Source organism: Gossypium hirsutum, chromosome D03, assembly GCF_007990345.1.
Source record: "Gossypium hirsutum isolate 1008001.06 chromosome D03, Gossypium_hirsutum_v2.1, whole genome shotgun sequence".
Lineage (NCBI taxonomy): Eukaryota > Viridiplantae > Streptophyta > Magnoliopsida > Malvales > Malvaceae > Gossypium > Gossypium hirsutum.
The window spans coordinates 23,185,060-23,257,148 of record NC_053439.1 but is presented as its reverse complement, the minus strand read 5'-3'; positions in this window follow the sequence as shown (position 1 = coordinate 23,257,148).

Here is a 72,089-nt window from a genome sequence, read left to right as displayed (position 1 = left end):
TCTCAAAATATAAAACTCCTTTTGCTAAACCGTTATTTTTCCATGAAAATAGACTAAACAAGGTTTCATTCTATATATCATACACCCCCTAATTCCTTTTATACTATCCTAAGTGATTTTTCAAAATTACGTCACTACTGCTATTTGAAATCTATTTCTTTGCAATTTATTACTCTTTCATGATTTCTATCCATAATTTATCACATAGACATGTATAACAACAAACACCTTCATACTTAGCCATTTTGACAGCCATTCATCATTAGATATTTACACACCATTCTTTAGCAAAATCATAATACAACATTCAAAATAAGTAAGTCCCTATACATGCCATAGTTCAAACATAGTTCATCATAAAATACCGAGTTGTTATGGTTGATAGTTTGGATGATCTCCAACGTCTTTAAGATCCTCGACTTTGATTAATAATGCTATATAAAAAGAAAATAAACAAAGTAAGCATAATGCTTAGTAAGTTTACAAGTAAATAAATAGCAACATTGAACACAAATAATAATACCAAATAACATAATCTTTAATTTCCTCTTTACTTAATCTCTTACTCATTCACTTACTTGTATACTTAGATAACTCATAATTATGACTTACTTTTCTCTTGTTGAAATGTTGATTCTCAATAGGTAACGTAATATACTCTTAACTCTGATAACTCACTTGAACTTGCCATTTATGCTTTTAACTGAACTTTCATGGACATAAGTTATTTACTAGCCCGTTGAGCCACATTGGAACAATAAGGATAATTGGGTCTCTTTCTGATAATAACATGCCAAAGCCATGTCCCAGACATGGTCTTACATGGGATGTTTCATGTACTGCGAATGCCATATCCCAGATATGGTCTTACGGGGGACCTCTCATCTCGGTGCCAACGCCATGTCCCAGACATGGTCTTACTTGGGACCTCTCGTCTCGGTGCCAATGCCATGTCCCAGACATGGTATTACATGAGACCTTTCATGATCTCAAGGATGCCAATGCCATGTCCCAGACGTGGTCTTACATGGGATCTCTTTACCCAAATGTCATGACATTTGTATCCAGTACATTCCTAATGTTTCAACGGGGCTTGTATCACTAATTTTCTGTCATCTCGTACTTGAGTCAACATTAGATAAATTCATGAAATAAATATATAATTTCTAGAAAATAACAACATTAATAATAATTATTAAAATATTACATTTATTTACCGTAAACTTACCTCTCTACCAAATATAGCCAAATCTATCACTTAGTCTTCAATCTTATTCTTTCCTCGATCTAACCTCGAATTCCATTCTTCTTGATCTATAATAGCAAATTTAACTTATTTAATACTCACATTCATTAAAACAACCCTCGAATCTAACTTTGGAAAAATTACAATTTTATCCCTAAACTTTTACATAGTTACACTTTTTCCCCAAAGCTCTAAAATTAAGTTTCATCTCTTATTATTATGTTTTACAACATGATGAACATTTTTCTCTTTATGACAACATCAAATTCTCACTCTAACATCTACTTATGAACATTAAGTATTTTACCGATTGTGGAGTTTTACTCGTTTTTGCTTAAAATCGACTAGCAAAAGTTGTTTAACATAATTTATAGCTTCATTTTATACCTTAAAACATCAAAATAAACACTTTTCACCTATGGGTATTTTTCCAAATATAAACCCTAGGTTAAATTATTGCTAGAATAAGCTAAATTAAGCTACCGGGATCTCAAAAACGTAAAGAACATTAAAAACGGGGCTTGGAATCACTTACTATGAGCTTGAGAAAGTGTGAAAACCCTAGTTATGGTGTCCTTCAAATTTTTTCAGCAAGCTTCTTGGACAAGATGATATTTTTGCCATCTTTTTCCCTTTTTATTCTTTTTATTATTCAATGACTAAAATACCCTTCATTAAAACTTTAGTTATTTTTATCTATGCATGCCTATTTTTGTCCATGGAAATTTTATGGTCTAATTACTATTTAAGGACCTCTACTTTGATTATGCACTTCAAATAAATCCTTTATCATCTAAAACTCATTTTTACCCACTTTTGCAATTAAGTCGTAATAGGCAATTTAGGCATGCAATCAATAAAATTTCTTATCAATACTCTAATACTTACATCTAATCACTCGATAAATCATAAAAAAAATAATAATAATTTCTCTTTAAATTGGGTTTGTGGTTATGAAACCACTATTTTGATAACCTTAAATTTGGGCCATTACAAAACCACTGTTTCCAACACCACTAAAAAACAGGCTGTTATAATTCTCCCCCCTTACGAAAATTTCACCTTAAAATTTCTCTCATGTTACAGCTATCAAATCAAGTATTTCTTCTACCTTTTCAATGATAGTGCATAAAATATTCAATAATAACTCGTTTTGATTCAGAACTTGTATCAGAAGTCATATTAGAACTTAATTGAACAACTATGATGTTCTCCTGTCATAACTTTATCATTAGTAGTATAACTATTGAGAAATTCCCGGTGACCGTCTGATGAAAAATAATCAATAAATTTATATGATCAAAATCTGACTGATGCTTCTGACATGCTTGCATCTGTAACTTTCAACAAATATTTATTTCCCTTTCATGGAAAGCGTCAAGCAATATCATTTAACTCAAGCGTGACAACTTCAACTATCAAGTTGACTTTAACCCATAATAACATTTCCCGATTATAACGGATCTGATAGATATATTTCTGTATCATGTCTTCTAGAATATGAATCCCTCATTCTGACTATCCGTCTATTTACCCGTGAACCATAAAAATTTATTCTCGAATCGAGAAATAAACTCGAATGTAAACAACTTACCGAACTTTTCAAATGAATAATCTGTTCTGACTAACACAATTGAGTTGATCTATCAATTGAATAATAACTATAACAACCCATTTTTGGCTAACATCTATCAATTAGTTGAATTGTATGTATTTGATGTATTGAATTATTCACTTACGAGCTTACTAAGCTATAAAGCTTACTTCGTGTTATTTTCTTATGTTTTATAGATAATCAAGGCTAGCTCAGATCCAAAAGTCACCGAGAATATCATCGCGCTATTAGACATCTAAGTTGGTACTTTTGAATTGTATATATGGTATATGGAATGTATAGGCTAGTGTCATCTTCGTATGTTTTGAGTTATGATATTAGCCAAGAGATTTGGCTTTTAAAGGCTGGTGTGTATTTGGCCATATGAGTTGGTTGTTTAAATGTTGAGAAAATGCATGTTTGAACTTAAGATGAATTGATGGTTATAGTAAGTTAAATTGATAAACTTTTGAGTTAATTTGGTACTAAAATTGAAATGAAATGAACGAAGTTTATTAGTTAACTTTTATATAGTATTATGAATGTTGTTGATCAATTTGATAAGTAAATGTTTTAGGCATTGTTTAAATATGTTTGAATGTGAAAATGTGTTGGTTTCCATATTGATTGTAAATTGGTTACGGTTGAAATTGTAGGGAAGGTTAGATATTTATAAAGGGGTTATATTGAGTTCGCATAAAAAAAATTCCCCGAGTTTCTGAACTTGTCCCGAATCACTCCTAACTCGTATTATAGACCTCAAGGGTTTATCTAAGGGACTTTAAGATTATTTTATATTATATTTGATAATTATTTGTATATTAATTGTAAATTGTCTGATAGGTCTAGTAATGTTACATAACCTTGTTCCGGTGACGGACATGGGTTAGGGGTGTTACATTTTATTGGTACCAGAGCCACGATTTAGTTGATCTAGGACTAACATAGCGTGTGAGAGTCTAGCTATACATGCATTATATATGAATTGCGATAGTGTGATGATTCCTGACAATTTAAAATATTTTTTCGTATAGTAAATGGATCCCAATCGAGCTGTAGCTGACGATGTTGAAAGTAATGCACTTGCTCCCACTCAAGGGGCAGTGCAATCTGATTCTAGCGTTGTTTCTAATAGCCATGAAGGAGAGGCAAAACAAGTTTTTTTCCAAATAATGAATGAGTGGTTTACAGAGTTTGTTTGAACGAATTCGGCTGTGCAACAGCCTCCACCCCGCAAGTTCCTGTAACTCCCCAAGTTATTGATCCGATACGCTCGAGTAAGCCACCTGTCAATAAGATTTGTAAATATGGGGACAAAGAGTTTAGAGCTACTATTGATGATGATGCTGTGAGAGCTGAGTTTTGGTTAGATAATACTATCCGAGTGTTTGATGAATTATCTTGCTCTCTCGGTGAATGCATCAAGTGTGGTGTTTCCTTGCTTAGAGATATCGCGTACCATTGGTGGAATACCTTAGTATCTGTGGTTCCTAAGGAATGTGTTACTTGGCAGTTCTTTCAGACTGAATTTTGAAAGAAATATATCAGTCATAGATTTATAGATTAGAAACGTAAAGAATTCCTTGAGTTGAAACAGGGTCGCATGACAGTGACAGAATATGAGAGGGAATTTGTGAGACTCAGTAGATATGCTCGGGAATGTGTATCTACCGAAGCAATTATGTGTAAAAGGTTCGAGGATGGTTTAAATGCAGACATCAAGTTATTAGTCGGGATTCTGGAAATCAAAGAGTTTGCAGTACTTGTCGAGCAAGCATGCAAAGCTTAAGAACTCAGGAAAGAGAAAAGAAAAGGTGACTTTGAAGCTAGAGATGTACGAAAAAGATCATCGAGTAATTCATTTTAGTCGACATCAAAGAAGTTTTGAGATGATTTTAGTCGTTTAAAGGCTGTTGTGGGTTATTCTAGACGAGATCGAGACAGACCACTTGTGAGTTCGAAAGCGACCTCAATAGCTAGTGTTGGTAACATCAGACCTAACTGATCCGAGTGCAGACGTTATGGTAAACGTCATCCCGGTGATTGTAGATTGAGTGATCGGGCCTGTTTTAAATGTGGATCGTTAGATCATTTCATTCGTGATTGTCCTGAGTTGGTTGAAAAAGACACTGTGCAGAATATAAGACCGACTAACACGACAGCTGGAGGTAGACCACCCAAAAACACGAGTAATGTGAGTAGTAGCCAGAAAGGAACTAAAGACACTGCTGTTAAATCTGAAGCTCGCGCACCTTCCAGAGCTTATGCTATTCGCACTCGCGAAGAAGCTTCATCTCTAGATGTTATTACCGGTACTTTCACTCTCTATGATACTACTGTAATTGCATTGATAAATCCAGGATCAACTCATTCTTATATATGTATGAATTTAGTATATAGTAAGACTTTGCCTGTAGAGTCTACTGAATTTTTTATTAGAGTATTGAACCCCTTAGGCAAGTGTGTATTGGCAGATAAAGTGTGCAAGAACTGTCCATTGATGATACAGGATTTTTGCTTTTTGGCCGATCTGATATTGTTACCATTTAATGAATTTGATATAATTTTGGGTATGGTTTGGCTAACATTGCATGATGCGATTGTGAACTGCAAACGAAAGACGATCGATTTGAGATGTCAGAATAATGAGATTATCCAGATTGAGTCTGATGATCTGAATGGATTGCCGGCTGTGATTTTGTCGATGAAAGCTCGGAATTATGTGAGAAAAGGCTATGAAGCTTATTTTGCTTATGTTTTTGATACAAAAGTGACTGAAAAGAAGGTTGAATCTATGCCAGTTGTTTGTGAGTATCCAGATGTATTTCCTAAAGAGCTACCGAGATTACCACCGATTTGAGAAGTTGAATTTGGTATTGAACTAGTGCTGGGAACTACTCCGATATCAATAGTTCCATACAGAATGGCTCCAACTGAGTTAAAAGAATTGAAATTTCAATTGCAAGCGTTGACTGATAGAGGATTTGCACGACCGAGTTTCTCTCCTTGGGGTGCTCCGGTATTATTTGTGAAAAAGAAAGACGAAACTATTAGAATGTGCATTGATTATAGACAGCTCAATAAAGTGACAATCAAGAATAAATATCCTCTGCCCAAAATAGACGATTTGTTTGATCAATTGAAAGGGGCTATTGTGCTCTCAAAAATATATCTGAGATCTGGTTACTATCAGTTGCGAGTAAAAGAATCCGATGTGCCAAAGACCGCTTTCCGAACGAGGTATGGACATTATGAATTTTTAGTTATGCCTTTCAGACTGATGAATGCTCCTGTAGTCTTTATTGACTTGATGAACTGAATTTTCAGACCGTACTTAGACCGATTTGTTGTCGTATTTATTGATGACATATTAATTTACTTACAAGATGAATCTGAGCATGCCGAGCATTTGAGAATCGGGTTGCAGACCCTATGAGATAAACAATTATTTGCAAAGTTCAGTAAATGTGAATTCTGGTTACGAGAAGTTGGTTTTCTGGTACATATAGTGTCAGCAACAAGTATAAGAGTTGATCCGAGAAAAATTTCTACAATAATGAAATGGAAACCTTCGAGAAATGTATCCAAAGTTTATAGCTTTCTGGGACTTGCAGGTTATTATAGACGATTTGTGAAAGGCTTTTCAATGATTGCAACTCCGTTGACTAGATTGCTTCAGAAATATGTAAATTTTGAATGGTCTGAGAAGTGCTAGAAAAGTTTCAATCAGTTGAAAGCCCTATTGACTGAAGCTTTAGTGTTAGTACAGCCAGAATCGAATAAAGAATTTGTGATCTATAGTGATACATCATTGAATGGCCTGGGTTGTGTTTTGATGCTGGAAGGAAAAGTCATAGCTTATGCCTCGAGACAGTTGAAACTGCATGAAAAAAATTATCTGACACACGATTTAGAGTTAACAGCCATTGCGTTTGCATTGAAGATTTGGCGCCATTATTTGTTCGGTGAAAAATGTCATGTGTATTCTGATCACAAGAGTTTGAAATATCTAATGACTCAGAGAGATTTAAATTTGTGAAAACGAAGATGGTTAGAGTTGCTAAAAGATTATGAGTTAGTAATTGATTATCATCCGGGAAAAGAAAATGTCATTGCTGATGGATTAAGCTGGAAATCTTTGTTTGCTCGACGTGCAATGAATACTCAGTTGACTCTGTCTGACAACAGCTCTGTTGTAGCTGAGTTGAAAGCGAGACTGTTGTTTTTGCAACAGATTTGTGAAGCTCAGAAAGTTGATAATAAAATACGAGCTCAATGTGATTCAAACCCCGATTTAGAGTTTCAAGTTGATTCCAATGACTTTAAGATTTAGAGGTCGATTATGTGTTCCGAGAAATTTAGAGTTGATTCAGATGATTTTGAATGACGCACATAGTTGTCGTTTATCTATTCATCTAGGAACCACGAAAATGTATAATGATTTGAAACAGCTCTATTAGTGACATGGCATGAAATGTGATATTTCAGAATTTGTTTCGAAATGTTTAACCTATCAGCAAGTCAAAGATGAGCATCAGGTACCGTCTAGGTTACTGCAGCCGATTATGATTCTCGAGTGGAAATGCGATATAATCACGATGGGTTTTGTATTAGGTTTACCTCTGTCACCTAGTAAGAAAGATGCGATCTGGGTACTTGTAGATAGACTGACTAAGTCGGCTCATTTCATTCTAGTACACACGAATTATTTACTTGATAAGTTAGCTAAGCTATATATCTCTTAGGTTGTGAGGTTACGTGGAGTACCTATGTCCATTGTTTTAGATAGAGATCCGAGATTCGCATCGCGTTTTTGGAAGAAATTGCAAGATGCATTGGGTACAAAGTTGCACTTTAGTACTGCTTTTCATCCTCAGATAGATGGTCAATCTGAGTGAGTTATACAGATACTCAAGGATATGTTGAGATGTTACATTCTTAAGTTTGAAGGTACATGGGAGCAATACCCGCCATTGATTGAATTTGCATATAATAACAGCTATCAATCGAGTATAAAAATGGCACCGTACGAAGCTTTATATGGTCGCAAATATCGAACAACTTTGTACTGGACTGAACTTAGTGAGAATAAGATTCACGGGGTTGATTTGATCAAAGAGACTGAACAGAAAGTGTAAGTGATTCGTGATAGTCTGAAAGCAGCGTCAGATCGTCAGAAATCGTACGTAGATTTGAAACGAAAAGATATTGAGTTTCAAATCGGGGATAAGGTGTTTTTGAAAGTCTCTCCATGGAAAAAAATACTTAGATTCGCTCGTAAGGGCAAGTTGAGTCTAAGATTCATCGGGCTATATGGGATCATTGAAAGAGTAGGTCCGGTGGTATATTGGTTTGCTCTACCGAATGAGTTAGAGAAAATTCACAGCATTTTTCATGTATTGATGCTTCGACGATACCGATCCGATCCCTCACATGTGATTTCTCCTTTTGAGTTTGAAATATAGCTTGATATGACGTATAACGAAGAACCGATCAGAATATTAGCTCGTGAGGTCAAAACACTGAGAAATATGAAATTTTCTTTAGTGAAAGTCTTATGGTATCGACACGAGGTCGAAGAAGCTACTTGGGAAACCAAGGATGCTATGAGAGAGCAGTACCCAAACCTATTCACTGGTAATATTTTCGGGGACGAAAATCCCTAAAGGGAGGAAGTTGTAACAGCCCATTTTTGGGTTAAATCGGAACAGTGGTTTCGGGACCACAAACCTAAAGTGAAAATATTAATTTTATGATTATATTAAAGTTTATAGCATGATAGAATTATTAGGTGAAAGTTTCGTAAAGAAATTTTACTGTTTGAATGCTTAATTCGGTAAAAAGGACTAAATCGCGTAAAGCGTAAAAATTGAGTTCTAATAGCTAAAGGTATTAAATAGCTATAAGGCTTTAAAGTGAAAGTCCTTATATGATAATTAGCCCATTAGAGTTGATAGTGGATTTTAATGGCTTGGCATTTGTGTAATTTTTAAAGTTTATAAAGGTAAATTAAGTAATTAGGTAATTAAAGTTAGACATTAAACACCATTTTGTATCATCTTTCTTCAACCGAATTTCACAAAGAAGAAAGCCATTTTTTTGTGCTTAACTTTCGGCAATATTATATCCTTCAGTTTGGTATGTATTTTTAATCTGTTTTTAATTATTTTTTTGTTCTTGTGATCGTTGAAACTAGTACTAGCTAGCCCGTGTCTTCGATTTCAAAACTGTTAAAGATTTTGATTGTTGCCATTGATAAGCTTACGTGTTCTTTAATGTTTAATGGTGAAATATGAATATTTGATGTTAGATTTTCATATTTTATAAAGTGATTTTTGATAAAAATGCAAATTAGGTATTTAATTGTGAAAAGATGAAAATGTGGGGTTAAAAGTGTCAATAAATGTGAAATATAGGCTGTTAGGGGCACTCTGGTAATTTAGCCAAGCACGGGTCTTGTTGAATTTTATGAATTTTGTGTATTTGTGAAATAGGGACTAAATTGTAAGAAATGTACAAGTTTAGGGCTAAAGTGCAAATTGGCTTAAATATGTGTTTTTGGACTAAATTGAGTGATTATATGATTAAATAAGTTAATTTTGAATACATATAGTTGAAGAAAAGTGGAATCTGATATTAGATTGGGGGAAAGGCAAAATTATCGAGTAATCGATCTGATTCGTCAATTCCGAGTACGAGGTAAGTTCATAAGTACATAAATGTTTTTGAATTTAAATTTATATGTTTTAGACATTGCTGAATTTGATTTGTATATAGATATACATTGTCAAATTTGATTCGTATAAGGATATATATTGCCGAATTTATTTGATCATTGAATGACTGGTTTCGTGCATGAATTGATTTAATTACGAAGTTGAAAGCTCTGAATGAACCTTAGTAAATGTATTGGATATTGATGTCATTATATTAGGACTTCTGAGGTGTGATTTTGTGTAAGACCATGTCTGGGACATTGGCATCGTATATGATTCGTATAAGATCCTGTCTGGGACAGTGGCACTGGTATGCGTTAACATGTAAGACCATATCCGGGATATGGTATTGTACGAGTTTTATATGATTTCTGTATGATCTTAACAATACCGATTGTGAATTTGAGTTGAATGGTTCAGGTATGTGTGAAGTTATATGTTCATGCAATATTAAGGTATGTTTAGTACTTAATGTGATAATATGCAATTATATGAGTTAGTTAAATTTTTATGTGTTTGAGATTTATTTGAATTCGACCTAGTTGAATTGAATTATAAATATCATTGAGATAATTGAGAAAGAGGTTAGTACGAGACGATATAGGTACGTACGGAACCTATTCTAGTATTTAATAAAGAAAGATAATGAAATGGTATTTGATTATGTTTTAAGATATGAGAAAGGTTTGTTGTGATTGTATATATGGTGATGTTATGTACAATTAGTTGAATTGTATGTATTTTATGTATTGAATTATTCACTTACGAGCTTACTAAGCTATAAAGCTTACTTCGTGTTATTTTCTTATGTCTTATAGAGAATCAAGGCTAGCTCGGATCCAAAAGTCGTCGGGAATATCATCGCGCTATCGGACATCTAAGTTGGTAGTTTTGAATTGCATATATGGTATATGGCATGTATAGACTAGTTTCATCTTGGTATGTTTTGAGTTATGATATTAGCCATGAGATTTAGCTTTTAAAGGTTGGTGTGTATTTGGCCATATGAATTGGTTGTTTAAGTGTTGAAAAATGCATGTTTGAAATTAAGATGAATTGATGGTTATAGCAAGTTAAATTGATATACTTTTGAGTTAATTTGGTATTAAAATTAAAATGAAATGAACGAAGTTTATTAGTTAACTTTTATATAGTATTATGAATGTTGTTGATCAATTTGATAAGTAAATCTTTTAGGCATGGTTTAAATATGTTTGAATGTAAAAATGTGTTGGTTTCCATATTGATTGTAAATTTGGTTGCGATTGAAATTGCAGGGAAGGTTAGATATTTATAAAGGGGTTATATTGAGTTCGTACAAAAAAAATTCCTCGAGTTTTCGAATTAGTCCCGAATCACTCCTAACTCGTACTATAGACCTCGATGGTTCATCTGAGGGGCTTTAAGATTATTTTATATTATATTTGATAATTATTTGTATATTAATTGTAAATTGTCTGATAGGTCTAGTAATGCTCTATAACCCTGTTCCGGTGACGGACACGAGTTAGGGGTGTTAAAATAACATTTCAGAATAATTCTTTCTTTTTGTTGTCAAGATAACCCAGATATACTGTCTATCATAATTCCCTCAGAATACCAATCGAAGATTACCACAAGCTGCATTAACTCAAACGAAATATGACATCCCGTAGTTGGCTTGTTGACATAATCCGAGATTACCTGAGTAATGAGAACTATCATGCGAGATGGAGCTCGATCTTTCACATCTATAATTTTTCTGTCACCATACCCCTTCATGAAAGTTAGAAATGAGATATATAATGAAACTATTTCAATTAATAACGTTGAAACTTTGAACTATACCGAAGCCGTGACCATCAGATGAATTAAAAGCACAGTGCTATAATAAAATCAGTGTTACAACCGTATAGATAGAACAATACCACAAATATCAATAGTGCAATTCGAGAAGAAAGAGAAAAACCAAATATAGTCCAAATAACAGCCAGTATAGTAACACAACCTCTATTATCTGAGATCTATATCACTGTGCTCCCATGATCGAACCAGGAATTATAACCTTAATAGATATAATTACCTTCGACCAATTAATATCCTTTACAGATGAACCATATTTGATAGATTAAGCAATAAGAACGGTATGAAAACTGAGATAATGAAATCCAAGATGTGGAGCTCCACTGAATTTCTGAGAATACAACCGATATTAAATGATAAATAGATTGATGATACCCTAGAGAAAATCTAGAAGAAGAATATTGTTCATACGTACTGGAACCAGTTGTGACAGAGACAACATAAATTGCATAAATATAATTTAAAGTATCAACCATTAGAAAAAATAAAATAACGTCATATGAGTCTTACTGTTCAATCTTCTCCCAAACATAATAGAATAGAATGCCAAAGAAAAATAGAGCAATGCCGATCATAATCAACTAGACCAACAATACTTCCGTCTAACATTATGATTAACTAGCATTCTCTTACAATGAGAATCACATCTGAAGATGAACAATTACATATGCCTTTAAGGATAAAAGAACCTATAGAATACCTAGAAGAGATCGTTGTAAGTTACTTTGCCATAACCGTTGCATTCAGATACATTTGCAGTTCAAACGCTATCCCACTGATTCCTAAAGTCATTGATGACTCCACATTATTTCGTTTCACTTAAGAAATCAGTTTAAAAGAAATTCCAACCTATTCCTTAAATATCATACCTGATGAAGTTGATTAATTGTGATTAACTCCTTCTTTAACAGCGACGTTGCGTATCCCGAATGATCTTTAGAAAAATTTGATATATCTTTTAGAACTGTCTTTACTTACTAACCAATTCTCAGCTTTGACCACAATATTACTAATTCAATCGCTGAATTCTTTAGCGTCACTTTTTCTGACTTAATTAACATAAACCTTGTAAATTCTGTTGTATAAGACTTTGAGGGTAAAGGGGTGGAGATCGTAAAGCCTCTAAATTTGACTCTCATATATATACAGATAACATAACATTCATCATTAACATAACATTATAAAAATTTATTCATACCTTCATGAGTTTCTACTCATCCTTAGCAGCTTTTTACTTATACACGTGAGCATCGCTTTCAGCATTATTGGAATTAGATCGATTGGAAAACATCTCTGTTTGAAAATGAAATAGATCTCATCAGCGTCAAGAGATATCACACTATCATAGGTTATATAATGGCATGCATTTCTAGACTTTATACATGCTACATTCAGTCTGAGAACGGACAAAACCATAGCTCTGATACCACTAAATGTAACACACTTAATCCGTATCCATCACAGAAATAGGGTTACAAAGCATTACTACAAAAACATAACTCAAATAATTTATTTCAAACATTTCATAACCATTCCAAAATCCAATTAAACACATGCATATCGTCCCTTATTCGAGCCCTCGAGGCCTTAGAGACACTTTAGAAATGATTAGGGACTAAATCAAAAACATTTAAAACTTCATGGAGAAAAATGGAAAAATTCACACTGTAGGGGTCACACGGTCGTGTGGCCAGGCCGTGTGGACATTTGAAATATGGACATACGGTCGTGTCCCAACCCGTGTCTATGCCCATGTAACTCTCTGACTTGGGTCACACGGTCAAGCCACTCGCCCGTGTGCTAGGCCGTGTAACTCTTAAAATGGAACCTTTAAAAACCTACAAGGGACACATAGCCGTATCACATGGCCTTGTGTCACACATGACTGAGACACACGCCCTTGTCTTAGGCTGTGTGGACAAGAAATAGGTCAATTTCAAGCCATTCCTTTCATCCATTTCAAGTTCACACCTACAAGACATTTGCACATATAAACAACCTTTCAAACATACCAAAACATGCATATTAAGACCAATTTATTAGGTCATTTATTCCTAAAATGAATATGCCATATAGACACCTCAAATGCAAACATACAATTTATCTAAACATATATGTACAATAGTAGAATTCACATACCAAGAAATGCGTAAATGATATCTTCTCGTTGGCATCACATGATAGATGAAAAGTAAACATGGTCACGCATCGTTTGTCTTTGTGATAAATGACTTAATTACTATTTGATAGTAATTGACTTTTCATGAAAAAAGATGTAAAGGTTACCATGAGATAAAATAAGGGCATATTGGGAGAACAAATTCATCCCAAATTGATTAAAGATATCCTATGAGGGTAACACACTTATGACAAGGTCATTAGGCGAACACTGATAGAGTAGCTTTTCAAATGGTATGTAATTAGGGAGCTCAATCACAGTACTATAGTGGAATGACTTCGTGACTAAATAAGTTTATAATTAATAGGCGAAAAGCTAAAACTTAATTATAAATAATTTGAGTCTTTATGTCCAATCGATACCTCCTCACGCTGTTGAAACTGGAAATGAATTGCATGTAGAATGGAATGAACAAAAATGGATAAGAATGATAATAGAGAAATGAGTTACATTTGGAAATGAATATGGTTTCTCACTAAGTATGAAAATGACCTAATAATTAATTTAATTTTTTTGAATTATTATTTAATTAATTAAATAATTAAAGTTTAAAAATAGAATTACATTAATTGGTCATTGAGAACCTGTTGAATATGAAAATTAAATATATTTTCTCATGGATTTTTTAGGGTAAAGTTGACATGACTTTAACGGAATTAGAATCGAATTAAGAAAATTATTTAATTAGAATATTAATTACTTTAAATCAATTTAATAAATAATGTTTATTTTGGAAAATAGAAAAACATGTACTGGGTTGGATTAAATTATAAAGTGTTGGGTTAAAAGTCTAGGAAACACATATAATTGAACCCAATATACGAGTGGCCTAAAACCCCTTATAATATGTATAAGGGGCAACAACCCTAGTATATTTAACTAGGTTTAGCCGCCCCTCTCTCCTAGTAGAACTAGGGGACTACTTTACTATCAAATAAGTATTATTTGTTATTCTACCCAAAAATAGGGAGAATTTGTTTCTAAGCATAAATTCTATTTTTTTGAAAAAAAATTTACCGATTTGTAATAAGAGTGAGATTTACTTTCCTATTGAAAGTAAAGAAAATTGTTTTTGGTTTTATGTTGGATTTGGGATTGTTCAAGCCCACATTCGAAGTGATTCGTGGTACGAGAATAGTAAAAAATGTCGTTTGTTTGAAAGATAGGAACGTCTAGAATCTGTCTCGCACAAAGCACAAGTACTTTTCGAGCAAAGTTTATTGTTATAAATATCACAAACTAGCTTAGTTTTCAAAATTTTTATTTTTCACTGTGATAGAAAACCATTTTCAAACTATATTTTTTCTGTAATTGATATCAGATCCAGGCTCTGCTATGTTTATAGTATAAATCGATATCGAAATTTCACTCTTCGTCATGTTTAGTTAATTTTTATGAGATGTGACATTCTTATAATTAATAGCATGTTTTAAGTTATGTATGTGAGTGATTGTATTTTATTATTTATACTATTAAGTAATTTTGTCAAAGTTATGATTCTTAGGAATTAAAGTGGTTGTAATTATTATTTTAATAATTTTTGGGATATGTAATTAAATTGTGGACTATCATTTCCACGTAAGTTTTATTTATTTTTTAGAATAATTCATGTGAGCCAGAAATGTACATAAGTCTTATGTAACCAAATTTTCCAATGGAACCCAAAAAATCGAGACGCATCAAAGATTGGTCGAGACGATGCAAGCCTGACCAAGCAAACCAACAAAAGACAAACGGTGGTCCAATAATGGAGGCTGTCGATGGTCTAACAATGTCAGCCAATGGTGATGGTCGACTGTGGTGGCTTGGCGATGGTCGACAGTAGCCTAGTGGTGGTCGGTAGGGGCCAGTGTTGGCCAACAACTGCTTGATGATGATGGTGGCGATGTTAATTGTGGTGGTAGCGTAAGTCTGTGGTGGCGATAGAAGTTCGATATTAGATCCCTTTGATGTTTTTCAAGGCATTTATAGTTTTGGGGAAAAACTCAAAAATAAGGATATTTGGCTTTCACCAATAAGACCCAAAGTGTAACCCATTTTTAGTGATGTTAGAAATAATGGTCTCGGGATCACAAATTTGATTATGACTCTGTATTTATTATTATCTATTTCATACGAGTCAAATATAATTTACATTTAATTTTGATTTTATAAAATTTTGCTAATTGAACAAATAACTAAGTATAAATGGTTTGTCCTTAAAGTCAAGTGGGTTCGAAAAATGAGATATCAAGACCTCATTTTTGTAAATCGAGTCCGTAAATATTTTTATTAAATATTTATAGAGCTATTATATTGGTGTGTCAAAGTTTGGTTCGAAAAATTTGAATGTTTGACTTGATAATTAAAGAAAAAAAAGACTAAATCGTAAAAGACGTAAAAGTTAATCACTATTAAATTTTATTGATTAAATGGGAGGACCTATATTATAATTATACCTTATATATATATGGTGGATGATTAGTAAAGTGTTTGATTATTTTATGTTAATTATAATATTAAGAAAAGTAAAAAGTTTAATAATTAAAAACAAAAACAAAACACTTTAATCTTTCTTCTTCAACTTGTAAAACCGAAACACCATAGTTGAAGAATAAAAAAGCTTCGGTGATCTTCTTTGCCCTTGTATGGTATGTAATTTTGATCCATTTTTAGTAATTTTTATGTTTTTGAGATTGTTGCATCTTAATCTAGTTAATCCAAGGATTATTTTGCTAAAACTATTAAAGATTTTAGGTTTTTCTATTAATGAACTTCAGTTGTTCTTGAAGTTAGTTGAAAGATTTGTAAACTTGATTGTGATTTAGGACTATTTTATAAAAAAAATTTTGATAGTTTTAAACCTAGGAACTAGTATGAAATTTTGTAAAACTCAACTTATTAAATTGTAAATTTTTATTGTTTAAGGGTTGTATGAAGGTGCTGACGAAATGTGTAAATTTAAATAGTTTTGGCTTTAGGGGCTAAATTGAAATAAATGTAAAAGTTTAGAGAAAATTTATAAAAGTAAAAATTTAAGGGTAACATGCATAGAAATGAATTTGATAATATATTTGAATTGGATAAATTGAATTTAATCATTATATGATCAAGAATTGAATCGTATGGAGGATAACCGGGGCCTTGTGTCATAACTTGAACACTACTTCAGACATACATGCGCACTATACATATGGTGTGAACTCATACCATAACTACCTTTTACTTTGTTGTTATTATTTTCCAATTAACATAGTAATCTAGCAAAGAACTATTATTAACTTACACAAAGATTGGAATATGCCAATCCTATACGCTAAAAGAACTATTTGGGGGAATACTACTTTTCAAAATAGACTATTCTTAAACTATGCGCCATAACCTTGATTCCGCTAGAATTGGGGTGTTACAGTGAGCTTTGAATGATCCTCTTGACTTATTTCGCAAGTTGACAATCTACAGGAAAAAGAAAAATAAGGGAGTAAGCATATACAATGCCTAGTAAGTTCACAATAATTAAAAACAACAACTTACCTCAACTTATGAATTTATATAATAAGTTATTTATCTTAGCAGTTTGGCATAAACATGGAAACCCTAAATCAACAAGGTGAGTTCATCCCATAACAAATTCATATAGTAATTCGAACATTTAGCACTTCAATTGAATTTAACACCAATCTCATGAAATAAGAAATTAATATCATTGAAAAAATTCAATCAACACTACAATTTACAAACGCAACTAAAATCTCAATGGTATCACATGAATCAATGTATACATGCTCCAATTAATAAATCCAAAGAATATATTGTTAGAGTATGCCAAAAAACCAATCATGAGATTATTGTAGTCACATACTCGTTTTACCTTGTTTGTTAATATAAGATATTACTATTGTTATTTCAGTTTGTTTTTCTTTGTGTACAAATAAAATGGTTAATAATAAAGTCCTGAGAATAATATGATTATTCTTAAAAGGTCCTTAGTAAAATATTATTGTGGGCTTGGACAATGATAATGCATTGAGACTAATGTGTAGTTGATTGATGACAAAGTGTTCTCATTGACATAGGGATGTCAAAATCAATACACGAGTATGTGTGTTAGAGAATAGCATATTGGACTAACCCGATTTGAGTATGTTTCTTGGATTTTTATGTAATAGTACAACATTACTCATAGTGATAACTATGTATATGATCTTCAGACTTGAGATGATCATTGTCCTAACATCGTAAGTTGTATATTTTGATGCAGTCAAACGTATATCGTAATAGGTTGTATGATAAAGGCTGATGTTGGAAATACCACAATCCATGTAGTCAGATATGATTGATCAAGATAGGATTTATCCCTCCTACATAATGGGAGTAATATCTTGGGCCACTTGATGGAGTGAGACTAGAAATGCATGGCCATGCTCAAATAAGTTTATGTGAGATATCAGACTTATTTCTTTATGATAGTCTACTAAGAATATTAAGAAATATCAAATTGAACTTTACAAGTGTGACTATTCCATGACTTGTGTCCAATCTAGATGTAACAACCTGTTTTCAGTGAAATTGGAACAATGGTTTAGGGACCACAAATCTGAAGTCAAAAAGTTTATTTTATTATTATTTTATTTCCTACACTATGATAGTAATACTGTATAAAAATCTCGTTAAGAAATTTTACCATTTACATGTTCAATTTGATAAAAAAGACTAAATCGCGTAAAGTGCAAAAATTGAGTTCTAGTAGCTAAAGGTATTAAATAGCTATAGAAACTTAAATTAGGAGTCCTTATGTGGTAGTTAGACCATTAATAGTGATAGTGGAATATGATGGCTTGATAATATTGAAATTTGTAATATTTTAAACGGTTATAATTGTAATTAGGTAATAAAATGATTAAATAAATAAAACAAATTAAGTATCATCTTCCATTATCATTTTAGCCACCAAAATTAAGAACGACAGGTAGCCATGGGAGCTTGAAATTTTAGAAACCCCAATTCCTTTGATTAGGTAAGCATTTTTGTCTCGTTGTTGATGATTTCTGTGTTTTCGGGATCGTTGTAGCTTAATCCGACTAGCCCGAGGACTAATTTGTGAAACTGTTAAAACATTAGAGTTTTACCATTGATGCATATACATGATTTTTGAAGTTTTATGATAGAAAACGAATGGTTGTTGTTAGATAAACAACTTTTGTAAAGAGATATTTGATGAAATTATCAATTAGGGGTTAAATTGAAAAATATGATAAATTCATGTTATAATTTGTGAATTTATGAAATATGTGCGCTGGTATAAGTTTTTTTTAATAATCGACTAGGCTTGGGTAAGGGTAAAATTGTATGAATTTCATTTTCCGAGCCTAGGTTCTAAATTGCAAAGAAATTAAAAGTATAGGGGCAAAATGGTAATTTTGCCAAAATATGTTTTGGATTAAATTGAATAAATTACATGTTTAACTGAGTTAAATATATGTATAGATCTAGTTAGACCTCGTACGGAGTTAGATCGGGGTATAGAGAAAGTCTCGGATTAATCGCCTCCGTATCTATGTTTACTCGTCGAGGTAAGTTTGTGTAATTAAATTGTGTTTATATGTTTTTAATTGAATATATAAATGTTATGATTTGTCATATATAATTACTGAATACATATCCAACAATGTACAATGATTATTGAGTCCCGTTTGAACCATAGGAATCCGTAGGATACAAATGACATGTTATTAGGGTTACCGATTTGGTTGAGGTCCTGCATGTGTTGTGGACACTCCACCACTCGTGAGAGCATATCGATTTATAGCTCGTGAGAGCATACCAATTCAAAACTCGTATGAGCTTACCGATTTACAGCTCGAGAGAGCATACCGATTTACAACTCGAGAGGGCATGTCGATTCACAGCTCATATGAGCTTACCGATTTACAGCTTGTAAGAGCATACCGATTTACAGCTTGAGAGAGCATATCGATTCACAGCTCGTGTGAGCATACGTGTAGAGGATTTGATAGATTATAGTTTAGCACACTGTGTGTGCACTATCCCGAGTGTCCAACGATACTTTAAATGGTTCAAGGGGAAATGTTTTTTTATGAGATGATATGAGTTTGATACGAACTATTACAGATATTTACATGAACTACATGGAAATGATTTTACATGATATATAGATACATGATATGGATGTTACATGTATATGGGAACTTGATTAAATGTTGAGCTCATCCATGATTATTGATTCATATATGAATTTACATGACTAATGTGGTTTGTGTATATGTGCTTAGGCTTTTGGCCAAGTTGTTTTGGGAGATTCTTTGTTATTTACTTATTATTTGATTAAATGATAAGTTAAACGAACTTACAAAGCTTAACTGCTTACTCTGTGTTATTTTTCATGTTTAAAGTGAATCAGAAGCTCGTTCAGGTTGGAAGCTTGTCAGGGTTATATCTCACTATCCATCGGCTCTTTTGGTACTTTCGGTTGGTTTAATTTTGGTTATAATGGCATGTATAGGTATTTTGGCTAATGTTGGCCTATATGTTTGGTTGTGAATATGGTCATTTGGTTTGGCTTGTGATTTGACACTTGATGATGTTATGAGCTTAGATTTGGCATGTAAATATTAACCTTAATATGGTTGATAATTTGCTTAATATGTTTGAATGATGAAAGGGAAATAATAATTCCATGTGCATATTATATATATGTCTTATAACTTGTTGTGAATTGGTATTTTGATATGGAAGACATATATGTATGTTAAGGTTATTGATTGAAAGGTTATTTGGTACCATTATGTATGCTTTGGTAAGGTAACCAAATATTATGTATTGATACTATTGTGCCTATAAGTTAGTTGGGTATTTTGGACAAATAGATTGCATAATTGAACATAATTACATGTTGTCATTTGAGGTGCCTAAGGGCATATTGGTTGTATGAATATTTTCCATATGTATATATCTTGTTTATGCTTGATTTTGATGCCTGATTATGGGTTGGTTATATATGCAATAGTGCTTGTAGGTACCTGCTAGTTTGGGAGAGAAAAATTGTAGGTAAATTGACCATTTTTGTCCACACAGGCGTGTGTCTCAGCCGTGTGTGACACATGGCCAAGTGACATGGCCGTGTGTCCCCTATAGCTTTAAAAGGGTTGCAAGTCAGGTAGTTACACAGCCTGGCACATGGGCGTGTGAGGTTATTTTCGAAGGGTACACGGCCTAGCACACGGACATGTGGCTTTGCCGTATTACCAAGTCAGAGAGTTACACAGGCACAGACATGAGATGGGACATGGTGGTTTGTCCCTATTTCGAATGCCCAAATGGCCTAAGACATGGGCGTGTCTCTTGACTGTGTGAACCCTGCAGTATTGAAAATTTTACTATTGTCTGAAAAATTCTTCAAGTTTTCTATTTAGTCCTGACTTGTTTCTAACACGTATTTTGGGCCTCGAGGGCTCGTATAAGAGACAATATGTTTATTTTGACTTGGTTTTAATGTGTTTATTGATATGTTATGAAATGTTAGAAATTCTATTCGGTTGTATTGCAAAATCCAATAATACTTCGTAACCCTATTCTTACGACAGATACGGGTTAAGGGTGTTACATTTATTGGTATTAGAGCTAGAGTTTAGTCGATTCTCGGGCTGAACGTAGCGTGTACGAGTCTAGCTATACATGCCATCATATAACCTGTGATAGTGTGATATCTCCTAACTGTTTGAAACATGTTTTTATATAGTACTGACATTCAACCAAGCTGACTCTGATGAGTAGAGAGTAACGCTCAAGCCTCCATTCACGGTGTAGCATCGAGCAGTACAAGGCCCGTATTTGAGGGCCGGAGAGGAGAGGCTAAAGAAGCCTTCTTCCAAATGGTGAACAAATGATGTACTAAGTTCGTACGGATGAATTTGGCTACTCAACAACCTCCACCCCATCCTGTTCCCCAATCGGTTCCTGTTATTCCTCAAGTTATGGAACAAATCTGAGTTAGTAAGCCACCTGTTGATAAGATACGTAAGTATGGGGCTGAATAATTTTGAGCTACTACTGAAAATGATCCCGAGAGAGTTGAATTCTGGTTAGATAATACAATCAGGGGTTTTGATGAGCTATCCTATTCACCGACCGAGTGCGTTAAATGTGTGGTGTCATTATTGAAAGGTTCAGCTTACCAGTGGTGGAACACATTGATTTCTGTTGTGCCAAGAGAGCGGATCACTTGGGAATTTTTCCAGACTAAGTTCCAAAATAAATATATTAGTCAAAGGTGTTTGGATCAGAAACGTAATGAATTTCTTGAGCTCAAATAGGGTCGTATGACTGTGTCAGAATATGAGCAGGAGTTTGTTAGAATGAGTAAATATGCTCGAGAATGTATTCCGACCGAGACTACCATGTGTAAAAGATTTGAAGAAGGGTTAAATGAGGACATTAAGCTTTTGGTTGGAATTCCTAAGCTGAAAGAATTCGTTGTATTGATTGACCGGGCACATAAAGCTGTGGAGCTGAGTAAAGAGAAATGATGTGCTGATTTTGAAGCTAGAGACTAGGTAAAGAAATTGACTGGGAAGTCCTATCATTCAGTATCAAAGAAATCAAAAGAATATCACAACCATTCTACAACTTCTGTGGGTTATTCTAGTAAAGACAGAGGTACCCGACGCTGTAGTCCTAAACCTCATGCTATATCTGTAATGAGTGTCGGTAGTGTCAGAGATGCCAGACCCGAGTGTAAGCACTGTGACAGACCATATTATGGTGAGTGTCGAGTGAAGAACGAAGCGTGTTTCAGACGTGGTTCCTTCGACCACTATATTAGAGATTGCCCAGAGAAATTTAAGAAAGAGAAAGTTCAAACTACGAGACTGAGCAACACAGATGCGAAAAGTAGAGCACCTTGTAATCCCAAAAATGTGAGTGGTAGCCGTGCTGTGATGAAAAACTCTGCTATGAGATCCGAGGTAGGCGCACTAGCTAGGGCTTATGCTATTCGTGCTCGTGAGGATGCTTCTCCTCCAGATGTTATTACCGGTACTTTCTCTATTTATGATACTGATGTTACTAGTTTGATTGGTTCATGGTCAACCCATTCATATGTTTGCATGAATATAGTATCTTGTAAAAATTTACCTGTTGAGTCCACTGAATTCATGGTTAAAGTATTGAAACCCCTAGGCCAGTATGTGTTAGTTGATAAAGTCTGCAAGAATTGTCCTTTGATGACTCGGGGTTACAGTTTTCTGATTGATTTGATGCTGTTATCGTTTGATGAATTTGAAGTGAATTTGGGCATGGATTGGCTAACTCTACATGATGCTGTGGTAAATTATAGACGAAAGCTTATTGTATTGAAATGTCAGAATGGTGAGACGTTTCATATTGAATTAGATAGTCCAAGTGGGTTGCCTATGGTTATATCAGCTATGTTAATGCAGAAATATGTGAGAAAAGGTTGCAATGCTTACTTTGCATATGTGTTGGATGCTAAAGTATTTGGATCGAAGCTTGAATTAGTACTAGTAGTTTGTGAGTATCCTGATGTATTTTCGGAGGAGTTACCTAGATTACCACAGGTCAGAAAGGGTGAGTTTGCTATTGAACTAGTATCGGGGACATCACCGATATCGATAGCACCTTACTGAATGGCTCCTACTGAGTTGAAAGAGTTGAAAGCATAGCTGAGAGAATTGAAAGATTGGGGTTTTGCTCGACCTAGTTTTTCACCTTGGGGTGCACCGATTATGTTCGTTAATAAAAAGGACAGATGGATGAGATTGTGTATAGATTACCATCAGCTCAACAAAGTTACAATGAAGAGCAAATATCCACTACTCCGTATTGATGATTTATTCGATCAATTGAAAGATGCTAAAGTATTCTCAAAGATTGATCTTCTTTCTGGGTATTATCAATTATGAGTGAAAGATTCAGATGTGCTGAAAACTACGTTCAGAACCAGGTACGAACACTATGAATTTATTGTGATGCTGTTTGGTTTAACTAATGCACCTGCAGTATTTATGAATTTGATGAACAAAATCTTCAGATTGTATTTAGACAGATTTGTTGTGGTATTTATTGACGACATTCTGATCTATTGACAAGATGAGTCTGAACATTCTGAACCCTTGAGAATTGTATTGCAAACTTTGCAAGATAAACAATTGTTTTCAAATTTAACAAATGTGAGTTTTGGCTTTGAGAAGTCAGTTTTATAGGACATATAGTATCGATTGAAGGCATCAGAGTTGATCTGAGTAAAATTTTTGTAGTTGTTGACTAGAAACCACCGAGAAAGTATCAAAAGTCAGAAGTTTTCTAGGATTAGCTGGTTATTACCGAAGATTTGTCAATGGGTTCTCAATGATAGCTACACCGATGACGCGACTATTATAGAAAGATGTAAAGTTTGAATGGTCTAAAAAATGTTAGCAAAGTTTTAATGAGTTGAAAGCATTGTTGATTGAAGCTCTAGTTTTGGTTCAACCTGAATCAGGTAAAGAATTTTTTATTTCAGTGATGCATCTTTAAATGGTTTAGGCTATGTTTTGATGTAGGAAGGCAAAGTAATAGATTATACTTCCAAATAGTTAAAGCCGTACAAAAAGAATTATCCGACACATGACTTAGAGTTGAAAGATATTCTGTTTACGTTGAAAATTTGGTGACACCATTTGTTTTGCGAAAGATGTCACATATTTACCGATCATAAGAGTTTAAAGTATTAATGTCCAAGAAAGATCTGAATCTGAGACAGCGCAGAGTTGATCATTGATTATCATCTGGGAAAAGAAAACATAGTTGCTGATGCCTTGAGTAGAAAGTCCTTGTTTTCTTTGTGCGCGATGAACACACAACTGACATTATCTGATGATGACTCGATTTTAGCTGGTTTAAAAGCTAAATCGATGTTTTTACAATAGTTATGTGAAGCTAAGAAATGTGATGACGATTTGTTAGCTAAACGGGTACAGTATGAGTCGACTTCTGATTCAAAATTTCAGATAGGACCTGATGTTTGTTTATTGTTCAGAGGTAAATTTTGCATACCAAATAATCCAGAGCTCATTCAGAGAATCTTACATGAAGCTCATAGTGGTAGCTTGTCTATTCATCCGGGAAGCAATAAAATGTACAGTGATTTGAGACAGATGTACTGGTGGTCGGGAATGAAATGCGAGATTTCTAATTTTGTGTCTAAATGCCTAAAATGTCAGCAAGTTAAAGCTAAACATCAGGTACCTTTAGGACTGTTACAGCCAGTGATGATACCGGAGTGGAAATGGGATAAAGTTACTATGGATTTCGTATTGGGTTTACCGCTATCACCGAGAAAGAAAGATGTCATCTGGGTTATCGTTGACCATTTGATGAAGTCTGCACATTTTATTCCGGTACGTACAGATTTCTCCCTTGACAAATTAGTTGAGTTATATGTTTCTGAGATTGTCAGATTACACGGAGTGCCAGTCTCTATTATTTCAGATAGAGATCTGCGGTTTACATCATGATTTTGGAGAAAGTTACAACAAGTTCTTGATATGCGGTTGTATTTTAGCACTGCATTTAACCCTCAGATCGATGGCCAATCTGAGTGTGTGATTTAGATTATTGAGGATATGCTTTGCTACTGTGTTTTAAAGTTTGAAGGAAACTGGGAAAATATTTACCATTGGTTGAATTTGCATATAACCACAGTTTTTAATTAAGTATAAAGATGGCACCGTTTCAGGCTCTGTATGGTTGTAAATGTTGAACTCTATTATACTGGACCGGACTCAGTGAGAAAAATATACACGGGGTTGATTTGATTCGTGAGATTGAAGAGAAAGTAAAAGTGATCCGAGATAGTTTGAAAGTAGCTTCAGATCGTCAGAAATCATATGCAAATCTTAAACGTAAAGGCATAGAATTTTAAGTCGGCGATAGAGTGTTTCTGAAAGTATCACCATGGAAGAAAGTTATTTAGTTTTGTCGTACAGGAAAGCTGAGTCTGCGATTTATCAGACCGTATGAGATTAATGAAAGAATTGGACCTGTTGCATATCAATTAGCTTTGCCGTCAAAACTAGAAAAGATTCATAATGTCTTTCATGTGTCTATGTTATGACGGTACCGATTTGACCCTTCACACATTATCTCTCTGATGGATGTCGAGATTCAGTTTGATATGACATATAGTGAGGAACCAATCAGAATTCTGGCTTGAGAGATGAAACAATTAAGAAACAAGAACATAGCTTTAGTAAAATTTCTCTGGCAATGACATGGAATAGAAGAAGCCACTTGGGAACCCGAGGAAGGTATGAGAAAGCAATATCCGAATCTCTTTTCTGGTAGATTTTTGGGCACGAAAATCTGTTTTAAGTGAAATCAGAACAGTGGTTTCGGGACCACAAATCTAAAGTCAAAAAAATTATTTTATTATTATTTTATTTCCTACACTATGATAGTAATACCATATAAAAATTTCGTTAAGAAATTTTACCGTTTACATGTTCAATTTGATAAAAAAAGACTAAATTGCATAAAGTGCAAAAGGTGAGTCATTGTAGCTAAAGGCATTAAATAGCTATAGAACCTTAAATTTAGAGTCATTTTGTGGTAATTAGACCACTAATAGTGATAGTGGAATATGATGGCTTGGTAATATTGAAATTTGTAATATTTTAAAAGGTTATAAATTTAAGTAGGTAATAATAAAAAAATTAAGTATCATCTTCCATTATCATTTTAGCAACCGAAATTAAGAAAGAATGGCAACCATGGGAGCTAGAAGTTTTGACAACCTTAATTCCTTTGATTAGGTATGCATTTTTGTCTCATTTTTGATGATTTCTATGTTTTCGGGATTGTTGTAACTTAATGTAGCTAGCCCGGGGACTAATTTGTGAAACTATTAAAACATTACAGTTTTACCATTGATGTATGTACATGGGTTTTGAAGTTTGATGATTGAAGATGAATGGTTGTTGTTAGATAAACAACTTTTGTAAAGAAATTTTTTATGAAATTATCAATTAGGGGTTAAATTGAAAATATGATAAATTCATGGTATAATTTGTGAATTTATGAAATATGTGGGCTGGTATAAGTTTGTTTAATAATTGGCTAGGCTTGGGTAAGGGTAAAATTGCATGAATTTTATTTTTCGAGCCTAGGGACTAAATTGCAAAGAAATTAAAAGTATATGAGCAAAATGGTAATTTTACAAAAAATATGTTTTGGATTAAATTGAATAAATTACATGTTTAATTGAGTTAAATTATATGTATAGATCCAGTTAGACCTCGTACGGAGTTAGATCGGGGCAAAGGGAAAGTCTTGAATTAATCGCCTCTATATCTATGTTTACTCGTCGAGGTAAGTTCATGTAATTAAATTATGTTTATATATTTTTAATTGAATATATAAATGTTATGATTTTTCATATATAATTATTGAGTGCATATCCAACAACGTACGACGATTATCGAGTCCCATTTGAAGCATAGGAATTAGTAGGATACAATTGACATGTCATTAAGGTTACCGATTTGGTTGAGGTCCTGCATGTATTGCTGACACTCCACCGATCGTGAGAGCATACTGATTTATAGCTCATGGAGCATACCGATTCATAGCTCGTATGGGCTTACCAATTTATAGCTCCTGAGAGCATTTCGATTTATAGCTCCTGAGAGCATACCGATTTATTGCTTGAGAGAGCATACAGATTCACAACTCGTATGTGCATACATGTATATGATTTGACAGATTATAGTTTAGCAAACTATGAGTGAGCTATCCCAAGTATCGAAGGATATTCTAAATGGTTCAATGGCAATGTTCTGTTACGAGATGATATAAGTTCGATACGAACTATTACAGGTATTTAAATGAAATACATGGAAATGATTTTACATGATATATAGATACATGATATAGATGTTAATTGTATATGGAAACTTGATTAAATGTTGAGCTCATCCATGATTATTGATTCATATATGAATTTACACGACTAATGTGGTTGGTGTATATGTGCTTAGCCTTTTGGCCAAGTTGTGTTGGGATCTGCTTTTTCATTTACCTATTATTTGGTCAAATGGCAAGTTAAATTCCATGTTATACGAACTTACAAAGCTTAATTGCTTACTTTGTGTTATTTTTCGTGTTTAAAGTGAACCAAAAGCTCGTTCAGGTTGGAAGCTTGTCAAAGTTATATCACACTATCCATCGGCTCTTTTGGTACTTTTGGTTGGTTTAATTTTGGTTATAATGACATGTATAGGTATTTTCGCTAATGTTGACCTATATGTTTGGTTGTGAATATGGCCATTTGGTTTGGCTTGTGATTTGTCACTTGATGATGTTATGAGCTTAGATTTGGCATGCAAATATTAACCTCAATATGGTTGATAATTTGCTTAATATGTTTGAATGATGAAGGGGAAATAATAATTCAATGTGCATATTATATATTTGTCTTATAACTTGTTGTGAATTGGTATTTTGATAAGGAAGACATATATGTATGTTAAGGTTATTGATTGAGTGGTTATTTGGTACCATTTGGTATGCTTTGGTAAGGTAACCAAATATTATGTATTGATACTATTGTGCCTATAAGTTAGTTGGGTATTTTTGACAAATAGACTGCATAATTGAACATAATTACATGTTGTCATTTGAGGTGCCTAAGGGCAGATTGGTTGTATGAATCTTTGCCATATGTATATATCTTTTTTATACTTGATTTGGATGCCTTATTATGATTTGGTTATATGTGCAAAAGTACTTGTAGGTACATGATAGTTTGGTTGAGAAAAATGGCTGGTAAACTGGCCTATTTTTGCCCACACGGGCAGAGACACGGGCGTGTGTCTCAGCCGTGTGTGACACATGGCCAAGTGACACAGCCGTGTGTCCCCTGTAGCTTTATAAGGGTTGCAAGTCAGGTTGTTACACGGCCTAGCACACGGCCTGCCATATGGGCTTGTGGCTTGGCCGTGTGACCAAGTCAGTGAGTTACATGGGCACGGACACAGGCTGGGGCACGGTCGTGTGTTCCTATTTTGAATGCCCACACGGCCTGAGACATGGGGATGTTTAAGACTTATTTTGGGCCTCGAGGGCTCGTATAGGGGACAATATGTATATTTTAACTTGGTTTTAATGTGTTTATTTATATGTTATGAAATGTTTGAAATTCTGTTCGTTTGTACTGTAAATTCCTGTTATACTCTCTAACCCTATTCCGGCGATGGGTAGGGGTTAGGGGTGTTACACTAGATATGAAGGATAAAAGGATATAATACATGAAAAATTTATCACAGAAAGTTATGTCAAATCACGACTTCTAGTAACTTATGTAACAATGATACATTGCTAGATGTCATTCATTGCTTGTAACATTAGAGAGATTCTAATATTACTACTAATGTTATAGGATCCTACAGGGTCACACCCTATGGTTAAAGCCAACAGACTTCAGACTAAATACAATGGGCATTTACCATCCTACATACATCAATGGCGGACAATATTTCTTGGAGGACAGTATCGCCTGGTGGACAATATCGCTTGGCGGACACGATTCACAACTACTTTCCCAAAGTTAATATTTATGGAAATTAACATTCTTTTGTTAAGAATATAAAATTTTAATACCTTTCATAAATTTTCTCTAGAAGTTAAAGGGAATGATTCTATTTTTATTATAAGTGATTAATAAAAGGAATAAGATCTCTAAAGATGTATTGTAGAAAGTAAGAAAAATTCAAAAAGGTCTAACAACTAATTTTTTGAATTCTCTCTGAAAAGGTTCATAAAGTTTTGTTGTTTGTGTATGACTGGGTGGACTACAAAGAGGCCAAGACGATTCTATTGCGGCTTGGAATCGAAATTGCGAAGGAAATCATATCCTAAAGGTAAATGTTTTACTCCTTTTCAACTTGATTTGTTTTTCATACATGGATCCTTAGATGATGATCGTTGGAATAATTTTTTTGCTACGCCACAGGTCGTACCGGTGATCCAATAATGGTATCAAAGCCACTTGTACGATACGAATTCAAGATTAAATTTATTGGTTGATGCTATTTTATGAGATACATGTTTCATCTAATGTACTCGATATGTTTTATGTATATATGATACACATAATTTGTTTTAAAACTGTGTATGTAATCTGGTTGAACATATGTGGTAACGTATTCCTGTTAGTCGTGGATTAACTATTAATCATTGATTTTGATGCATATTGGGTCTTATTTTATTATTATTTAAGTGTAAATAGATCTTGCTTGGGGTAGTAGGGGTTTTTGTTATTCAAAGTGAATAGTTACTTGTTGGTAACATTCAAAAAAGGAACAAAAGTTGTTCTAGTAAGAAGACTCATAGATCCTAAAGAGACTTGAGTGCATTTTCTTACATTTCATCGGGCAGCGGGAACCTCGAAGGTCACCATTGCAAAGGTCTCTGCCCCTTGACCCACGCAAGGGTCTTCTCCCCTTGACCCCTTCGCGTAGGCGACATTAATTGTAGGGACAATTTTGTAATTCACATTAAGAACCGACTGAATAAATATATATCATATATTGTTTACTATGGTTGATATGCACGGTGTTTGAAATGCATGGTTATAGCCCAATAGCACATTTAAGTTATAATTTACAAAGGTTTTAATTTTAAAAATACGGCTTGCGTGTCGTGCCTTTCTATATTTCTATTGTATTTTCTCTTCTCATCCTACTCCCTCGTATGTAAAAGAAGTTTCTATAATTGTAAATTGTACAAGCTGTTGCAAACTAGAGAAGATGAAGGTTGGGCTACTTATAGTGAGAAAGAAGCTTCTGAAGCGACTTACACCCTTAGGATTCCTTTAGGTTCTCCCATTGGCTTGGGAGGGACCAACTTAGTTTTATGAGCTATAACTATTGCATTTATTTACTGTTTTATATTATTCATGTTAGTGATACAATGGATGATATGTTAGCATGTATGTTATATTATATTAATACAATCAACTTTAATAAATAAATAAAATGGATTAAAGTTGAACATTAACAGTGAGATGGATTTTATTTAAAAACCCTTAATAAAATATTAAGTTAAGATTGGCTTCCAATATTTACCCTCGTTAAAGCTTCGATTGATACAATGCGGGTTCTGCTAAAGTGAAGTACTTGTATTTATCTTGGTCAAACGCGAATAATAATCAAGTTATATTCGTGAATTATAATATTGGTTAATAACTTAACTAGGTTACTCTATTAGGATTAGAAACCTAGAGGCAAGAGATTTGGATGATCATGATTGGAACAAAAGTTGTTCACTAAATAATGAGTTACGTAAGGTGTAATTTGTAATGCCCCAAACCTGGCTTAGACGTTTTGGCCGAATTTCAGAAGTTACATTAATGAGGGCAATTTACCAAAAAAAGCCCTTTTTTTCAAAATTTACCGAAATGGGCCGATTTTTTGATTATTTACCGGAATGGTCCATTTTCTGGGAAATCGCGCCCACGTCAGCGCGATGTCAGGGTACATGGCAGAAGATCGCGTCCACATCAGTAGGTCGCGCTGACGTGGACACGACCTTCTCCGCGCGTGAATAGTACCCCAATGGTAAAAAATTTGACCGTTGCCCCCCCAACGGTAAAAATATATATATTTAAACACCCCACCCCTTTATTTTTTTTCACAAACAAATCCTATCTAATTTTTCCTCTCTAATCCTCTCAATTTCCTTCCAAAATTCTCTCAATTTCCTTCCAAAATTCTCTCAAACCCATATTTAATTTTAATTTCCTTCCAAAATTCTCTCAAATCCATTTTTAAAATATTTATAATTTTTTATATTTTTTTAAAATAATTTTAATTTTTTTATATTTTCATCAATGGCTGGATCATTGACTCGTCTTAATAGCAATCACATATCGTGGAGCAAATGAAAATGGTAAGTATTAAATTTAATTTGTAATTATTATTTAAGATTTTTTTATTTATGTATTTTTAGATAATTATTAATTTATTGTTTGTTATAAAAGTCTGAAGATCAGGTATTGGAATGCCATATCCGGAATATGCATGCTCCTCCATCACCGTTAGTAAAGAACTACCTGCGGGAAGCGGGTTTTTGGCACATGGCGAAGGTAGGCCGGGGATTCAAGTTGGACCCGAAACTGATTAGTGCGTTGATCGAGAGGTGGAGACCCGAGACGCACACATTTCATCTTCCATGTAGAGAGTGCACTATCACTCTAGAAGATGTCAGCATGCATTTGGGATTGCCGGTGGACGGGTACCCAGTCACCGGGTCTACCCAATCTAGCAATTGGAAGGCGGTGTGCTACGAGCTTTTGGGCGATATTCCGAAAAAAATGGATGGAGGTAAGGTCGAGATGGGCTGGTTACGTGCCACCTTCCCCGAGTCGAATGTAAATTCAACTGAAATCCAAAGAATTCGATATGCTCGATCATACATTCTTCAAATAATTGGAGGTTATCTGATGCCGGACACGTCACGGAGCCGTGTACATCTAAGGTGGCTGCTAAAACTCGTTGATTTTAAAGGAGCCGGTGAATTTAGTTGGGGGTCTGCCGTCTTAGCAACATTATATCGGGAGATGTGCGGGGCGACGCGACCGGGGAGAGCAAACATCAGAGGTTGCCTGTCACTACTGCAATCATGGGCACGGTTTCGCTTTCCATTTCTACTTCCTCGAGTGAACCACCCATATACATTACCACTTGTAACGAGGTAAATTTTATATTACATTTTTGAATTATTATGCAGATTTTGTAAGAATAAAAGTATGCTAAAAATTTATTTAATTAGGTGGAACCATCCGGCAAGTTTTCGTGGATTACCGTCTGATCTTGAAGATATACGGCTTCTATTGGACCAACGGTCGGAAGCAGAAGTAAGTATTATATTGCAAATAATATTTCCATACATTCGCTAGTCGATTGATATTTAGTATTTAGTATTTAGTATTTAGTATTATGTATATAACTAATATTTCTATCATGTTCATATAGTTTCAATAGACACCATACAAGGATCCGGCAATTCGGGCAGTAATCCTGGAAGAGTTTTTACAAAATCCGAACGCTTGGCACGTGAAAGTGGTGTTGATCAACTATGCAACCGTGGAGCCCCACCAGACAGACAGAGTGCTACGACAGTTTGGATGTAGACAACCGATTCCTGCGGACCCTAAGGAGTTTGACGAGCACCACAAATCGACCTTCGGCTATTAGGTACGGATTGGCCTAGATACTGGTCCGAGTACACGAAAATGTGGGAAAATCGGCATGAATATCTACCTACTCGGGAAGAAATCATCGTTCCGGAGTTAGCGTGTGTTCCAGAATACATGCCATGGTTTAGGATCCATGGCAAGCCGTATTTACTTACGCCAGAGGAGAGGCAACGGCAATTGCGCCTCGAAAGGGAAAGGTGCGGGCCTCTAAATCCAAGACGAGAAGACTTCGAAGGCAGCCCCTCGACGAGGCCCAGACAGTCACCCGGCGCATCATCAGCGGGCATGCAATCATCGGCCCCAACGAGAGCACCGACGTAGTCACCTGACGCAGCAATTCAACAGATGATACCCACGCAACCGCCTTTCCCTATGATGCCAGGTATGTTTCCTAGCCCTTATATGTACCCTAACCCTTACATGTATCCTTTTCCGAATACTATGGCAGGTTGGAGTCAAATGCCCAGTTCAGCTCAATTTCCTGTTATGCCGAGCGGACCATCGATATCTAGGCCAGCGGCGCAGGAGGGATCGGCTATGCCTTCGGGGAGCTCTCCTTTTTACCAATCGCCAGCAACGTATGGCTTTCAAACACCGTCGCCGTTCATGATGCAAACACCTCCACATACACTATTCTTTGAAGGTGGATCATCGTCCCAAGTCCGACAACCAGATGCCGAACCGGAAGAACCACAACCACCACCAGAGGAAGAACCACAATCACCACCGGAGGAAGCACAACCGCCGCCGGAAGCTAGAGGAAGGAGGAATCCAGCGCGCAATCGTCAACGGCCACCATGTGGAACCGAATCCCCCGGTCATAGACATTGATTGCCGTATTTAAATTTATTATTTGATATAATAAAATAGAAGTTTATTTAATGTAATACGCATAGAAATTTTTTAAGAAAATTTTGATATTATTTGATATAATAAAATAAAAACCCTAATTTAATTGAAAACCCTAACCTAACCCTAACCTAAATTAATTAAAAACCCTAATCTAACCTAAATTAATTAAAAACCCTAATCTAACCTAAATTAACTAAAACCCTAAACCTAACCTAAATTAATTAAAAACCCTAATATAACCTAAATTAATTAAAAACATTAAACCTAACCTAAATTAACTAAAAACCCTAATTTAACCTAAATTAATTAAAAACCCTAATCTAACCTAAATTAACTAAAACCCCTAAACCTAACCTAAATTAACAAAAAACCCTAAACCTAACCTAAATTAATTACAAACCCTAATCTAACCTAAATTAATTAAAAACCCTAAACCTAACCTAAATTAACTAAAAACCCTAAGCTAACCTAAATTAATTAAAAACCCTAATCTAACCTAAATTAATTAAAAACCCTAATCTAACCTAAATTAACTAAAAACCCTAAATTAATTAAAAACCCTAATCTAACCTAAATTAATTAAAAACCCTAAACCTAACCTAAATTAAGTAAAAACCCTAAACCTAACCTAAATTAATTAAAAACCCTAATCTAACCTAAATTAATTAAAAACCCTAAACCTAACCTAAATTAACTAAAAACCCTAATCTAATCTAAATTAATTAAAAACCCTAATCTCACCTAAATTAGCTAAAACCCCTAAACCTAACCTAAATTAATTAAAAACCCTAAACCTAACCTAAATTAACTAAAAACCCCTAATCTAACCTAAATTAATTAAAAACCCTAATCTAACCTAAATTAACTAAAAACCTTAAACCTAACCTAAATTAATTAAAAACCCTAATCTAACCTAAATTAATTAAAAACCCTAAACCTAATCTAAATTAATTAAAAACCCTAATCTAACTTAAATTAACTAAAAACCCTAAACCTAACCTAAATTAACTAAAAACCCTAAACCTAACCTAAATTAACTAAAAACCCTAAACCTAACCTAAATTAACTAAAAACCCTAATCTAACCTAAACTAATTAAAAACCCTAATCTAACCTAAATTAACTAAAAACCCTAAACCTAACCTAAACTAATTAAAAATCCTAAACCTAACCTAAATTAATTAAAAACCCTAATCTAACCTAAATTAACTAAAAACCCTAAACCTAACCTAAATTAACAAAAAACCTTAAACCTAGCCTAAATTAACTAAAAACCCTAAACCTAACCTAAATTAACTAAAAACCCTAAACCTAACCTAAATTGACAAAAAAACCCTAAACCTAACCTAAATTAATTAAAAACCCTAATCTAACTTAAATTAACTAAAAACCCTAAACCTAACCTAAATTAATTAAAAACTCTAATCTAACCTAAATTAATTAAAAACCCTAATCTAAGCTAAATTAACTAAAAACCCTAAACCTAACCTAAATTAATTAAAATCCCTAATCTAACCTAAATTAATTAAAAACCCTAAACCTAACCTAAATTAACTAAAAACTCTAATCTAACCTAAATTAATTAAAAACCCTAATCTAACCTAAATTAACTAAAAACCCTAAACCTAACCTAAATTAATTAAAAACCCTAATCTAACCTAAATTAATTAAAAAACCTAAACCTAACCTAAATTAATTAAAAACCCTAATCTAAGCTAAATTAACTAAAAACCCTAAACCTAACCTAAATTAATTAAAATCCCTAATCTAACCTAAATTAATTAAAAACCCTAAACCTAACCTAAATTAACTAAAAACCTTAATCTAACCTAAATTAATTAAAAACCCTAATCGTTAAATTAACTAAAAACCCTAAACCTAACCTAAATTAATTAAAACCCCTAATCTAGCCTAAATTAATTAAAAACCCTAAACTTAACCTTAATTAATTAAAAACCCAAATCTAACCTAAATTAACTAAAAACCCTAAAGCTAACCTAAATTAACAAAAAACCCTAAACCTAACCTAAATTAACTAAAAACCCTAATCTAACCTAAATTAACAAAAAAACCCTAAACCTAACCTAAATTAATTAAAAACCCTAATCTAACCTAAATTAATTAAAAACCCTAAACCTAACCTAAATTAACTAAAAACCCTAATCTAACCTAAATTAACTAAAAACCCTAAACCTAACCTGAATTAATTAAAAACCCTAATCTAACCTAAATTAATGAAAAACCCTAAACCTAACCTAAATTAACTAAAAACCCTAATCTAACCTAAATTAATTAAAAACCCTAATCTAACCTAAATTAACTAAAAACCCTAAACCTAACCTAAATTAACTAAAACCCTAAACTTAACCTAAATTAATTAAAAACCCTAATCTAACCTAAATTAATTAAAAACCCTAAACCTTACCTAAATGAATTAAAAACCCTAATCTAACCTAAATTAACTAAAAACCCTAAACCTAACCTAAATTAACAAAAAACCCTAAACCTAACCTAAATTAATTAAAAACCCTAATCTAACCTAAATTAACTAAAAACCCTAAACCTAACCTAAATTAACTAAAAACCCTAAACCTAACCTAAATTAATTAAAAACCCTAAACTAACCTAAATTTTTTTGGCTTAATAATTTTACATATTTTGAACACTTTAATAACCATTAACACAATTTTTGGACTTAATAATTTGAGATTATTTGATAAATTTTACTAACCATTAAGAAAAAAATTTTGGCTTAATAATTTTACATAATTTTACATAATGTTAGGTCTGGTAAAATGTTTTGACTGGTACTAACAATTAAGAAATTAAACTAATTTGATAATTTTACTAACAATTTATATAATTATCAATTAATAATTGAAGAAAATATATTTTTTCTAAAATTACATTCAGCTATTGCGATTAGGGCATGATCGACTTGTATGGCCTGGGTTCCTACACCATTCGCACAACTTCTACTAACTGGATGTTTCTCGGATATCCATATTGTTCCGTATTCTAGTGGAGCAAGGTCGACCCTTTGGTTTTCGACGCAATTCTCTATCCGGTAACAGCTTAAAAGGAGCAAGAGATACGGGCGGCCACTTACGTTCATCTGGGACCGGTGGGAAAACATGTCTCCAAATGTTGTACATTTTTTCTAGTTTGTACACTTCGTCCACATAACTCATTGGATCCAGACGAAGTTTCTGGCAAGCTGCAATAACATGAGCACATGGATAATGAAATGCATCAAACTTCCCACAGTCACAAGTCCTGTTTCGTAAGTGTACACGATACTGCCCGCCAACAACACCTTGGTGCGGTCTGTCAAACTCCGTCACGCAAACCATAAATTGTCTCGATCGTGACACATTGTGTGCATGATGTTTGCCCTCACCTTCGCCTTGTTAATTTCTTGAACTACCTTACTGCACCATACATGGCTACCCTGCATCTGGCCAGCATAAGTTGCTGCTCACTTTGGAAATAGCGCCGCCAAACGGAAATATGTCTCTCGCACAACCGATGTTATCGGTAGATGGCGCGTTCCTTTAAGAACAGAATTTATGCATTCAGCCAGGTTCGACGTCATATGGCCATATCGTAAGCCTCCATCATATGCTTGTGTCCACTGTTCGAAACGTATGTTACAAATGTAGTCCGCCCCTTTTCCATTTTGGGATCATAAAATTGCCAACATCTCCTAAAAACGATCTTTATTTATTTCATACCCTGCCAATTGGAAGATAATAGCGAATATTTTATACCACTTCTACCAATAAAACTAATTCAAATTGACAAACGAAATAATACAGTTATAAACTAAATAGCCATGTTGGTCACTTGCCGTCGTTCGCTCTTGGATGGATATTGCCTGTAGTAGTTCGAAGCAACGTGTCTTAGGCAATATCTATGGTGTGTGCGCTACCACAAGCTTCCCTCTCGATCAAATGCAGCTAGTATACCGGCGCCCCGATCTAAAATAACACAGATATCAGGTTGGGGGCAGACATGCCTCCTTAATCTAGAGAGAAAGAAATCCCAGTCATCAGATGACTCCCCTGGTGTTATTGTAAATGCAATTGGAAGAATTCTCCTAGCGCCGTCCTGTGCCACTGTAACCAATAGCCGATGAGTATACCTACAGAACATGAAGGTACCATCAATTTGTACCAACGGCTTGCAGTATGGAAATGCATCTCGGCATTGCTTAAAGGTCCAAAATAGGCGTTTGAACACTTGACATCCACGTAGCAATCGGCCGTTGTAGTACGCATGTTCCGTTTCAAGGTCTGTGATAGCACCTGGGACGTATCTCTCTAGCACCTGACACCACTGCCATACTTCATTATATGAGGCGTCCCACCCACTATGCATCTTCTCCAACGCCTTTCGCTTAGCTATCCAAGCCTTGCGGTAAGAGTGCGTATACCCCATTTGGCTACGGATATTGGCAATTATCACCGGCACTAAAGTCCTGGGATCTGCTTTTATCGTGGGCATTATCAAGCTGGCTAACATAGCTGAATCCATTTTGGGATGATCTTGTGAAACACCTACAAAGGGAGTACATTAGATAATGCAACATTGCAAAATAAAATTATTATTCAGATACATTTAATCATGTACCTGCAGCACATGTATGTGGACCTTTGTACTTTTTTATCTCCCACAACCCTGTCCTTTTCCTTAACGAGGCAACGATTTTCCATGAACATGTGCCGTCTTGCACCGCACACTTCACCTCAAACTTATCGGATTTTGATTTAACGACATGGTAATTAACGCCGTTTTTGATGCTATGCTGTTTCAAAGCACCAATAAAACTATCCTTGTTGGTAAACTGATTACCAACTTCAAGTTCATCGAAATCTACCCCTGAACTTATACGATCGCGCAACCGGTATGGTAGATCTGGAAACTCTAACGCATCATCTGCTGACAGATCGATATTATGCAGTGGGCTGGATGTGAGTATGCTCTGAATCGTGGATTTTCTTCATCATCTGAACTCCTTTCAGCATCTTCACCTTCTGTTGGAATAGGCTCCGGTTCAGAAAATAATCCCACTTCTGCACTATCCGGCCCAGGCTCTTGAGGTGGATCCACATCGGAGTCATCTTCTAACCCACAATCATCTGCAGCGTACGACGTCCCCTCACCAGTTGACGACGTAGGTAGTACGTCATCCCTTCTTCTGGGCATTTGCTAACGTCCCCAATTGGATGTAGATTGCCATCCACTAGAGCTTGACGCAGTTCCCCAGTACGTATTTCTCGCATCAAACGTCGAGCCACCGACGTACATGTCCCATCCACCAACAGAGTGTCTTGCGGGGGATGTGCATTCGACACCTCTACCGAACATGGGCTATTCCGTATTTTGTAACCCGCTAACCGAGTGTCGGCCAGGGGTCGTGTATACATCTCGAACACTAGACGGAAGTACATCAGTTGGCGACGTAAATTGTACATATAACTCAATATAAGTTGCTCCACTAGAAAGATGAGTCTGCACCATTACCTCCAAGCTATGAGCACCAGATCAACACAAGAACAAAATTGATACGTGATTGACAGAACTTTCATTGGTGTCATTCTGAAGATTTTACGCCTAATTCTTTTACGAAGTTCTGTCAAATCTATGTTCTAGTTAAATGACAGTCGCACCGTATTCTCCGACAAAAAGACAACACCATTCTCGGTGTGGCAAACCTCACCATCGTAGTAAATAACAGCACTAATACGTTCACTCATTTTGAAACTCTAACTTTCTTAGCCTCTCTAAATTGTTTCTGCTATGACTTATGCATTCTAAGAACATTTTCTGCCTAATTTATAGCCTCAGCCCAAACTTGCTACTGTAGCAAAATCGCATCCACGAAGGTGCGATTTCACAATTTCTTCTCAAATAGCATCCTCGTAGAAATGATTTTATACTATTTGCTCAGAAACATCAGAAAAAAATTATTTCTTACATGACCTACTGTAGCAAAATCGCGTCCACGAGGGCGCGATTTCACAATTTATTCTCAAATAGCATCCTCATAGAAACGATTTTATACTATTTGCTCAGAAAAATCAGAAAAAAAATTATTTCTTACATGACCTACTGTAGCAAAATCGCGTCCACGAGGGTGCGATTTCATAAATTCTTCTCAAATAGCATCCTGGTAGAAGCGATTTTATACTATTTGACCAGAGACGTCAACTCGAAATAATTTATTCTGGGACCCCTAAACTCTAAAAAGCCTACACCCTAAACCCTAAAAGCCAGAAAACCCAAACGTGAAATCAACGTCAAAATCGCGCCCACGTCAGCGCGACCTCCTGCCATGTACCCTTACATCACGCTGACATGGGCGCGATTTCCCGAAAAATGGACCATTCCGGTAAATAATCAAAAAATCGGCCCATTTCGGTAAATTTTGAAAAAAAGGGCTTTTTCTGGTAAATTGCCCCATTAATGATGCTTGAAAATATTTACTTTTTGAAAATAATTAGATTTGAGTCATTTTGTGAAAACTTAATTTTTTTTTGAAAATACTTAATTAATTATATCTATTTCAAAAAGGCGATAATTATTCAAAATATCTTTTTATTTTTTATTTAAAACAAGGAAATTTACATTATAATAATAATTTATAAGAACCTAGCTGCAGAATTTTGTAAAACTATTTAGAAAATTTATGAGTTATTAATTTGTTCAAAAGCCAAGTAAAAACATAAATAATTTGAATAAATTTCGTAATAAAAAATTACTTGAAATCTGATAATTTGCATGCACATATGATTGTTTTTTAGGTTATAAAAGTAAGTTACAACCCAAAATAAAAATAAAGACCAAAGTCCAAAGTCCATAAAATCCACTAACTCAACTTCAAAATAATTTAAAAATTCAGAAAATATCCATGATATAAAATTATTTGAGAGGCTCCACCAAGTGCTGAATCCAAGTCCTATGTCTGAGTGTTACTTCAAAGGTTGAAATACTAACCGGGGCGGGGCTGAGCTTTTTAAGCCCAGTTTTATATTGACATAAACTTAATCACATACATAAAACATATACGATATACAACCAGAAAAATCATATAACTCAATATTTCATACTTATATTATGCATGATCATGTCGATGTACATTTTGTAAAAACGATGCAAATTTTAGGAAAATGATCCTACCCATCTCTGCTACGCAACATAATTGAGTTTCCCAGAACTCGTCCATCCAACACACCAAATTGTGAACAGTGTCACCAAAATGGCAGATAAACTGCCAATCATAAATATTGTGGACAAGCCACCAAAATCGTAGATAAACTACCAATAACTTCCACCTTTCACATATCCCACCCCATGCATGTGATATGACCAAAATCACTCAAAATAATATAACCATGTTTAACATGCAAATCACATATGTATACATGGTACCAAAATTTCACGTTTTATAATCATGCGAATATCGCCACATATGCCATAATATCACATAACATGAGAATGAGATTTACATATTTTTCAAATAAATAATAATCATCAATATCACTCAACATAGTTTTCACAATATATATGTTTTGAGAAAATACTTACTTGACATAGACTATATCGATGGGTTTATCTCTCTTTATGGATACATAAAGTATCCTCATCAAACAATATAATTTAAATAAAAACATTCTTTTTATTATCAATATAAAATGAAGACTTAATTTTGTTTAGTGTTAAAACCTACACCTAATCATACATTCGATGTGCAACAAATCTCTAAGAATGCCCACACGTGGATCTAACAATTAGAGTACCTATTCAATCAACAATAGTGATATCACATTAATAACGATCGTAATTAAGATTGATATGATAGTTGGTATCAATTTTCCCATTAACGTTTACCCTTAGAAAATAACCACTTGGATTAGTGATTTTAATTCCTACTTTATTGATCTCTCAAGTTGGTGTCGATCGGCCCTTCAATAAACAAGACATACGAGATCTTAATATTTAAGAAAATAAATCTCTAAGGCCATCAAAAGCATTCAACTAAGGAAAGAAAATAAGGAGAAGAAAGAATATTTCTTCACAACCCTTACTCTTATACTTACTATGTTGAACGGAACGATCAACGGATCATATTTATCATAAATCAGAAGGGAAAGACTAATCTAAACGTAGGAGTATTAGAAAATAAGTCCAAGAAAATAGAGTTTAGAATTAGGAATTAAATAAAATAATTAGTGTAGAATTTTTTACTACTAAAATAATAATAAACAATTGAAATGAATAAGAAAAGAGAAAAGATCTCTATCATCGGCGGTGGTGCTATGGTGGTGATAGCAGTGATGGCGGTGATTTGGCGGGGGAGAAAGGAAAGGGTTATGGTTTTGGTCACCCTCTTAAAGGAGAAGAGAGGAGAAAAGAAAAATATAAGAAAATAGGGCAAAGGTGTGCGGTTGCTAGCAGTGGTTGACACGGTAGTGGAGGGAGGCACTAGGGTAGCGTTTGGAGAAAAAAGAAGAGGAGTGGTTCAGCAGTGTGGTGATGGTGGTGCAAAGCTAGGAATGGTAGAGGAAAAAGAAAAAGAAAGAAAAAGGAGAGGTTGAGAGAATAACAAAAGAGAGAAAGAGAGGAAATGGGGAGGAGAAAAGGGTGCTGTGGCAATGAGGGGAGAAGAGTGAGAGGGTGGATGGAAAAAATGTGGTCAACCTTGTCTAGGTTCAATGAACCATTCATAAGGAAAAAATGGAGAAATTGGCAAGTTCGGGGGATAAAGGAGTGAATAGGGGATCATGGTCTTCAGAATTAAGGTATGTTGTAACATCCCACATTTTGATTAAATAAACAAAAGTGAAACTTTCATCTCCTATGTTTCAAAATTGAATGCGCAAGATTGGACACAAGGGAATTAATGGTCATGTGGTTTAGTAACTAATTATCTATCCTAGTGGTCCAAGGTACAAGCATCATTGTTCACACTCTTACATTTATTTTTTTGACAATTTCCCCCTTGTTTAATGTGCTTGTTGTCTACCTTGTGCACCATACTGAGGAGGATTTGTTTCTTCCGTTTGATGTTCAAACTTACTATAGTTAGGGGGTACATGATCCCCTTTTTGCTCCATGTCCCCTTCCCTTTCCATAGCCTCACCTCTTACCTTGTATCTTGATACATTGAACCTGGCCATAGTTGACCAATCCCCTCATTTTCTTTTGCCATCCATACCTCCTCTCCCTCTCACTTTCTTTCATTTTCATTTTTTTCTCACCGTTTTTTCTCCATTTTTGCAAACAACAATCACCTTTCTGCCTAAATACTTTTCTTCCTCCACCATGAACCGAACAACTTTCCACCGATCACCAGCTCTCGTGGCCGTCGTTCTACCTCTTTTCTCACCTCCCTCCTCCTATCGCCGTCGTATGCCACCGCGAGTTCACTTCCTCATCCACTTTTTCTTTTAATTTCTTCTCCCACTTCTTTCTTCTCCTCTCCTTAGCCAAACCTCCAAAATCCACTACCGTTGGATCACCGTTGAACATAGCACCACCATCGTCAGATTGCTGCCACCATCACCACCGCTGGACCACTGTCGCTGTAGCCATCGCCGTCGGTGATAAAAACCTTTCTTTTCTTTTTCTTTTCCTCTCCTTGCCTTAGTTCTCATTTTGAATTAATCGAGCCTATTCTTTTATCTCAACGATACTTTTTAGATTACTCGATTCTTAGAAATCGCCGCTTCTCGATTCATCGTTTGATTTGAATTGATCAAGTGTAAGTATGGATCATTTTTAAGTCATAAAAATCCTTCTCCTAGTATTTTCTTGACATGGTCGAATGGTATAGTGGTATTTTGTTAAGATTAATTATTTATGTACTATAGTACTAATGCTACATCATATCGTTTTGAAAGACCAAACAATAATCGTAGGGGAGACCCCTAACTTTACAATTGAAATTATCATTTCAAGAGTCTTAGATCGTGAAGGTAAATGATGAGACTATTAGTGATAGATCTCTAAAGTGACGAAACATTTTCAAAGATCCATACCAATATGCGTTAATTATGTGATAGATCGTCTTGTGAGGTAGATTGAGTGAAACTTACTAATAAGGGTTGAAGCAAATCAAATCTACAATCTAAGGTGTGGGATCGATTATACTCATTACGTGTAACATAATTAATTTTTTATTATATGAATGGTTAAATTATAAATAATGGTGAGTATATTAAGTATTTGAAGTGGAGTTGTTAAAAAACTCAATACAAAGGATCCAAGTAAGTGACTCTAATCAAAATACTTTTTTGTTGAATGTATGAGATATGTGATATGATGTGACTATCATTATAATAATGATGTATGTGTAGATCTCGTTCTCATGACATGTGTTGCATGGCTTATGTGTTATATTTGGTGATTCAAGCATGTGATATATATTTATATATATTAATATGTGAATATTGAGATCTATGATCTAATGTGACAAGCATGATTAAACATGTAAAAGTGATGACTAAGGAAATGTGATTATGTGAGCATATCTATATGCCTAAGTGTTAAAGTGATTCACATGTGTTAAAAGTGTAATTGCCATGTCACATACATGGGGTGGGAAATTGTGAGAGGTGGAAGTAGTAATAGTAAATATGCATATCAGTGGTAGCTTGTCCACATCACTGTTATCAGTGGCAGTTTATTTGCAAATCAGTGGTGGCATATCCACAAATGGTGTTTTAGATGGATAAGTTCTAGGGAACTAGATATTGGTGTGTAGCAGATATGAGTATGAATTTTATAGAATGTGCATCGATTTTAAATATGCATCGATATGTTCATGCATAGATATCAATGTTAAATACCATGTTATTGATGATGTATGCTTATATTGTGATTGTTATATGTGTGTTGATATGTATGCAAGTATATATTTTATGTGTTTGATCTCACACTGAGCCTATTTTTAGGACTTAGATCACTTATGTGTTTCAGATAATCCATTTGGTTAGGACTCGGATTCAGACATCAGAGAGGCTCTCGAAAATAAATCATTTTCATTGTTATGGACTATTTTGTATTTTTGGGACTTTCGTGGACTTTTAAACTTTTATTTTTGATTTACATTTTGAGGTTAGTATTGAACTGTGGCATGGATGATTTGATTTAAAAACGATAGAGAATTGAACATTTTGCATGGGTTTTAGTATAGATATATTGTTTTAATGTTTTCCTAATAAAATCTGTTTTCCGCAAGCTTATTTGATCGAAAATGAATTTTCTTTAAAATTAATCATCATTATTTACAAATAATAATAAATATGATTTCTTCTCAAGTCATGTTTTAAAATATCGTATTTAAAGGGACATATTCGTACGTGTTTTCAAAACTTTAATTAGTTAGTTTTAACTCACGTTTTGACTATCTCCACAGCCCATTTAATCGGTTAGATTAGGATGCAGCATCTAGGCTCAGTTTAAAGGGTTACATTTAGTGGTATCAAAGCCCTATTCAAAACTCAGACTATGGGTAAAATATTTTCGAAAAACTTCATGCATCAGGAAAATGGTATTTTGGGAAGAAACATGCCACATGTGATTTGTTATAATCGAAACTTCCCGAAGTCGATCCGAGGTAAGTGATCTTTAGATGTGAAAGAAATAGAAACTATAGATTGTGAAACTATAGGAGACTATGATTGTTAAAATGATAAAAACTTTAGATTGAGACAAACTAAAATAATTGATAGTGAGACACTTATAAATCAACTAAACAAAATTGTGATTTAAAATAGTTAACTGATAACACATCATTATTGACAGACATCTATAAAAATGAAAAATGGGTACTCATGGAGTTAGGACATAGGGGACGAAAGCTCGTGGAGAGCCAGGTCAAGGGACTCAAGTTGACTCGTCTGTAACATAACTACAAACCCCTAAGCCAGGGGCAGAGAATGTAGAATGCACACCCACTGTTGAGGAAAGTTAGCAAGAGCCTACGAATGAGGTTATATCACAGGCCATGTTACAAGTTTAGAGCGAGTGGCGGATGCCCAATCTGGAGCTAATAGTCCCAGCACTATAGTTGAGAGAATCTATTCGAGTAGGGCCAAATTGTTTTAGGGCATTGTTGGGACAATTCCAATTGTAGCTAAATACTGGCTGGAGGCTACAGAAAGGATCTTAGACAATATAGAGTGCACCCCTAAAGATAAGCTTAAGGGGATTGTGTCATTGCTATGTGATGAGGTCTATCACTGGTGGCAGGCCATAGTGGCAGGCCATGAGATTATGTACTAGATGCTTTCCAGAAGAAATATGTGGGAGCAAGGTACGTTGAGGCGATAGGGAGACATGTCAATGGTTGATTATGAGGCTGAGTTCCTGAGGCTTAGCCGATATGCTCCAGGTGTGGTAGCCGAGGAACAATATAAGTGCGTTGGATTTGAGTTTAAGGTAAGATCAGAGGTGATGATGCTAGTAGCTCTACTAGAAGAGAGGGTTTTCGAAGCTTTGGTGGAGAAAACCAAAACCAAAATCTGTGAGGAAGTTAGGCGCATTGAGCATGAGAGGAAGGAAAAGGCAAGAGTCTTTTTGAAGAGAGAATAGGGCCTTAATGTTCAGGCTCCATGTACAGTAAAGTGGGATAGAGATGATCGACCTCATCAGAATGTTGCTGCAACAGGAGTTAGAATTCAGAACTGTGCCACTTGTAGAAAGAGTAATTCTGGGGACTGTTGGAAAAGTATGAGACCATGCTTGAAGTGTGGGTTGTTGGACCATAAGATTTAAGATTGTCTACAGCTTAATGTTGGAAAAAATTGGTTTGGAAAACGCAGTGGAAAATTAATTTAAGGAAAACCAGAGTTTTAAATTTTTTTTCCAAAACAAGATCTTGATTGTGAGATCTAAAGTAATAAACACTTAATCAAAATTGTACCTTTTCAATTTGTCTAGGATGAGCGCTTCGACCAAGTATTCTTCTCCGCTCTCCTCAAGCTCACATTTGCCAAGTGTGGGCTCATTTCGAATTAGAAAAATTTTCACAAATATTACTAGTGGGGTAATTTTTCAATTTCTCTAAACTTTTGAGTTAAGTTAATCACTTTAATATAATATTTAGAGAGTTCAACTATGATTAAACTTAATCAATTTAGTATTAAATTAATATAATATTTATCAAGATAAATATTAGATTAAATTTCATATTAAATCTTATTAAAAAATAGAATGTTTATCTACAAGATAAACATTAAATTAAATATTAAGATAATCACTTTAATATTAAATTAATAAAATACTATTAAGATAAGTACTAAATTTAATTTAATATTAAACTATTAAAATAATATTATTTTTGAAATAATTAATCTGAACTAAAATTCTCTGGTAGAGTCCCAGTAGGAGTGTAACTATTCCACTACTCAACCATTGATGACCAACTGTTGCCGGTCACCGGGATGTCGCCATCGTAGCCATCGGCACTGCCATGTCCGGTGATGCAGGTGCGACACCTTTACGGCATCCCGAGTCGGTTCGGTCTAGGTCAAAGACGACCCGACCAGTTTGGTTTAGCCATCGGTTGGACCGTAGGCCCAGTTTCACATATCGGGCCCTATTCGACCAATTTTTGTGTCTTGGTCTTGGTTTGAGCTCCCGGGCCCAATTTAAGTTCTTAGGTCCAATTTTAAAGTTCAATTGCCCATTGGTCCAATTGTATGACTTGAAAATTAACTTCCAAAAATATCATATTAATTTTAATTGATTTGATTAATTTAATTTTACTTGATCAAAATTAATTTTTCCAAAAATAACTTAGATTTTCCCAATTAATTTTTCAAGAAAAATCTTTAATTGAATTCTCTGGTGGAACAATTCTTATGAACGACCATCTACTTTAATTCCTCATTGAATAAATCGACTCAATTAAATTATTTCCAAAGTCATAGAATTTTATTCAAATTCAAATGCAGTTCGATTGAGTTTTTGTTGAGCTAGCGGTGGAACCAATCGAACATATACAATTAGGCTCTAGCAATTGCAATTTTGTCCAGAAGCATCGTTTCAATAATTTGTAATTACTTAATCATGGAGTTAGTCCACAAGAAGTACCATGATTGAAAACTCCTTATTATATACTCTTTATGAAAGCAATTCATCCAACTGCTTTGTCCAATCACCTCGTCATGTGTGTGTTACCCTCATATGATATCATTGATTCCTTTGAGTTTAATCTGTTCACTCAATACAATCCTATTTTATCTCATTGTGAGCATTGTGTCTTCTTAATGATTAATATGATCACTGTCAACAAATGACTATGATAAATTGCTTGTTCGAGAATAAGTAACTCGTGGCCACGTTCCATATTTATCAATCCACACAATGCCAATGAGAGGATATCATTAACTCTTTAATTGAGCTATGAATTCCATTGTTGCTAGTAAAATCATGCCATATACAAGTCACATACCCAACATACCGGCTATGGGCTCAATCATATTTAGAGCATAAGCCTCCACTTTTATCAAAGCACATGAGTTGCATATGCATGATCAGTGACTAACTCAAGATTTAGGCAAATCACACCATGAACGTCACAAGTGTATTAATTCACAAACGAATTCAAAATTAATTCATATTAGGTTCAGTTTAATGTATCATTCTACCAATTAATACATATATGTCTCTACTCGTGGAGTCAACTGCTCCGATAGCCAAGACTAGTCATCTCCCTAATTGAAATTGTAGATGACATAATAATCCTTATCAGTAATTGAATCAAATGCTCACTTTGATCTTGTACGGGATTACGGAGCCATTTAGATTATTTACTAAAGTAAGTTTTCTTTCTCGCAATGTAGACGTTCTTTACAATGCCACTTATCTTCAGTTTGAACTTTAGAGAATCAATGAGCTAATATTTGCTTGTCACAATTTCGCTATGTATGCAAAATATAAAAGACAGAAAATACAAAAGACATAATAGGGAAATGTGAAATTATCTTTATTTATATATTCACCGTTCAAATAAATAGAAAATAGTTAAATCTTTACTACAATATGGGCATATTTCCCAACATTTAATGATCAAATGAGAGCACAGAGATAGAATCGAGCCCAAAATCAGAGAGTTGGACAACAACCCCATAGAGATCATGGTAAAAATTGATGTGGTAATGTCGGTCACAGGCAGTGAGCACCGGGTCAAGGTTCTAATCGGGCAGATGTGAGATAGCCAACACTTGTGTATTCGGCTAGACATAGAGAGGATCGAGATGCAATCGATGTGATAGCAAATGCTTTTACCATTAATGCTATTTCCTATTTTGAATTAATTAACATTGGATCTACCCACTAGTATGTGTCTTGTAAGATGGCTGATAGACTGGGAATTTGGGTAAGGGAAACCATAAGTGATGTAATTGTCCTTAGTCCCTTAGGACAACCAGTACATGTGAACAAAATTTACAAGAAATGTCTGTTGCTAGTCTAAGGCGAAGTATTTCCTGCGGATCTTATGGAGTTGCCTTTTTGGAGAATTTGACCTCATTTTGGACATGGACTGGTTGAGTGAGCACTGGGTTAGCCTTGATTGCGATACGAAGCGAGTCACCATAAGGACTCTGGAGGAAAGTGAAATAATCATGGTTGGGGAGCATCGAAATTTCTTATCGAATGTGATCTCTTCTTTGGTAGCGGATAATTTGATTCGTAAACGGTGTGAGCCATATTTAGCATACATCCTAGATACGAAGATGGATAGTGTAGAGTTGGAGAATATCCGTGTAGTAAAGGAATTTCTCGACATCTTTCTAGAAGAGTTGCCCAGTTTACCCCCAGAACGTGAGGTTGAATCCAATATTGAGTTGTTGCTTGGGACAACACTGGTGTCCATTGTGCCCTATCGCATGGCACCGAAAGTGCTTAAAGAGCTCAAGATGTAGTTGCAAAAGTTGCTATTTCTTGGCTTTATAAGGTCGAATGTATCACCATGGGGAGCTCCAATGTTGTTCTTAAAGAGGATGGATGGGTCAATGAGGCTTTCCATAAATTATCGTCAGCTGAACAAGCTAACTATAAAGAATAAGTACCCATTGCCAAGGATATACGACCTTTTTGATCGAGTTTAGGGGTGCCACTGTTTTCTCTAAGATTGATTTGAGGCTAGGTTATTATCAATTGCAAGTAAAGGAGGTGAATGTTCCAAAAATGACCTTCAGAACTCGATATAGGCACTATGAATTCTTAGTGATGCCCTTCGGACTTACAAATGCTCCCATCGCTTTTATGGACCTCATGAACAGAGTCTTCCAAACTTATCTAGATCAGTTTGTGGTAGTCATCATCGACGACATTTTGATCTACTCCAGTTTTGAGTTGGAGCATGAGGAGCACCTAAGGTTAGTCCTTCAAACCTTGCATGAGAAAAAGTTGTATGCGAAGCTGAGCCGGTGTAAGTTTTGGCTCTGAAAAGTGATGATTCTAGTTCATGTGGTATCTGCCGAGGGTATCTGAGTTGATCCCAAGAAGATTGATGATATTTTAGATTAGAAACAACCTAAAAATGTTAGAGAGATTCAGAGTTTTCTCGAACTTGCTAGGTATTATTGGAGGTTTGTTGAGGGATTTTCCTTGATTGCTGCACCAATGACAAAGTTGTTGAGAAAGAGTGCACCATTTAAATATACCAAGGAACAACAAGCTAGTTTTGAGAAACTTAAGGCAATGTTGACTCAAGCCCCTATATTGATCCAACCTAAATTAGGTATCCTACGCATGAGTGCAACTATCCTACGCATGACGTTGAATTGGCAGCAATAATCTTTTCTTTTAAAATTTGGAGACACTATCTCTATGGAGAGAAGTGTACAATCTATACAAATCATAAGAGTCTTAAGTACCTCATTACCCAGAAGAAGATGAACTTGAGACAGAGGCATTGGATAGAGCTTTTAAAGGATTATGACTACACTATCTAGTACCATCCAGGTAAAGCTAATGTCGTGGCTAATGCCTTGAGTAGAAAGGAGATGGGTGAGTTAAGGGCATTGTTTGCTAGATTGAGTTTGTTTGAGGATGGTGGCTTACTCACGGAATTGCAAGTACTACCTACTTTGTTGGAGGAGATTAAGTTAAAGCAGTTGTCTAATACATCTTTTGCATCTCATATGAAACTTATCAGGGAAGGAAAGACTTCGGATTTTTCCTTCAATTCTGAAGGAGTTTTGTGCTATCGTGGAAGATATTGTGTACCTTCAGATTCAGAGTTGAGGCAGTCCATTATGAAGGAAGCGCATAGTAGTCCTTACTTTATGCACCTCGGAAGGAGCAAGATGTATCGAGATCTTCCTGAGCATATTGGTGGCCTAGATTGAAGCGTGATGTGACTTACTTCGAAGGCAAAGAGACACGCCCGTGTCTTAGGCCATGTGGGCATTCAAAATAGGGACACAAGGCTGTGTCCTTACCCATGTAACTCACTGACTTGGGTCACACGGCCAAGCCACACGCCCGTGTGCCAGGCCGTGTACACTTTTCAAGTAACCTCACACGCCTGTGTGCCAGGCCGTGTGCTAGGCCGTGTAACGCATGACTTGCAAAACCTACAGGGGACACACGGCCATGTCACTTGGCCGTGTGTCACACACGGCTGAGGCACATGCCCGTGTGGTCGAAAATAGGCCATTTTACAAGCCACACCAAAATCAAGCCTTAAACATGTAATATCTTCATATACAACCAACATGCCTTTAGGCACCTCAAATGACAACTTATAACATGTATATCTAAACGTTCAATATAACCAATTGTTTAACTAACTTATATGCATACTTGTACCAAAACTTCCCATGTAGGTCATTACTCAAAACATACAATTTAGTACCATTTATGTACTTGATCTCTAGCATAAAATGGTCATATAAGTCACTTGTAACTTGTGCACTAAAAACACAAATACAAACTATTCGAAACTAACATCATTATACATATGTGCTTTCAACAACAAGCACTAAATTACTCCAAACTATAATACATATCCATAATCATATTCAACTACCATTTAATTTTCATCCATCAAACATAAATCAATTAACATATTAACCATAGCAAACTACACATCAAACATGATAAGGTAATTTACATATACATAGCAAAATATACCAAAACACAAGCCAAAGCATATGGCCACAACCACAACATCACACATAGGCCAAAATTTTCCAAAATAACTTATACATGCCATTACAACCGAAATTAAACAACTGAAAGTACCAAAAGAGCCGATGGATAGTGTGATATAGCTCCGAAAAGTTCTAACCCAAATGAGCTTCCGAATCATTATAAAACACGAAAAATAACACAGAGTAAGCATTTAAGCTTAAAAAGTTCATATAACAAAGGATTTAACTTACCATTTAACCACAATTTAAGTAAGTAAACATAGCATATCCCAACCAGTTTGACCAAGAGCCTGAACACATGTTCACCAACATATTAGCCATGTAAATCATATATAAAATCCAATATACATGGATGAATTCAACAAGTAGTCACATTTCATATACATGTATTATTCATTTCATATATCAATGTATCATGTAACATCACTTTCATGTATTTCATGTAAATACATGTAATAGTTCATATCGAACTCATATAATCTCATAACAGAACTATGCCTGTTGAACTATTTAGAATATCGTTGGATACTTGGGTACCACACATGAGGTATATTAAACTGTAATCTGTCAATTCCTGTACATGTATGCTCACACAAGCTCTGAATTAGTATGCTCTTAGGAGCTATAATCAGTAAGCTCATACGAGCTTCGTAATGGTAAGCTCATGCGAACTAAATATCGGTAAACTCTCTCGAGCTGAGAATCGGTAACCCTAATGACATGTCATTTGTATCCTACGAATTTCTAAGTTTCAAACTGGGCCTGGTAGTCGTCGTACGTCGTCGGATATGCGATCGGTAATTATACATAACAATTATACAATTCACATACATATATTTCAATTAAAGCATATAAATATGAAATTTAATTACACGAACTTACCTCAACGAGTGTACGTAGATACGGAGGCAACATATCCGAGATTTTCTCTTTACCTCGATCTAACTCTATACGATGTTTGACAGGATCTATACAAATGAATTCAACCGAATTCAATAAAATTTATATTCAATTTAGTCCGGCACATATTTTTGGCAATATTATCATTTTACTCTATACTTTTAATTCTTTGCAATTTAGTCCCTAGGCTCGAAAAATGAAATTCATTCAATTTTATCCATACCAAAGCCTAGACGAATTATAAACATACTAATAGCAACCCATATATTTCACAAATTCACAATTTCACCACATAATAATTTTTATTTTTCAATTTAGTCCGTATTTGACAATTTTACCAAAAATTCCTTTACAAAAGTTGTTTATCTAACAACAACCATTCATTTTCTACCACCAAACTTCAAAACTCATGCATATTCATCAATGGAAAAACCCTAATAGTTTAACAATTTTGCAAATTAGTCCTCGGGCTAGCTAGATTAAGCTACAACGATCCCAGAAACATAAAAATCATTAAAAATTGATTAAAATTTCATACCTAAATGAAGGAATGGAGATGGTCGAATGAAGCATTCAAAAATGGCTTCATCCCTTGAATTTTTTGGTTGCAAAATAGATAATATAAGATGATGAAAATTTTAGTTTTATTTAATTAACCTTTATTTACTAATTTCCAAAATTAAGCTTTAAAACATTTAATAATTACACAAAATACCAAGTCATTATCATCCACTAACTTAATAATGGGTATATTACCATATAAGGACCTCTACATTAAAGCTCTATATCTATTTAATACCTTTAGCTAATACAAATCAACTTTTGCATTTACATGATTTAGTCTTTTTTATCAAATTGAACATGTAAACAGTAAAATTTCTTAACGAAATTTTTATACAGTATTTCTATCATGCTGTAGGAAATAAAATAATAATAAAATATATTTTTTGACATCGAATTTGTGGTCCTGAAACCACTATTTCGATTTCACTGAAAACGGTCTGTTACAACTCTCCCCCTAAAAGGATTTTCGTCCCCGAAAATTTTACCAGAAAGAGGTTTGGATATTGTTTTCTCATAGATTCCTTGGGTTGCCAGGTGGCTTCTTCTATTCTGTGTCATTGCCAGAGAAATTTTACTAAAGCTATGTTTTTATTTCTCAATTCTTCCACCTCTCGTGCCAAAATTCTAATAGGTTCTTCACTGTATGTGATATCAAGCTGAATCTCGACGTCTGTCGGGGAGATAACATGTGAAGGGTCAGATCGGTATCGTTACAACATAGACACGTGAAAGACATTATGAATCCTTTCTAGTTCCGACGGGAAAGCTAATGGATACGCAAGAGGTCCGATTCTTTTAATAATCTTGTACGGCCCGATAAATCGCAGACTCAACTTTCCTTTAAGACCAAATCGAAGAACTTTCTTCTAGGATGATACATTCAAAAATACTCTATCATCGACTTGGGACTCTATATATTTACGTTTAAAATTTGCATACGATTTCTGACGATCTAAAGCTGCTTTCAAACTATCTCTGTCCACTTTAACTTTTTCTTCAGTCTCGCGAATCAAATCAACCCCTTGTATCTTTTTCTCACTAAGCTCACTCTAATATAATGGAGTTCGACATTTACGACCATACAGAGTCTCATACAGTTCCATTTTTATGCTCAACTGAAAACTATTGTTATATTCAAATTCAACCAACAGTAAGTATTTCTCCTAGTTGCCTTTAAACTCTAAAACACAACACCGAAGCATATCTTCAAGATCTGAATCACACGCTCGGATTGATCATCAGCTTGAGGGTGAAATGCAGTGCTAAAATGAAACCGCGTACCAAGAGCTCTCTGTAACTTCCTCCAGAATCACGATGTAAACCGAGGATCTCTATCCGAAATAATAGAGACTGACACTCCGTGTAATCTAACAATCCCAAAAACATATAACTTAGCTAATCTGTCAAGTGAGAAATCTATACTTACTGAAATAAAATGTACTGACTTCATCAAACGATTGACGATAACCCAAATGCCATCTTTCTTTTTCGAGGATAGGGGTAACCCCTATACGAAATCCATATTAACTCTATCCCATTTCCACTTCCATTTCATCATTGGCTGAAACAGTCCTGAAGGTACCTGATGTTCAGCTTTTACTTGCTGACAAATCAAACATCTAGATACAAAGTTAGAAATCTCACGTTTCATTCTTGGCCACTAATAAATCAGTCTCAAATTGTTGTACATTTTATTGCTTCCCGGATGAACAGACAAGCTACCAGTATGAGCTTCATGCAAAAATTTTTGTATAAGCTCTGGATTCTTCACTACACAAACTCTACCTCTGAACAAAAAATAATCATCAAATCCTATTTTAAATTCTGAATCAGAAGTCGACTTACACAGTACCCGTTTAGCTAACAACTCACAATCACATTTCTGAGCTTCGCAGATCTGCTGTAAAAGCATCAGTTTAACTTTTAACTTGGCTAAGATCAAGCCATCATCAGATAATGACAATCGAGTATTCATCGCTAGTAGAGCAAACAAGGACTTTCTACTCAAAGCATCAACAACTACGTTTGCTTTACCCAGGTGATAATCAATGATCAACTCATAATCTTTCAATAGTTCGAGGCACCTACGTTGTCTCAAATTCAGATATTTCTGCAACATTAAATACTTTAAAATCTTATGATCGGCAAATATGTGACATTTTTTGCCAAACAAATGATGCCACCAAATTTTCAATGCAAATACAATAGCTGCCAACTCTAAGTCATGTGTCGTATAGTTCTTTTTGTGCGGCTTTAACTGTCTAGAAGCATAAGTTATTACTTTACCTTCTTGCATCAAAACATAGTCTAAACCATTCAATGACGCATCGCTAAAGATCACAAATTCTTTACCCGATTTAGGCTAAACCAGAACTGGTGCTTCAGCCAATGGTGCTTTTAATTGGTTAAAACTTTGTTGACATTTCTCGGACCATTCAAACTTCACATCTTTTTGTAACAGTTGCGTCATCGGTGTAGCTATCATTAAGAACCCTTTGACGAATCTTTGGTGATAACCAAATAATCCCAGAAAACTTCTAACTTCAAATATGTTTTTCGGTGGTTCCCAGTCGACAACTGCTGAAATTTTACTCTGATCAACTCTGATGCCTTAAGCCAACACTATATGTCCCAGAAAACCAACTTCTTAGAGCCAAAACTCGCATTTGCTAAATTTAACAAACAGCTGTTTATCTTACAGAGTTTGCAAAATAATTCTCAGATGCTAGGCATGTCAGTCTTGTCCCGGGAATATATCAAAATATCATCAATAAATACCACTACAAATCTGTCTAAATACGATCTAAAGATTATGTTCATCAAATCCATAAATACTATAGGTGCATTAGTTAAACCAAACGGCATCATAAGAAACTCATAGTGTCTGTACCTAGTTCTGAATGGAGTTTTCGGTACATCCAAATCTTTCACTCGTAGCTGATAGTAGACAGAATGAAGATCAATCTTTGAGAATACTGTGGCACCTTTCAACTGATCAGACAGATCGTCAATTCTAGGCAGTGGATACTTATTCTTGATTGTAACCTTGTTAAGCTGACGGTAGTCAATACATAATCTCATCGATTCGTCATTTTTCTTAACGAACAGAACCGGTGCACCCCAAGGTGAAAAACTGGGTAGAATAAAACCCCTATCAGTTAACTCTTGCAACTGTGCTTTCAACTTTACCTGTAATAGTAATCACATTTCATATACATGTATTATTCATTTCATATATCAATGTATCATGTAACATCACTTTCATGTATTTCATGTAAATACCTGTAATAGTTCATATCGAACTCATATAATCTCGTAACAAAACTTTTCCCGTTGAACCATTTAAAATATCATTGGATACTAGGGTAGCACACACGAGGTGTACTGAACTATAATCCATCAATTCCTGTACATGTATGCTTATACGAGCTATGAATCGGTATGCTCTTACAAGCTGTAATCAATAAGCTCATACAAGCTAAGTAACGATAAGCTCATGCGAGCTGAATATCGGTAAGCTCTCTCGAGCTTAGAATCGGTAACCCTAATGACATGTCATTTGTATCCTACAAATTCCTAAGGTTCAAAGGGGGCTCAGTAGTCATCGTATGTTATCGGATATGGATCAGTAATTATACATAGCAATTATACAACCCACATACATATATTTCAATTAAAGCATATAAATACGCAATTTAATTACACGAATCTACCTCGACGAGTGTACATAGATACAGAGGTAACTAATACTAGATTTTCTCTTTGCCTCGATCTAACTCTGTACGAGGTTTGACAGGATCTATACAAATGAGTTTAACTCAATTCAATATATTTCATATAAATTTAGTCCAACACATATTTTTGGCAAAACTACCATTTTGCCCCTATACTTTTAATTATTTGCAATTTAGTCCCTAGGCTCGAAAAATGTATTTCATTCAATTTTATCCTTACCCAAGCCTAGCCAAATTATAAAATACTAATAGTAGCCCATATATTTCATAAATTTATGATTTCACCACATAATAATTTCTATTTTTCAATTTAGTCCGTATTTGACAATTTCACCAAAAATTCCTTTACAAAAGTTGCTTGTCTAACAACAACCATTCATTTCTATTATCAAAATTCAAAAATCATGCATATTCATCAATGACAAAACCTTAATAGTTTAGCAGTTTTGCAAATTAGTCCTCGAGCTAGCTAGATTAAGCTACAACGGTCCTGGAAACATAAATATCATTAAAACAGATTAAAATTTCATACCTAAATAAAAAAATGGAGATGGCCAAATGAAGCATTCAAAAATGGCTTCCTCCCTTGAATTTTTCTGTTGCAAAATAGATAATGTAAGATGATGAAAATTTTAGTTTTATTAAATTAACCTTTATTTACTTATTTCCAAAATTAACCTTTAAGACATTTAATAATTACACAAAATGCCAAGCCATTATCATCCACTAACTCAATAATGGGCTAATTACCATATAAGGACCTCTACTTTAAATTTATATAGCTATTTAATACCTTTAGCTAATAGAACTGAACTTTTGCACTTACATGATTTAGACTTTTTTATCAAATTGAACACGTAAACGGTAAAATTTCTTAACAAAATTTTTATACGGTATTTCTATCATTCCATAGGAAATAAAATAATAATAAAATAATTTTTTTGACCTCAAATTTGTTTTCTCGAAACCACTGTTCCTATTTCACTGAAAACGAGCTGTTACATTGGTCGTAAGAGGAAACTAAGTCCAAGGTTCATTGGACCCTATTGCATCAATAAGAGAGTTGGGCCAGTGGCGTATCAACTAGAGTTATCTCCAAATTTTGATCATATCCATGACGTATTTCATGTGTCCATGATGAGGCGATACCGATCTAACCCTTCTCATATAGTTCTAATTGAAGAGATTGAGGTTCGACCGAACTTGTCATTTGGAGAGGAACCGATATAGATCCTAGATAGATAGGTCAAAGTTTTGTGAAAGAAGAAAATTCCAATAATAAATGTTTTGTGGAGAAATCACGGCTCTAATGAGGCCACTTGAGAGCTGAAAGTTGCGATACGACAACAATATCCTCACATTTTCCTATCAGGTAATTGCAAGGAAGAAATTTTCTTTTAAGGAGGGTAGATTTGTCACATCCCAATTTTTGATTAATTAAAAAAAAGTGAAACTGTCATCTCCTATGTTTTAAATTAAATGCGTAAGATTGGACAAAAGGGAATTAATGGTCAAGTGCCTTAGTAACTAATTATCTATCATAGTGGTCCAAGGTTTAAGCCTTATTGTTCACACTGTTACATTTTTTGACAAATTTCCCCTTTTTTTAATGTGCTTGTCGTGCAACTTGTGCAACATAGTGAGGAGGATTTGTTTCCTCTATTTGATGATCCATTTTTTGCTCCATGTCCCCTTCCCTTTCCGTAGCCTCACCTCTTACCTTGTAGCTTGATACATTGAAACTGGCCATAGTTGACCAAGCTCCTCCTTTGCTTTTTCCATCCATACCCCCTCTCCTTCTCATTTTCTTCCATTTTTCTTTTTTCTAACCTATTTTCTCTCCATTTTTTCAAACAACCACCATTTTTTTTGCCTAAGCACTTTTCTTCCTCCACCGTGAACCGAACAACCTTCCACCAATCACCACCTCTCGTGGCCGCCATTCCTCATCTTTTCTTATCTCCCTCCTCCCATCACTGCCATGAGAGAAGTTGTGGTGACCACCGTACATCACCGCGAGTCCACTTCCTCCTCCACTTTTTATTTCATTTTCTCTCTTACTTCTTTCTTCTCCTCTTCTTAGCCGAACCTCCAAACTCCACCACCGTTTGGCCACCGTCAAACATAGAATCACCATTGTCAGACTACCGTCACCATCACCATCGTTGGACCACTGTCGCCGTCGCCATCGGTGATCAAAACCTTTATTTTCTTTCTATTTTCCTATCCTTGTATCGGTTCTCAATTTGAATTAATCAAACCTATTCCTTTATCTCAACGATACTATCTAGATTACTCAATTCTCAAAAATTACCCCTTCTCAATTCATCATTTGATTTGAATTGATCAAGTGTAAGTATAGATCATTTTTAAGTCATAAAAATCCTTCTCCTAGTACTTTTTTTGACATGGTCGAATGGTATAGTGCCATGAGCCATAGTGGTATTTTGTTAATATTATTTATTTATGTACTATAGTACTAATGCTACATCATATCATTTTGAAGGACCAAACAATTATCGTAAGGGAGACTCCTAACTTCACAATGAAAATTCTCCTTTCAAGAGTCTTAGATCGTAAAGGTAAGCGATGAGACTATTAGTGATAAATCTCTAAAGTGATTAAACATTTTCAAATATCCACACTAATATGTTTTAATTGTGTGATAGATCGTCTTGCAGGGTAGATCGTGTGAAACCTTTAATAAAGGTTTAAGCAAATCGAATCTACAACCTGAGGTGTGGGATCGATTATACTCATTACGTGTAACATAATTATTATTTTTATTATATTAATAATTAAATTATAAATAATGGTGAGTATGTTAAGTATTTGAAGTGGAGTTGTTAAAAAACTCGATACAAAGGACCCAAGTAAGTGACTCTAACCGAAATACTTTTTTGTGGAATGTATGAGATATGTGATATGATGTGACTATCATTATAATAATGATGTATGTATAGATCTCGTTCTCATGACATGTGTTGCATGGCTTATGTGTTATATTTGGCGATTCAAGTATGTGATATTAGTTATATATATGAATATGGGAATATTGAGATTTATGATCTAATGTGACAAGCATGATTAAACATGTAAAAGTGATGACTAGTGAAATGTGATTATGTGAGCATATCTATATGCCTAAGTGTTAAAGTGATTCATAAGTGTTAAAAGTATAATTGCCATGTCACATGCATAAGGCGGGATATTGTGAAAGCTAGAAGCATTAATAGTAATTTCGTATATCAATGGTGGCTTGTCCATATTAGTGTTATCAGTTGCAGTTTATCTGCAAATCAGTGGTGGCATGTCCACAAACAGTGTTTTGGATGGATGAGTTCTGGGGAACTCAATATTGGTGTGTAGCGAATCTGGGTAGGAATTTTATAAAATGTGCATCGATTTTAAATATACATCAATATGTTCATTTATAGATATTAGTGTTAAATTAAATGATATTAATGATGTATGATTATATCATGATTCTTATGTGTGTTTTGATATGTATGCAAGTATATATTTTATTTGTTGTTCTCATACTGAGCCTTTTAATGCTCACGCACATTACTTATGTGCTTTAGATAATCCTCTTGGTTAGGATTTGGATGCAGATATCGGAGAGGCTCTCGGTAATAAATGATTTAAATGGTTATGGACTATTTTGTATTTTTTGAGACTTTCGTGGACTTTTAAAATTGTATTTTGGGATTTACATTTTGAGGTTATTATTGAGCTGTGGCATGGATGATTTGATTTACAAACTATAAACAATTGAACATTTTGCATGGGTTTTAGTATGGATATATTATTTTAATATTTTCCTAATAAAATCCGTTTTTTGCAAACTTGTTTGATCGAAATTGAATTTTCTTTAAAATTAGTCAGAATGATTTACAAATAATAATAAATATGAGTTCTTCTCAAGTTATGTTTTAAAATATCTTATTCAAAGGGAAATATTTTTACGTGTTTTTAAATATTTAATCAATTGGTTTTAACTCACGTTTTGGCTATCTCCATGGCCTATGTAATCGCACGAAAGAAATCTTCCCCTCTTATGGCAAACTAGGTTCGACGACAAGGACTTTAAGCACATGCGAAAAAATCACAAAAATTAAATCAAAGGATGTAAATGTGGACACTTGAACTTAGAAACTTTAGGAAACTAACTAAGCACTTAACCACTTGACCACATTACTCCTTGTTTTCAAGTTAGCAACAAAAGAAATAAAAATATGGGATGTGACATAATTAGCAAGTGTTGCTTACCTAAATAACCATAATCTTGAGTGTAAAGCCAAATCTGACTTAAGAGAAGGTGGAATATGGATATTTGCCCACTAGAAAATCTTTAAAGAAAGTATTTTCTGAAATTAATATTTGAAGGTTATTAATTTTCAATAAAATAGTGGGACATCATTTACTAAAGTCCTTTTAATGTTTATAATAAACTTGGTAAATTTACGCATAAGCATGTTTTATTATTGTATATTTATTATGGCAAACAAAAAAACTCTTTTATCATTCTGATTTGTCATTGAGAAGGAAAAGTTGAACAACTTGAACTTCCTTGACTAGTTCCGTAACTTAAGGACTGTCCTCAAGCAAGAATGAAAATTATATGTCATTGAAGAACCAGTTCTTAATGAACCAGCAGCTAAAGCCTCTAGAGCTGACAAAGATGCTTATAAGAATTATTATGATGACAAGTTAGAAATAGGATGTCTAATGCTTGCCACCATGACTCCTGAGCTTCAAAAGTAATATGAGGATATGGTTGCCTATGATATTATCCAGCACCTCAAAGAATTATATGAAGGGCAAACACGTCAAGAGAGGTACGAGACACCTAAACCTCTGCTTAGATGCAAAATGGTGGAGGGAATTCTTGTGGGAACTCATGTTCACAAGATGATAGACTATATTGAAAGCCTAAAAAAACTTGGATTCCTTCTAAGTGTGGAATTCCCATCGATGTCATCCTGCAATCATTATCGGATAGTTTTAGCCAGTTTGTCCTTAATTTTAACTTGAATGAAATCAATAGACTTTGCCACAGTTACTTAGCATGTTGCGAACTGGTGAAAGTAACATGAAAAGGGCTGAACCTAATCCCATTTTGATGTTATATAAATACAAGGGCAAGGGAAAGCTTAATGCTAACGTGATCTGTCGTAATTAAGTGTATCAGATTAAACTAGTTTTCGTAAGTTTAGTTAAATTTAATAATGTGTGAAATTTAAGTCTTTTATTGACCTTAGGGGCCAAATGAGGCCTAAGGGTGAGCTAATGAACTTTGTAAGCATGCAGGAGACCATTAGAAGGTGTGCTAACTCAATACTATTCGCTATGTTGCAACATAGAGTGTTGGATGTCACAACATAGCGAACAGAATAGAAGAACTCCAAGACTGCCTTTGGTGTCGCAACATAACCTGAGGATGTCGCGACACACCCCTAAAGACACTATAAAGTTGAACCATACTACCCTCAATGTCCCGACACAAGACTTGGTGTGTTGTGACATCAATTCTGTACGAGAAATAATTATGAGTTAGGGGCATTATGGTCCACACAATCAAATGTTAAGCACAAAGATGAAAACTAACCTAAGGTTAAGGAGGATAGCCACATTAAATTCTATAAATAGGCTCATTTAACACATGTTATGGATAGATTTCGTATTGTATAATTTTCTTCTTAAATCTAGTATTTAGTTTTTCCTTTTCTTAGGCTTTAGGTCTATTTCAGTTTTGTTATTTGCTTCTATAGAAGAAATCAGATTTGTGTGTTTAATCAATCCTGTGAGGATTCAACGTTTAATTTTAATATAAATCAGGCTTCCTCTAAACGTTATACTCTTGAATTATTATTCATGTCTACTCTTGCTATCATGTTTATATTGTTTATGAGATCCATGACGAACTAATTCTTTTGTGGGGGATTAGTGAGTAAGGGTATGATTAATTAACTATTTTGTAAAGGTCTCTTAATGAATCAGCTGTTCAGGATAGGAAGAACCTTGCCTAGGCCTGGCAACCCAAGGAAGTCATTAAGGTGGGAATTAACCAAAATTTGGTATGACTTATCTGTGAACATCTTAACCCAGAACTGATCTAGACTGTAAGGTCGAGAGATAAGTAGTTCTTGTCGACTCGTATTCTAGTGGAAGATTAGAAGATCCTACTAGGATATTGATAATTGATTATGATTATCAAAGCGAGCTAATCACCCATTATTAGATTTGATATATTCTATTATTTGATTTCTCGTAATTTATTTATTTATTTATTATCTTTCTTTTATTATTAGTATAGATCACCAAAGCCTTTTTTTATTTCATCATAATATAATTCATTTAAAGTACTAGTTAGATCCATTTCTGCTCAGGTTAGAATTAATTTAGTGCTTGCCTCCATTGGGTATGATCCTCTGAGTACTCATCAACTCCATTGTAACTATACTACAACCTGACCCATTTACTTTTGAATATCGCCTTTCATATATTTTGTGCAGGATTTCTGCTGTGGATGTTGATACATCTGGAGGTAGTAAGTTGTTGGAGCCGTTTCCAATGAGGGAACGTCACTGATTTAATTTAAATTTTTTCATATTAATAGAATAATTGAGAAATTTTTAGATTATAGTTACAATTTTATTTTCTTACTTTCACTAATATTTTGTCTTTGGGTTAAGAGTATGACTCGTAGCAAAGGAACACCTATAGTGCCAATCATAGATCCAAAAAGAATAATTCGAAGGAATCATCGACAATAACAGTAACAATAGCAACAACCAATGCAGAACTGACTACCTGTTAGAGGTAATTTACCACTACGAGAGAATCCACTGTTCGACGAAGCTAGCAATAACAACTTAGAAGATCCACCACCACCAAAGCTACCAACAAATAATCTCATGGTGCGTAATGAAATAAATATGAGGGAATATGCACTACCAAATATGGATATGGTTCAAGGGAGTATACGAGGCTAGCCATCATAGTTAATAACTTCAAGACCAAGCCAGCTATGATCTAGATGATTCAGAATAATTTGCAATTTCGAGGAACGATGATAGAAGATCAAAGTCAGCATCTAACATGGTTCCTCCAGCTTTGTGATACCTTCAAACACAATGGAGTCATTGATGATGTTATTCATCTTAGGCTGTTCCCCTTTTCATTAATTGATAATGTCTTTTCTTGGTTAGATTCACAAGCACTAGGATCAATCACGGCGTGGTATGAACTTGTAGGAAAATTCCTACAAATGTTCTTCCTCAATATTAAGATGGTCCATTTAAGAAGAGAAATTTCTATTTTCAAAGAATTAGAAGGAGAAACTATTCACAAAGATGGGAGCATTTTAAAATGCTGATTCAGAACTGCCCACACCACGGATTGTCTGAATGGTTACGACTGCAAATTTTATGCAATGGGCTGGATGTGCACTCAAGGTCAGGATTAGATGGAGCAGCAAAAGGTGCCTTAACGAACATAACATACTAGGATGTGTATGAATTAATAGAAAATATGGCGATGAATTCCTAGAAGTTGGTAATTGAACGATACACATATGGCCAAAGACCATCTATGGTGATGCTGTCTAGGAGGATGACAGATATTAGCAGTTAGTGGATAGAATCAGCCGAATAAAGTCTGAGAATAATGTACCGTCTATATATAGAGGAGACAAACCACTCTTCCACTATATTAAAAATCCCACCGAGGATTGAATTACATCAGGAATAAGGGTGGAAATCTTTATTCAAATACTTACAATACTAGAGAGTGAGATCATCCGAACCTGAGATAGGGAGGAAGTGAAAGAGGAGGAACTACTTCTAATCAAGTAAAAAACACTACCTATCAACATCCTTATCTGCAAAAACCTTAGGAAAGGGCCAGGGCCAACCCAGATGACCATACTAGATGTAGTCAATGCTTGGATCAAATCGAAGGGAAAAGGCCGTCAACAGGGCCTAAGACCGGTATGCTTTGAATGCTGACTAGACATCTTCCCAGCATTGCCACGTTAGTTGTGTTGAAAAATTGTCCAACCCTTTGCCCTGGCAAACCTTCACTCCTTCACTTCTTGTTCCTCAACCTGCACCTGCCAATCCAACGCCACACACAACCCTTCCACAAGCAATTAAAAATAACTAATGTTTAAGTACAGTCCAAGCTCCTAATGTAATGCTAAAACAAGAAAAATACTAAAGAAATATCCTAAAATGCAACTAAACATACCTAAGTACAGGCAATTAACTAAATCTAAAAGCATGAAATATAACTCTTTTCAAGAGTTATCAGCAGTCTGAGTGCACCAACTAAGCAAAAACATTGACTAAGCTTGGAAAAATACTAAAGAAATATCCTAAAATGCAACTAAATGTACCTAAGTACAGGCAATTAACTAAATCTAAAAGCATGAAATATAACTCTTTTCAAGAGTTATCAGCAGTCTGAGTGCACCAACTAAGTAAAAACATTGACTAAGCTTGAAGATTAGATGAGTTAATTGATGAGCATGATGGGTGATATAAAAAGACACATTGAAATAGTTATCCCTAGCAACACCGAAGATAATCCTCAGATTGGAGGGAAGAAGCATGTGAAAGCAATCATGCTCCAATCGGGTAAAGTACTGATTAGCCCATAGAACCCAACTCAAGAGGTAAGTAAGGGAATATTGATGATCTTCAGAAAGAACCCTTAGAAGCTGATGATGAACTAGAATCAAAGCAAGTAGTCAAATCAGCAGTTGAACTGGAGAAAGAGATAATCAAATACCCTACCATTGCAAAGATACCGTTCCCTTCAATGTTGGAAGAGAAACAGAAACTGGATGAAGATGAGTTTGTAAGCTTTCTAAACTTATTCAAAACATTAAATGTCAACTTGCCTTTAATTGAACTAATTCAGAAAGTCCCTAAGCTAATTTTTTAAAGGAAATCATGTTTAGGTGTAGGAAAATGAAAGTAGGTGAACAAGTTAACATGAATACTTCCTATAGTGATATTATCTCTAGACAGTTTCCCTAAAAGATGAAAGGCCTAAGAAGCTTTACAATTCACATATAGATAGGGAGCATGTAACCCCCAAACCAGGCCTAGACGTTACGGCCAAATTTCGGAAGTCGTATTAAAACCCATTGAAAACTATTACTTAATAAAAACAACTATGATTAAATATTTTTTGTGAAAAACTTAAATTTTAAAATACTAATTTATTTAGTTTTTGAAAAAATTTTATTAAAGCGCAACATTTGAAAAGTTATCGAGTTATCATTTTAAAATGTTGAAATAAATAATTTGCAATATCTTTAAGTAAGTCTTAAAAATGATTTTGATAAAAAGCTTTCACATTAGACTTTATAAATACTTAGAAAATCATATTAAAATTTTAAAGAAAATAAAAATCGTAATAATTCCAAATACAACAATTTAAAATATTTTAAGTTCATCAAACATGCATGCATGACATTTTATAATTTTAAAAGTAAAAATAGCCCATACAAAGTTTAATGTCCAATGTCCAAAATAACAACCCAAAAAGTTCATAAATATTTTTAATCATTAATTCATCTGAGAGACTCCTCCACATGCTAAATCCAAGTCTTATACCCACGAATCATCTAAAAAGGTTATAAAACTAAAGTAGTGAGCTTTTAAGCTTAGTGTGAACTTCATAACAAATTAAATAACAATATTCACATACATATCATACAAAATAGTCAATTTTATGCACATGTCCATGGAAACTTGTGCAATTTCTTTTAAAACATCCTACCCATCTTCGCTACACGCCATAATGAGTTCCCCAAAACTTATCCATCTAAAACACACCAACATATATGTGGACGAAGCTACCAAATATTTAGACAAGCTGCTAAAACATGTAGGTTGTGGAAAAACCACCAAATTTACAGATTAATATTGTCACATCTTCATCCTTACACATGTCCCAACCCCATGTAATGCACGTGGCATACAAATCATATAACAAAAATATAAACATGATAATCATGCTTTCATTTACATGTAGGTGTCAATATGCATGGTAATCCATGTTATTCCATTAAACAAATAGCCATGATTTTTGCACAATATGAGATTAGAAAAATATTTATCAAATTATAGCAATAATTGCCACATCATACCATAAATCTCAAGTAAGAAGACTTACCTTCAAACCACAAAGTTATTCACTTGTTACAATAAAACATAATGTTTTCAATTGTATAATAAAATGATAAATTTTTAGTTTAAACCTTATGTTTTTAACTTGCATAAAATACACACATTAAATTTCCCAAATAGTAAATTTTAAATTGATTTTGAACTCTTCAAATCCAATGAATAAGAACTTGTTTATTACCTAATGAAACGATATTAGAAATTAGAAATCACTTATAACCCAAATGAGACATTGACTATAAACCAACTTACTCTTCATACTTGTAACAAACATTTACCCTTAATTTCCTTCAACCAAAACTCCAACTTGGATTCACAAAAAGATTATGCTTTCCAAATTAAATATTCAACCCAAATTTGTCACTTGATTAAATAATATTCAACATTACTCCAAAAGAAATATAAAAAAACAAAACTTCACCTTGTTACTTACACACTTATTTCTAAAGATCATAAAGAACTGCTACGGTTGTTGTTGATCTATTTGATTTTGAGAAACTAATCATTGGAGGAAAAATAAGAATTAAACAAATGAAATTGTTATTTAAAATGAAAAATAAGATGAATATAAAAAGACAGTGTCAAAATGATTAATGATGAAGAACCATTCTAAAAAGAGGAGAAGAAATGAAAATATAGAGATTAAAATAGTAGGAAAAATATTAGGATTATGAGTAATAAAATAGTGTTATTTGAAAAGAAATAAAAAAGAAAAAGAGAATGGATTATTTTAGAAATAAAGAAAAGAAAGAGGAAGAAAGGATTATGGAAGAAAAGGTGTTTCAATGGTGGTGTAAGGGTGGTGATACGATGGTGATTCAATTTTTTAAAGCAAAATGAAGCAAACTGATACGAGTCACAAAGGCCTTAGATGCATACTCAAAAGAACGAGAAAATCAAGAATCACTTTCTTGTTTTCAAGAAAATCAAGAAACCGAATCTTGGCCCAATTTTGCCTGTTTGGAGCGATTTCAAGAATCAAGAAAATAAAGATTTCAAATCTTGGAAATCTTGGTCCAAGAAACCGAATCTTGCAGCCAACGCGCATTGGATCTCCATTACAAGCATCAACGACCCAAATTCGGTAGGAAATGAATCACAAGCCTAAATTCTTGAAGGCGAGGCCCTATAAGCAAATTCCCAGCCCAATCAAGAAATCCATACATACTTAGTTGAAAATCAGGCCAAAATATCAAAGGGCCCAATTTGTAAACATTTTACTTGTTAATTTAATTTTTTAGGCTCTAGAGATATTACATGTTAAATTCGGCCCAAAACAGCTCATTTAAGTGTTAGGCCAAAATTCTTTTATTATTTTTATTATTTAGGGTTAATTTTTAAGTTTCCTAATGAGATTAGGATTAGTTTGAGGCCTATTTAAAGGCATGGCCGACCACCCTTGTATTCACTACTTAGAATTTTATCAAAGTTTCAGATTTGTTGAGAGTAGAATTTTCTTTGAGGTTTTTCTCCAAGAATTCTCTCTTGAGTTTTCTTTAGAAGTTGTTTTAACAATCTTTTGATTGTGGGAGCCATCTTCAGCCTTCTTCTTGCCACTGATATTCCTTTGGAGGGGAGATTAGAGCCGTTTGAAGGGAGTTGTGATATCTTTCGGGATTTCAAGGCTTCTTAGGACTTATCTTTTAATTTCTTGCTGTCAATTTTTTTTCTTTTAAATTCTGCTTGTGTCGATTTTATTTAATCACTTTGTTTACTGTTCTTGTTGCGTTTCAGCCTTTCCAAAACTCCAAGATCTGATTCGACACTTCCTTGGACATAAAGAAACGTTTTTGATTTCACAAAAGCCCTCTTTTCTTGCCGTCCAATCCCTAGAATTAGTTTCAATTGATTTCGTAATCTGTTTTAATTTATTTGCTGTTTTGTGTTCTTTGATAGATTCGGCTGATTGGAAGTTCATCTTGGGGCTTAATTTCATGTTCTTGGCTTCCAATAACATCTATTCATAAGTGTTTTGATTATTGTCTGTTCTTTATTGATTTGGGGATTTTTATCTTCAGATCTGGTTAGTATTAATCTTATTCTCTGCTTTGTTTTTAGATCTGTTCGTTAGAGCCTCGTAGGAGTTTTCTCGTGACTTGGCAACTCGATCTTGGTCCGCGCGCAAATCCTCTATCATTTGGTATCAGATTTTGGGTGTTTTGGGTGTTCTTGGTTGATTTCTAAACTGATCTCTATTTTTTAAACTACAAACAGCAGTTTTACCCAGAAAAATTTTTTGAAAAAAATTCATTTGAGTGGGTAAACATTGTCCAATTGATCTGAAATTTTACATACATATTTTTGGCACTGTTATTGAATATAAAAAATATTTTCCACAAAAAAGTCAGTCGAAAAAGTCAAAAAAATTGAAAAATACGAAATCCAATAAAAATTTAACAAAAGATTCAGCGGGTTGAGTTTGGTGCCCAAACTTTCCAGATAAAAAATTAAATATTTAAGGACATTCCAGATTTAATTTTGTGATTTTTGGAGATTGGGAACACCTCGAACGAAGTTTTCAAGTTACTCCGCAGTTTTTCAGGTTTTTCAATTTCAGCAATTTTTATTGATTCTTAGCTGTAGGTTTTCATTTGTTTGCCTTTATTCTTCCTTTACACTATCTAACACCTTCTTGTTTCTTGTGTTAGTAGGATTTAAACGTGTGCACAATTCTTCCTCGGTACAACAGGAATCAATTGGTGTCTCGTTAGTTTTTGGCATCCTAGTGCAAATTAGGATTCTTTGGTAGTTCGGTTCATACACTCTCTAATTGGTTGATATAAACTCTACTAAAGAACTCACAAGACTGAAATCTACCTCATTGAGAATTTGATTTATTCTTTTTGAGTGATTAACGGTGAGGTTTGCTAACTTTTATTTTTGAGTGTTGAGTGTTTATTTTGCAGGTTTTTGAAAATGTCTAAGGTTGGTCAAGGTGATAATGACCATAATGATGTCCATGATACATTTATAAAGTTCCAACAATGGTTAGACGAACATATGGTCTTAATTCGATCATTGAATGCTACTCTCAATGAGATGTGAGTGAAGAAAAGAGCCCAACGAGGACAACTTAATTCAAGTGAAAGGGCAGAAATGAGAGTGCCAAGAAGACGAACATCCAACAAATATTCGAGAAGAGATTCCTATCATGACTCTTATTCAACAAGGAATTCAAGATGATGCAAAGCAAGTGTCGAGAGTGAAGTTTTCCAAAGGGATTATTGTTCGTAAGCAAGTCATTCCGTACATACCCAACGAAAGTCTTTTCGTTCTGATTCATTTGTAACATCTCTATCTTGTAATGAAAGAAAGACAGAAAAAGAAATAAAAAAAGAAAAAGAGAATGAAAAAGAGCAAAAAGAGATTGAGAGTAAAAAGGAAACAGACAAGAAAATTGAAAAAGAAAGAAGGGAAAATGAGTTCGAAAAAGAAACAAAAGAAAAAGACGTGGAAAGGGTAGTGAGGAATGTTTCCACTAACCAAGATATGAATTTTTCTTGTGTTGTTACTTTTCAGGTTCCCGAAACACCGAAAGATAACTTTCAACTTCAATACCTTTCAAATGAAAGATGCTTTCGTACGATCAACATAGGTAAAGGTGAAATCACACTACATGAGCCCGAAGGTAAGCGAGGTAAGGAAATTTTAGCAACTGAGTCCCGTGCAGATTTGAAAATTGTGGATAAAACTTTTGGTGACTTAGTTCTTAGAGGATCCCCTCATTTTGATCTGATTAATTATTATTCTTCGATTGTGGTTGATAAAGTCATTACAGAAGGAAGCGTAAGTTATTATTCTCTTTATTTGCCTTGTGAAAAATCCTCGAATTTGTGTAAATCTGTTGTGGTGAATAAGGTAACGAAATTTTCCAAGTTTGTTTTCAATTTATATTCATACCTTAAATAGTTTATGTGGTTGTACATGAAGTTTGAGTTCCATTTGACAAAGGTTAACTCAACAACAGAGCTTCGACTACACTATGCCCCCGATGAGCGAAGGTTTGTTTTAAATGGAAAAGGTAAAATCGACCTTTATTCTTCTACTTATAAAGGTAAGATGCTTGAATCCTTTGAAACACTTTTGTACTCCTTGGATAGTGACAAAGATCGTGTTGATGATTTAATTTTTGTAAAACACTTAGATCGAAACGTGCTTTTATTTATTGATGATCTATCTGTTTTGATGGTTGATAAAAAGATTCTTGTTTTTGATAATGCATGTGTGAATGAATCTATAAACCGTCGATTAATGCATAGTATGATTGTGCAACTCTGTGAACCGTGTGAACCTTTTCAAATACCTCATTGTGATTATTACGTTTACCATTTGATTTATTACTCGCGACTTATTCATGGTTGGTGGAAACAATTTGAGATGATTGAATGCCTTAATACATGTCCATTTTTGTTTCAAATATTTGATGAGGCATTGGCGAGTAAATTAGCTTATTTGCATGGTAATCTGAATCTGTCCATTCACATGAGTTATACTTGTTTTGTTATGCTTATGATTGGACTACAAGTTTGTTTGTGTTGCTATTTACTAACTCATGGCTATACTTTTCAGTGGACTCAATTGACATTAGTCCCGTTCGATCGAGGAAAGTCGAGTCCATTTGATTTTTTAGATTCGAGGAAGAATCTTTTTGAGGAAGGGGGAATGATACGAGTCACAAAGGCCTTAGATGCATACTCAAAAGAACGAGAAAATCAAGAATCACTTTCTTGTTTTCAAGAAAATCAAGAAACCGAATCTTGGTCAATTTTGCTGTTTGGAGCGATTTCAAGAATCAAGAAAATCAAGATTTCAAATCTTAGAAATCTTGGTCCA